This window comes from Carya illinoinensis, chromosome 10, assembly GCF_018687715.1.
Source record: "Carya illinoinensis cultivar Pawnee chromosome 10, C.illinoinensisPawnee_v1, whole genome shotgun sequence".
Taxonomy (NCBI): domain Eukaryota; kingdom Viridiplantae; phylum Streptophyta; class Magnoliopsida; order Fagales; family Juglandaceae; genus Carya; species Carya illinoinensis.
This window is the reverse complement of record NC_056761.1, coordinates 36,826,703-36,898,791: the sequence shown is the minus strand read 5'-3', so window position 1 is coordinate 36,898,791 and position 72,089 is coordinate 36,826,703. Positions and strand designations below refer to the sequence as shown.

General features: G+C 37.1%; 2 protein-coding genes across 5 annotated transcripts; one reads left to right on the top strand and one right to left on the bottom strand.

Moving 5' to 3' along the window:
- The first annotated feature begins 20,050 nt into the window (after positions 1 to 20,050).
- LOC122279927 lies at positions 20,051 to 21,774 on the top strand. Of its 2 annotated transcripts, none has more exons than XM_043090836.1 (2): positions 20,051 to 20,910; positions 21,464 to 21,774. In XM_043090836.1, the coding sequence occupies exon 1, from the start codon at positions 20,570 to 20,572 to the stop codon at positions 20,906 to 20,908; it is 339 nt and encodes a 112-aa protein (XP_042946770.1). In that variant the 5' UTR covers positions 20,051 to 20,569; the 3' UTR covers positions 20,909 to 20,910; positions 21,464 to 21,774. The 2 variants fall into 2 exon arrangements, with proteins under 2 accessions (XP_042946770.1, XP_042946769.1); XM_043090835.1 differs by having other exon boundaries at positions 20,052 to 20,910; positions 21,472 to 21,774.
- A 1,143-nt stretch (positions 21,775 to 22,917) lies between these two features.
- On the bottom strand, positions 22,918 to 51,275 carry LOC122279926 (mRNA-capping enzyme-like). Of its 3 annotated transcripts, none has more exons than XM_043090832.1 (18): positions 50,978 to 51,275; positions 50,101 to 50,256; positions 47,910 to 48,045; positions 41,875 to 42,026; positions 41,522 to 41,605; positions 41,297 to 41,359; positions 40,770 to 40,901; positions 40,472 to 40,678; positions 39,508 to 39,627; positions 39,127 to 39,176; positions 28,308 to 28,542; positions 28,057 to 28,194; positions 25,592 to 25,714; positions 25,401 to 25,499; positions 24,954 to 25,043; positions 24,746 to 24,836; positions 23,552 to 23,682; positions 22,918 to 23,449 (listed from the first exon to the last, which is right to left on the bottom strand). In XM_043090832.1, the coding sequence occupies exons 2-18, from the start codon at positions 50,215 to 50,217 to the stop codon at positions 23,306 to 23,308; spliced, it is 2,112 nt and encodes a 703-aa protein (XP_042946766.1). In that variant the 5' UTR covers positions 50,218 to 50,256; positions 50,978 to 51,275; the 3' UTR covers positions 22,918 to 23,305. The 3 variants fall into 3 exon arrangements, with proteins under 3 accessions (XP_042946766.1, XP_042946767.1, XP_042946768.1); XM_043090833.1 differs by having other exon boundaries at positions 28,308 to 28,470; positions 50,978 to 51,274; XM_043090834.1 differs by lacking the exons at positions 47,910 to 48,045; positions 50,978 to 51,275 and having other exon boundaries at positions 50,101 to 50,237.
- Between the last annotated feature and the right edge of the window lie 20,814 nt (positions 51,276 to 72,089).

Here is a 72,089-nt window from a genome sequence, read left to right as displayed (position 1 = left end):
TGGGATCTCTTTATAAATAAAATATTGCTCATTTTGATTTAGAAGTTGGAGTAATTAACAAGGGAAAAGAATTTTATAAGAAGGCTCCTTGTAGTTTTCACGACCCTAGTCGCAAATTAACTGAGTGTGATATATATTCATGAGTTGTGTAATTTTCATGTGGTAAACGTCATGGAACTAATGTAAGTTGGTGCATGCTTGGTACGTACGGGTACTGCTTGATTAATAACGGTTGAGAAATGGCTTTCAGGTGATGTAGAAGATATATACAAGAGGAGGTCAGTCAACAAATAAGGCATTATGATTTGTTTGAAAGCCAAGATTAAACAAACGGTGGGTACGTAAGTACCAACTCATCATCCGGCTGGCCAGCACCCTCTTCCTCCTCCTCCTCCTCTTTCCTTTCCTTTTTCCTTGTTACACATTCTCCTAATTTCCTCCCCACCTCCCAAAGCTATTGAGTATGGTACCAAAAAGATGTAATCTATCTTTAAAACAATGTGATCTGTCCTTAAAACGCGTACACTCTTTTTGCAAGTTTCTTTCTCACTTTCTTCCCCCGTCCCCACGTTTCTTTGACCTAAAGGTGTTTGTGGTGGACTCGCAATGGTCATTTTCATAAATAAAAAATATAATAATCTCTTCAAATAAAATTAAAAAGATGAATATATTTAAAACCATATTGATGGTAACACGTACTTTGAATGTGCTAGTTCATGCTAGCTACATCAGAAAATGACAAAAAGAAAACGCCTTTTTTTTTTTTAATTTTTAATTTCATTGTGCATTGAATATATAGAAATCATGTCCATTAATATTAGATGGCATGTTTAGTGGAGGTAATTGAGAAGTGAGAAAAAGTTCAATAATTTCTGGAAAATGAGGTCCTATATATGGATTTTTGTGGAATTTGCAAGTACCACTAAATACACGTTTTGATAATCAAAATTTTCTAGAGATCCTATCATTTTCTTTATATAGTTCTTTTAAAATGGAAGATAAACTATCAATTAGGTGTCCCGTTGAAGCCGGTACCTTCGGCCAACATGCATGCCAAGGCCGCAGCGCACTAGCCACCACAAGGTCAACCTGTCATGGTGGATACAATGTGGCTAACGATTAGCCCTATGATGACCATTAATATCCTTTGTGTAGTTAGATCTAAGTCAAATATATATGGTGGCAGGTAACATGTTTTTCTTTGCATTTTGAGTTCTCATTATTAGAAATTGCAAACTTAATTTTTAACCTTTTTCGTGTATCAATTGATTCCTCTAGTTGATTTTAGAAATTAGTAGGGTAAGTTACATAAGTTCCAAAGACATGGTTTCGGCACTCGTGGACAAGATCATGAATTATTGTCCGACAACTAAGCAAGAACTTTTCTCTCTCTCTACATTCCTTGTCTTCACCTTCCGGTCTTTCTTTTCCATTTTCCCTTTGATCACTTTTCTCCATTTCATTGCTGCTCTCATCTATATATAATTACCTATATATATATATATATATATATATAATTTTTAAAGCAATATCACCTCTCTTCATTTTGTGTTGCTATCTCTCTTGCCACAATACAACATCATGATGTGAAAGAAATCTCCAAAAGCTGTTGTGGATCCATTTACCATATTTATGTTGCCAAGTATGATTGATTTATGATAAAGTTTGTCGATCTCCAGATTTTTTTGACAGGACCAGCTGCTCATGTAGATCAGACCCGAAGTGACCATATATATTAAGGGATGTATGTATCTACAAACCCGGCCAGGAGACTCTGCACAGTAACACAAGCCGAAGAGCTTAAGATCATCGTTGATCGGCTGCTCCCAATATGGGGCCGGGCATCTCATTATGGAATAGTGTTTTCAACAGTTTACAGTCAAATGAGCACCATGTTCGATTCATTTTACAACACAGGCTACACAATGGACCAACGCATGATGGGGTACTGCCCTTGCTTCAAAATTCCATCCCCATCCCTTTCCCTCTTTAACAATCTTAAGTTTTATTATCTAGACATATATAATCGTATTAAATAAGCATTCACATTTAAAGGGTAAATTCAAGATTTGAATTCATGACATTGATTTAGAATTGATATCATGCTAAAAAACTCACTTATTTTAAAAGTTTGAATTAATAAAAAGAGATATTAAATTATTTAAATCATCTATTAACAGGCAAATTCTTGTCCCATAAATCATATCCAGCTGGAATATTAGAGGCAATAATAATAAGCACAACTGGAACTGGTTGTTGTTTTGTACAATGGTTGGGGATCTTTCCAAGTATTAATCTTTAACCATTACCGTGTATATATATATATATATATATGAACCTATTTTCTACAGGAGAGCTTGCAAGTCTTCTAGATTGAAAATCAAACAATTTTAGCATCCTTCCATTATCATAAAGTCAATTTGATTGATAATTCTTTGCATGAATGATTTAAAGGTGACTAGGAACTTGATCTTGTAATCATTCATTTTCTCTTTTGGAAGAAAACATTACGTTTATTACTTTCCATTTTCATTTTTGTGGTTAATTATTCCTCTCTCCTAGGGAATCGATCCCAACCTCTTGCGACCTGCGCCCATGACTCTCAAAAGGTTCTCGGAAGACGTGGTCAAGCCAATGGGAACCATCATCTTGTCGGTCTTGGCCAACAATGCCCCTAACACAGCCATGACAATGGTCAACTTTTTGGAGGTGAAAGCCCCATCATCTTACAATGCCATATTGGGTCGACCAACCCAAAATAATCTAAAATGCGGTAACATCAACTTATCACCTAAAGATGAAATTCTCAATGATGACTGCAAGGCGAAGTCTGGGTCGAGCAAGTGCTTACACGAGAGTGTTATGTACAGGAACTAAAGATCGAGGGGATTTGCAAGGTCGAAGGCCCGACATGTAGAACCGAACCACGACCCCCTCTAGAGTTTACCAGTAAAGAAGAAGAAGTGAGGGATGAACAAACCCTTAGGCATAGCCAAATGAGTCACTGGAGCTAGCTACCCTAGACCCGAACCGCCCCAAGGACACGATTAGATTGGGGACCAAGATGGATCCAGAAATAGGGTAGGCAATGAAGCAACTTCTGACTTAAAACTGAGATGTATTTGCCTAGAGCCACGAGGACATGCCGAATATAGACAACTCAATAATTGAACATCACCTCTCCTATAACCAACAAAGTCGACCAGCTCCTGACCGCAAGGGGTTTGTCTGAGAAGCACACTACCCAAAATAGTTGTCCAATGTAGTATGAAGAAGTCAAATGGGAAGTGGAAGATGTGTGTTGACTTCACTAACCTGAATAAGGCGTGCCTAAAAGAAAGCTTCCCATTGCCTCGCCATCATGGACTCCACTGCAATTCTTCACATGCTAAGCTTCATGGACGCTTACTCGAGATGTAACCAATCAAAGTGGTCACTCAAATGTTCAAGAGCCAAATAGGGCGCAATATGGAAGCCTATGTAGATGATCTACTCGTCAATAGTAAAGCACCTGAACAACATTTGGCAGACTTACACAAGGCCTTCATGGTACTATGCCCATACCAGATGAAGCTCAATCCAGCCAAGTGTGCTTTCGATGTCGAATCAAAGAAGTTTTTGGGTTTCAAGATGTTGAAGAAGGGAATAGAAGTGAACCCTGAGAAGGTGAAAGCCATAATGGACATGTCCCTAACCCAGAACGGAAATGAAATGCAGAGACGAGGAGAGCGGGTAGCAGCCCTCAACCAGCTCGTTTCCCGGTCAACGGATAAGTGCCTACCGTCTTCAACGTGTTATGTAAAGCTTAGATCTGAGACAACGACTGTGACCAGGCATTCAAGAAAGTCAAGGAGTATCTTACCAACCCACACGATGTCTCTCCGGCTTTGGTAAGGGACATGAAGGGCTTTCAGAAGCCGATGTACTACACTATCATGTCTTCCAAAGAGCAGAGGCGAGTTACCCTTGAATGGGCATGTTGGCCTTTGCACTGGAGATAACAGCCAAATGACTGAGGCTATATTTCCAAGCCCACCCGATCAAAGTTCTGACAGAGGCCCCTTTGAAGAAGATTTTACAACAGGCAGACATCTCAAGCTATTTGATAAACTATGCAATTGAGTTGAGTGAATTTGACATCGACTATCTCCCTCGAAATGCAATAAAGGGATAGGTATTGACCAACTTTGTCACATAATTCACCAAACTCCTTAAAGAGATCTGAGATGCACCTGCAGTAAAGCCCTAGTAGGTCTTTGTTGACGACTTGTCCTGCTGAGCTGCCAGGAGAGTAGGGGTGCATATTATCACAGATATTGATAAAGAGCACCACTACGCAATCAAGTTGGCATTCAAGACCAACAATGACGAAGCAGAATATGAAGCATTACTAGACAAGCTAGCAGTCGTCGAGATGCTGGGAGCTAATGAGATGGAAGTAAGAGCTAACTTCCAAGTAGTTGTCAACCAATTCTTGGGAGGATTTTCAAAGAAAGGCAAGAAACTGAAGAAATACCTGCAGTTGGTGTGGGAAAAATGCAACCATTTCTGGTATGTTGAGAGGAGAGAACCAAAATAACAACAAGTTAGCATGGGCTACTTCAGGGCAGACAAACTCTCTCCTGCTAGAACAAATGAACTCTCTGACAAGAAGTGGGAAGCGCGAAAGGTTAAAAATCGAGCAGGTCGCTTCACTATGGTAGATGGGGTTCTATACAAGCAAGGCTACTCGACACCACTCCTGAGGTGCGTCTCATTGGAAGAAGCATAGTACATACTAGCTAAGATACATAAGGGGGTATGTGAGAACTATTCTGATGGGAAGGCATTAGCCAAAAAGGTGGTAAGAGTAGCCACACGCCCTTAAAGTGCCAATTGTATGCCGCAATACCGCATTGCCCTTAAAAGGAATTAACGTCGATCTTGTCACCTTAGGCATTCGCACAATGGGGGACTAACTTGTCAGACCCTTACCCACACTTAAGGGAGGAATGAGATTTGTAGTTGTCATCATGGATTACTTCACCAAGTAGGCACAAGTAGAAGTCCTGGAAATAATCACGGCGAACTATATCACTCAATTCCTGTGGAAGGATGTGGTTTGCATGTTCGGAATTGCCCGCATCATAATCTAAGACAATGGGTGACAATTTGACTCGAACCACTATCATGACTAATGCAGAGAATTGAGAATCAATTTCATATACTTCTCCCCAAGTCATACGTAGGCCAATGGAAAAGTTGAAGCGACCAAGGGCTACTCGGGATATTGAAGAAGAAGCTCACTAACTGCCCAACCACTCTCACTCGTGCAAAGGGAAAGACAAATTACTCATATGCATAAGATGATGACGGAAAGAGACAAGGCAAATAAGTTGGGTAAGAATGTTTCTATACATATATGAAGAAAATTGTCCTTATATTAAAAAAAATGATGAATGAATAAAAATAAATACAAGACAAGTGAGACAACTCTCAAGGCTCTTGGAAAGTGTGAGGCATTTGTTTCTTGCTTATAGTATTCGCGAAGTGAAGAGCCGCATTATCCAGCTAGAGAGATATCAAGTTGAGGTTCCTCAGGTCGGTCTGGGATTATCCAATAAGTGATCCCTGAGCCTATCCAAGCCCTCCTTGTAGCCGCAACCCCAAGCCCAGGCACGGATCCTTTTCAGCTCCAGCATTTGTGAAGCAGCTAACTCAAATTCCAGAGTTTCCACCCACTACTCTCATGCCTACCCGCAGCTTGACCCTGATTATGGCCAACTTGGCCTCTAGGTTCCTAACCTCTTTGACCCGAGCATCAAGGAGGCATGACTTGCACTTCCACATCTTCGTGAAGTCCATACAAGTCTTCTCCAGCCAGTTATAAGACCTCACGTCCCTGTCACGCTGCTTAACCAACTTGCTCTTCTCGGCTTGGAGGTGGTGACACAATGCCCAGATTTCTTCCAACTCTGCCTTTCAATGATCCATTGCATTGTGCAGGATGTCTTACTTTTCCTCCAAGAACCTAACCTCGAGAAGGCATTGGTCGGCCTCCTCGTGGGACTTGGCCAAGTCATCTCATAGGATAGCCTTCCATTGACGAAACTTGGTGATCTTCTTCTTTTTCTTCTTCCTACTAATGAACACTTGGGCAAAAGCCTCCTCAGCTTCATCTCTTTCCTTATTCTTATGGAGGATCGTAATGTGGGTCAAGATAGTGAGAGAGCGCAATGCTCAAACCTCTTCCTTCAACCCCCCCCCCCCTCTCATCCACGATCAGGGCAGCCAACTGACCGACTTCTTGGCAAGATAAGGGAATACAAACAAAGTAAAGAACAAGCCGAGAAAAAAGAAGACGATAAACCATAAACACACATCAAGGGAAATGCTTTACTAAGGAGAATAAAGCCTTCAATTTGTCGGCTTCTTGACTAACGACCTTTGCCCCGAGCTCAATCAAAGCTCGAGCTGGCCCTTGGGGCTTCACTTCCCCCAACTCTGGAGGTTTGCTCCCTGGGCCCCAACTACCAAAGGGGTGGGGAAGATATATGTGGAGAAGCATTTTCGCACTCCATGAGTGGCATCCTAAAGAACACCTACAACGCCTTCCCCCGATGCTTACTCGGAAGTTCTCCCAACATCAAGGCCTTCCGCTAGCCCCAACTCAGTTGTTCCCTCGGCCTTGGGATAGCTGTGGTCTCCAACACGGGCATTCATTTAGCCTCATGATTAGTGACCATATGTGCTCGAGCACTTGCAACACATGCATCCCCTCAGCCTCATGGACGACCGACCACACTCTCTTGCTCGAACGTCCCCTTGGCCTCATGCCCAACAACTACCTCCGACTAGGATGTCTCCCCAACTTTGCATGCCAAAATACCCCCACGGCCTCATGGAAGCCCATAGTATTCTTCGGGGCGGCTATCTCTGTCTCTGTCACTAGCCCTAGTTCGTAGCCAGATCCTTGGTTGGATTGGGCGGCCAAGACCATGCCACCAACCCAGTGCTCTCTCGACCTCCCCGTATCGGCTAAGAGAAGAACCACCTCAATGAATTCTTCCAAGGTCGCTGATGAAACAACCTCGAGTTCAAGGGACACATAGAAGGGAGACTCAGGGATTGAGACCCTTTCCTTATCAAGATCAATAGTCTGGGGTGGCCTAGAGACGACCCCGTGGGTTGATCGAGGCCCAGAGAAGCAACCGACTCGATATCGCCTGAGCACTCTATAGCCTTAGCATCAACCGTTGCTTTGAAATCATGGACGTTGGGGGAGAGAATCATCTTAAGGGGGACCTTAGGCAGTAAGAAGAAGATGCGGGAATCCCTTGGGGGTCAAGGCAAGCCAAGATGAAGGCCATCTTCAGTTCTTTCTCTCCTCGGCTGAGGATTCTCGCCGGTTCCGCTTTGCTCGATGGGGTAAGAGACTGGAAACCGGCAGCAATAAGAATGGGCTTTATCCGACCTGAGAAGCACCAACGACACTCGAGGAATGCGTTGTTCGCGAACTAGCTCTGCGACCTTCAATGTGGACAGAGCCTAAGAAGACTAGACCATTGAAATCTACCTTCGTGATTTGGAGCTACTATTGCTGATACCCGGCACTGGTGACTCCTGGGCCTCATCTACCTCAGTTTGAGGCTTTTTCCCCTTTTCCTCTAGTAGAGGACTAGGAGGCCTCTTTCGCCCTTGAAAAGTTGATTGACCTCTTGGGAGGCATCTCCCAATGAAGAGGAATCTATTTGGCGGCACCAAGAACTAGCCTAAGTTGGTCTTGGTAAGCAAAGTGCTAGAATAGATGTCCTCTAGGTGTGCCTCCACCCAAGCATAAACTACCTCCACCCGCGTTTTCTCCTGCCCGATCAAGTCTAAGCTAATTTCATTATCCTCTAGCATGACTCCTGTGACGCCCCCAAATTTCGTTTGGGATCGAACGGACATTTGAAGCGTCGAGACATGCAACACAAGGTTACCTGCCCCCGTTCATGACATATAAGATGCAATGTTCCTAACATGCATCTAACATTATGCAATATTCGCAGCGGATAATTTTTTTCTTTAGCAATACTATGCACCAAATTGAAAATATCCCAAATGCTTAAAACATACTTCATACATAAAGACCCATTGAGTAGATCACAACACTAGTTCAAAATGGTTATGATCCAAAAAATACTAAAGATGCAACTCCATTGTACAAGTAGTAATTTACATTAACTACTATATTAATATTGACGTCGCACCGTCGCTTAGTCAACTGTGTCTAGTTGATCAGCTCCTGATTCTCCTTCAGGTCCTGTAACAAGATCTACCATTCGGGGAGAATGGTAGTTGGGACTACCAAAGTGAGATTTGATTACAAATCTCAGTAAGTTAACAAAAAAAATTCCACACAAGCTAATGATGCATGCATGACAGTAAAAGCATAAATGCATAATCAAATTCATAAGTAATTAAAGCATAACTTGGTGTACAACATAGCATAATTGACATAACTTAAATTGAAACATAAACTGAACTTGACTTGACTTGACATGAACTTGATCTGAAACTTGACTTAACATGAAAAATACATACTCCACAGTTGTTGTGGCCCCATGTATTCTACGTGTAAACACATACTCCACAGTTGTTGTGGCCCTATGTATTCTACACAAACTTGACTTAACATGAAAAATACATACTCCACAGTTGTTGTGGCCCCATGTATTCTACGTGTAAATACATACTCCACAGTTGTTGTGGCCCCATGTATTCTACGTGTCACAATTGTTGTGTCTCACGTAGTGTATGCGTCACAATTGCTGTGAGCCCATACATAAGTAATCAAGATGAAACGTGACTGGAATACGAAATGACTGAAGCCCTGACGTAACATAACGTGACTTGAATATAACTTGAAATACATGACCAACTTGAGATAGAAATATTTCGTAACATTGCATAACATATAATAGACAACATATTTAACATGACATACTTGCAACAGTGAATATTACATGACTTGACATACATGTAATAGATGGCATAGTTAGCATGACGTACTTGTAAGGTACAGTAATACATGACAGAATATATTATGTAACAGATAAAAATTGACGACAGAATAAATTCTGTATAATAGACAATTATGTGATAACTTGGCATGGCATGACATATATGATAACACACATACATACACTGTAGTTCTTTTACTTAGCACACATACACAGTAGACTGCTAGTAAGTTAAAAACTAACTTACCTCGATCTCTGCGTTTCTTATAAAACTTCAAGTGCGACCACAAGGAACTGTAATTAGTGATTCTAAAAGTTAGAACTAAATCACTAATAATTTGAAATATGGAAAATACTAACTTAAAGAGTAAAATTTTCATTTTACTCTCTACATGTGGGAAAATGACCGTTTTACCCATAACTTAAGGATTTTCCATACTAATTCCAAAAGTTTCCAAAATTTACATTTCTCATGTAAATTTTGTCCTAAACTTAAATATCAACTCAGAAAAATTTAAAACAAAACACAACTATGGAAAACACACTATGGCCGAAACATCCATAGGCCATTTCCCTTGATTTTTGTTTCAATTCCTTCTAACTTCAAAACTCATGCTTAAACCAAAATTTTACAACAAACATCTTCCAATCCTAAGTTCAAAACCATACTTAAAACATCTATATAGAAAAAGCTAATAATCAACACCAAACTTTTCTTGTAAAAAGATCCAAGCACTTGAATCACAAGTTTTGACTTTAAATCAAAATATCTCCAAGAATTTCAAAAATCAAATCTTACTTCTAACATATTCATAATATCATCCTAACATCAACCATACTTTAAATCATCAAAATAAAGTCACCAAAATCACAAAATAACGTTTGGAGTTTTTGGTTTTACACTTAGTCCAAAAACAGAAACTTTTTTCTCAACTAGTTTTGATAAATCTCTTGATCTATTACTTATAAATATATGATCTTCAAACCAAACCATCACATGATTTAAAAAGATGTCCTAAAATATATATAAGCTTCTAATTCAAGATCACATGGTTAGAAATTAACCAAAACATAAATTTATCCAAGAATATCCACACTTTGGCTTATCTGAATATCTCTTTGCATAAAATTTCATATCTTTGAAACTAACATAAAATATCTTCAAAATAATAATATAAAATGTATATAAGATGCTTAGGATCCTCCAATAAAATTATCAAAGTCATTGGAATAGGTTTAGACCAACAAAGAGTTAAACTTTCTCAAAACAGAAACTGTTTTTCTTCTTCCAGTTTCTAAGTTTCTAAATCTAAGAAAATCTTTCATCAAAACCTTTAATCATGTAACAATACTCAACCAATAGTCACATATACATGTTAACAATACTCCATAAAAATTTCGGACCAATATCTATCCATTAGCTTGGTCAAGAACTCCAAACTATAACATATTCTCCAATTTATCTCCCAGAATGACCTTTTTATAGTTTACACAATATTTTACTGACCAAATGATCTTCAAATGGGGAAAATAAGATATACATGTAAACTAGACTCAAAAAGGAACAACTTATATGAAGGATACTTTATGATAAAACACTTAAAAAAGCTTCGAAATGGGTGTGCAAAAGACCTTCTAAAAGCTGTCCTAGAGAGAGTGTTTGATATTCTTTCAATGGAAAGTGTAAATGAAGATAATTTTGTGGGGAGAGGTGGCTGGAGATACTTATGGATGAGATATGGAAGAGATGAGGCTGGAGTTGAGAGTTGAGTGTAGTTTTCTCCTACCCAAAATATCTATAAAAGATTATCTCATAATATTCTATCCAATAGTATCTACAAAAAAATCAACTTAAGATATTTTTATCTAATAATATCTATAAACATCAACTCAAAATATTTTTACCCAATAATATTCATGAAAATTACTTCAAGATATTTCTTTTTATCCAATAATATATACAGTTTTGAACATATGTTTTGTCCGAAAATATGAAAAAATGTTATTGCGCCATAAGACTTTAAATAACCCTCCGAGTCTAATGGCACAAACCATAATACATTTTGACACTTCTAACTATTTTCAATAATCAAAAACACACTTCTGATACCATAGTAAATAATAACACTAACTATGTAGTTAGACAAAAACCTATACGATTAATGGATTCGTGAAAACTTATGGGGTTTTCACGAGGTTCCTAAAGTTAATAGAAATTTCACAATTGAATTTTTAGCGGACTGTTACAACTCCCTTAATAGAGCGATTGAGGAACTCGTGGCTGGCATCCTCCTTGTTGGGAAACTCCCACCCTTATCCTATCACAAAGAAAACCACATGAACCAATCTTTAACACAGGAGAAATGGGACTCCATGCAAACAACTTTGTATCTTTGACGAGAGCGGAAGCTACATAGATTACCACCCAAACATAGCACCCCGTGCGTGAATAAGAAATTTTGGGCAGTCAAGTCCTAATGCGCCAAATGACGCAACAACATAGTAAGATCTTCCATGTATTAGGGTGAAGTTGCAATGGAGCTAGGCAAAGAAAGTCTAAGATTTCTTGAACCGGGCAGCAGAAAGGCAGAGGCAGTTTATTTGTGAACATTGAGGGGTACAATGTCGCCTTTGTGGTAAAACACTTTGAGTCGACGGCACCTTGGCGATTCCCTAGAGATTCAAGGTTGGTGGAGTCAGGCACTTCAAAGGAAGATCTGAATGCCTCAAGTCTGTTGAAGTGACCATCGAGGCCCAACCCCCAAGAATCCTAGAAGGTCCCTCAAGACGAGTAGAATGAGAACTTCAAGAAGCAAAACGAGAGGTATTATTGGGTGCCATTGAAGGAGGAATGAGAGGGAGAAAGAAAGGGTTTGATGGTGAACAAGAAAGAATTGAACTGAGAAGAACTGGAAAAAAAAAAAAAAAAAAAAAAAAAAAAAAAAAAAAGGTCGCAACAAGATTAAGAGAGATAAGAAAGTGAGAACGTAAAGGCAACATGAGGCATGGGTTTAAATAGACAACTGTGGTGATCGGGTTGCCCAGACAGGAAAGTGACATGTGTCATAAAAAATGGAACGACAGAGTGACAGGTCCCATAATTTTCACTGCAGGAGGGAACATGGGATCAAGCCGTCAGAAGCAACTACAAACGTGGGAACGTGACATGCATGACAAGCATCCCCCGTGTCAAATGTCATAAGCCGCCAGGAAAAAGAAAGGGGAAAGAGAAAGTTAGAAAAGAAGACAAAATTCTCATTATACGTATAGTAGGAATTGGCGGGATAACTAAAAGGGATATTTGCATTCCCTATCGGGCTGGGCCTACCTGGAAGGGATATTTGCATCCCTCTTGAGCCAGGCCAAGTTTGTCATGGAGGCCCAGTGTTCAGTAGTGTAGTTGGCCCATGAATTGCGTATGGGAAAACGAGGCCCAAGGCTTGAGTGGGAAACCAGCTGACGTAGAAAGATAGGATGCCACCTACCTTGATACAACCTTGTAAAAGCACATCATGACAGAGTCATACCACATTTAATGATCGGATACGAGACATGGATGGAATTCACACCAAAACCTCCTCTCATTGGCAGAGCGCATGAAAGGCTTTCCCCAAGCCATGCTGCATTAAAAATGACAACATGGTATCCCATATAAGATACTAAGGCCTCTGACATAGGACACAAAGTACCCTCTCGACAAGCAGTATAAAAACCAGACACCAAGTTGGAATTCAAAACTTACGTTCTCTTGCTTATTGGAATTCTTTCCATGGGACAAAAACTTAGGCATCAAAGGTGACCCTTTAATCTTAAGCCTCACATCTTCTCTGTGTTGAATCTAACTAAGTCCAGTACTTGGTGTGTGAAACACATCGTCAACATTAACAATTTCTTAACCTAATTAAAATGGGATAATAGTACGAGAAAATCGTATAAATTATGCTACAATTCCCATCCAACCCAATGATCTCAATTCCTCTCATCCTTCTCCAACCTAGAAAAGACTGTGGACTTTAAAAATGCAAGATTGCTTAAAACTTTTTGTTTAAAAAGTATTAAACAATATCTTGCCAACGTGGTCTCTCTTAAAAATTTGCATCCACTTCACTGAAGAACAAATCCTCTGCCCCATTTATCACATGGAAGAAGAGAGTACCTCTCATCTTTTTTTGAATTATCCTTTCTTTGAATACATGCGGAGAAAATCACCTTGGCCTTTAGATATCTCATCCTTAGCTGGTCAAGACATTACCAATTGGATAAAGCTGCTTCTTAACCTTGCAAATACCCTAAATCTTTCGGCTAAAGAAACTCATCAATTCCAATTGTTTTTTGTTCTTGCTATGGAGAACCTTTGGCACACTAGAAATTGGGTTATTCATGAGTCCTCCAACTTTTCCATTGAATAATTTATCTCTAGAGTCCTTAGGGTGTATAAAGACCATTTTAATGCATGGAAATTTTAAACATCAGTCCTTGCCAGTCCCCCCTAGTAGATTAGTATTCAATCACTTTTGATGTAGCAGCTAGATCAAATGGTAGCACTGCAACAGTTTATTAGATCATATGATGGCTTTTTAAGATTTGCAGAACCAGCTACACAAGTAGCATTCATAGGATTCCAAGAAGCTCATTACTAACATATCAAAAATATAATTATTGAAAGGGATTCCCTAGTGATTGTCCCAGCTATCAATCAATTTAAAAAAGCTATGCACTGCATGATGAAAGAAATAGCAAGAGATACAAGATTTCTGCTCAGCGATTGTGAAAGTTGGAAAGTAGTAAAAAAATATATCAATCTCAAAATTGACGTGCGCATTCCATCATGCAACAGGCAAATTTTAACAATTAATCCACTAATTATGATTCTTCGGTGCTTATTAGACTTTCATAATAGAAAAAATCCACATAGTTAATATTTTGTTGTATATTATGGACTTTATGTTTGTATCAGAAGAAGAAGAAAAAAAAAAAAACTTATGACATTTTTTTTTTTGAAAGACTGATCTCATTAATCAAGATAACAATAGAACATAACTCTCTATAGTCCAAAATGACATAGAGGTACTGGGTTACATCATTTCTTTGTGCACAATAGACAAAATACAAGTTGGGAAACTTTTAATAGCATAAACATCCACTGCTTCTTCGATGGCTGCTTTTCCAAGTTGGTGGGCTGCCATGTTTGACTCTCTATGGATATGAGTTATAGTCCAGTTGACACTAGAGTTCAACACCCGTCTTGCATCTTCAATAAGGCATTCCCCCAAGCTCCAGTCCAGAGCTTGGCTTTGCAACAAATCGACTACATGTTTCGCATCTCCCTCTAAAAAGACCTGTTGCAGCCCTAACTCGTTGCAAAACACAGCTGCAATTAATAAGCCATATGCTTCAGCATCGAAAGGACTACCTCTTAGTGGCCTCTGAGCACGTACAACACCAATAACATGGCCTTGGTAATCCCTGACTATCACTCCTACCCCAATTCTACCCTCCTTTGCTTTGACAACCACGTCCCAATTGAGTTTAAAGTAATGTTGAACTGGTTTAGACCACTTATGTACTATTACAGCAGCCTATCTCTTTACCCTCTTTAGATGCTCTGGTAGTCTCTTTGAATGTAGATAGCTCTCCTATGGCCTGCTGGTATACTCTTGTAGGATGAATGAAAGCTTTACCATGGCAGAGATCATTCCTTTTGGTCCATATTCTTTTCAATGTAACAACAGTCTCCTCTAATTCAGCATCATCTAGACTCTCTACTAGAGTAGACCAAATATCAAAGAACATGTCACTGTGGCAGGTCATTTTTTGGACATTTTTGCAACTTTGGTTCCACACATCCTGAGCAACAACATAGCTCCATAAGGCATGACTCGAGGTTTTAGGGGCTTGTGTGCAAATGAAACATGTACTTTACAATTTTCCTTTTTTTCAGGTTGGCTAGCGTTGGGAGGGCCTCGCTACATGCTTTCCAAATGAACATTTTGACATTTGGAGTGGTCCTTAGCTTCCAGATACTCTTCCATATGTGCTTGACTTGTGTTCTATAGGATGTTTCCCCTTCAAGATCACCTTTCATTTGTCTGTGAAGGTGATAGCCACTTCTTACTGAATATTGACCATTGGTGGTGAGTTGCCATACCATCCTATCTTCCCTTCCTCCAATGCTAAGAGGTATAGTTTTGATTGTTTCAAATTCCTGTGGGGAGAATAGCTCCTGGATGAGAAGATGCTTCTAAGTTTTGAGGTTAGTATCAATAAGATCACTTACCTGTTCACACCCACAATCAATTGGTCGAGAGGAGGCTACTTTGTTTGATGGAAAAGAGGGTATCCACCAGTCCTTCCATATGTTAATTTTGTGACCATTGCCCACCCTCCACATGAGCCCTTTTTTCAGCACTTCCAAACTTGCACACATGCCTCTCCATGCAAAGGATGGCCTTGACCCCAATTTAGCATCTAGCAGCCCAACCTTGGAGAAATATTTTTGTTTAAGTACCATAGTAGCTATAGAAGATGGATTCTGTAAAATTCTCCACCCTTGTTTAGCTAACAAAGCTAAATTGAAACTTTTGAAATCTCTGAAGCCAAGGCCACCTACCTCTTTGTTGTAGCTGAGCTATTTCCACCTGACCCATTGTATCTTAGAGGTGTTCTCGTTATAGCCCCACCAAAATTTCTTGATAAGTTGGTTAAGCTTGCTTGTGATCGAGGTTGGCACAAAAAAAATCCCCATTGCATAAGTGGGAATGGCATGTAGCACTGCTTTTAAGATGACTTCTTTTCCTGCATTCAAAAGATATTTATTCTTCTAATTTGCCATCTTAGCCCAAGTTTTATCTATAAGTGAATGAAATGCTGCCACTTTCTTCCTTCCTACTAGAGTAGGTAACCCCAAGTACTTCTCAAAGTTGCTAGTAGCCTTGACTCTTGCTAGATGCAATATATGGGCCTCATCCATTGTCTTAGTATTCTTGCTAAATAAGACAGTGGGCTTTTCTTTGTTCAAGACCTGACCTGATGCCTTTTCATAAACTTCAAGAATTTTGAGGACATATGAGAGCTCCTTAGTTATTGCTTGACAGAAAAGTAAGTTATCATTTGCAAAAAATAAATGATTAACTGTGATGGGGCCTCTTCCAATTGGTACAGGTGTAATGTGTCCAGAATGTTCTGCTCTACTCAGGAGTGAGGTAAGGGCTTCAGCACACATGATGAATATATAAGGTGACACAGGGTCTTCTTGTCTAAGTCCCCTTGAGGGCATGAATTTCCTCTATGGTTCCCCATTAACCATAATCGAATAGGATATTGAGTTAAGGCATGACTGAATGAGCTTAATCCATTTTAATGGAAAGTCCATCTTTGTCATTACAGCTTCTACAAAACTCCACTTTATCCTGTCGTATGCCTTACTCATGTCAAGTTTTAATGCCATACAACCTCTTTTTCTTTTTATTCTCGAATTCATGGAGTGTAGGACTTCATGAGCTACTAAAACATTGTCTAAAATGAGCCTACCAGGTACAAATGCACTTTGATTCAAAGATATAAGATTATGGAGAATACCTTTCAACTAATTAGCAAGAGTGTTAGACACAATTTTGTATAGTACATTACAAAGGCTAATTGGTCTAAACTCAACTACTTTCCTGGGGTTTTTCACTTTTGGAATAAGGGAGATATAAGTGTCATTTACATCTTGAAGGGAACCATTTTAATTGAAGACTTGGAGGGCATAAGAACACGCCTCCTCACCTACCACCTCCTAGTGTTTTTGATAGAAGTGTTCTAGGAATCCATCAGGTCCAGGTGAACCTAAGGGATTCATTTGAAAAACAGCAGCTTTGACTTCCTCTCGAGTGAAGGGCTTTGAGAGCCAAGCTTTCATATCAGTAGTAAGAGTTTATTCCAAGGCATACAAACAATCATCAAAGCCATTAAGGCAGGAGGTAGTAAAAAGTGAGGAAAAGTAACCTGTGAGCACAGCACCTATGCTTGCCTGATCAACAACTTCTTTCCCTTGTTGATCCTCTACGCTTCTAATTGCATTAGTTCTTCTTCTTTGGGAAGCCTGAAGATGGAAAAAATGTGTGTTTCTATCCCTGAAATGCAACCAATGTTGCTTTGCCCTTTGGCGCCACTTTAGTTCATCTACTACTAGAAAGGTTTCTACTTTCTTCTAGAGTTGTTGCATTATTGTTATATGGGAGCCAGTACCAATGTTTTGGAGATAGCTTATCCTTTGTAGTGTCTCTGCAGTAGGGTTGTGGTTTTCCTACTGTGTCTTTTTCCTCCATTCCTGAAGGGCCTTTTGACATGTTTCTAGTTTTTGTCTCACTATACAGGCTGCTGCACCTCCTATGCTGATGCTCTTCCATCCATCTGCCACAATACTATGACAGTCCTCATGCAAATCCCAGGCAGCTTCATATCTAAAGCCTGGGTTCCACCTTTTCCTACACTGGTTGGGGATCTGATTGTTAATGTAAAGGGGGGAAGTGGTCAGATTTTATTGCTACTAGAGCAGTACATGTAGCATCTTTGAAAAGTTCCTTCCACTCCTTGTTGGCCATTGCTCTGTCTATCCGTTCTTTAGTAAACTCCCTACCACTCCTATTATTAGACCACATGAATTGTTGACCAAAGTGGTGCAAATCATTAAGGCCACATACCTCAATAGCTTGTCTAAATGCTTCAATATGGTTGTAAGGTCTGCTAGCTGCACCCTGCTTTTCCTTTTGATGCAAAATTTCGTTGAAATCTCTTCCACACAACCAAGCCATAGGTGATAAAGGTTTTAGCATCTCAAGTAATTGCCAACTACTCCTCCTTTTGGCTGTATCAGGGTGGCCATAGAAGCCAATAAATTGCCAAGTCACTCATGTCCAAGCTATCAATTGCAAAACATCCATCCATTTTCAAACCCCTTCTGATTTCCTCAATTCTTTGTTTACTACACTTAGTCTCCCCTAGGAAAACTAAGAATGGGCTCTTTTCCTTAGTAAGTTTCCTAAGGATCCTAACTGACCGAGGGTTCCCAAGCCCTCGGCAGTTCCAGATTAAGAGACTCATTGTTGGTGGCAGGGCTAGAAACCAGCCTCTGCCATTGTGTTTTGGTTCTCATTAGGATCATCCCTTCTCTTTTGCCGTTTTGGTTTAATTTCATTCTCTACAATATTTCTCTTAAGACTTCTTCTGGTGCAACAGGGTAATTTGAGATGTCTTCCAAAGCCTCACTCCCACCATCTTCATCATGAGCAACCCTTCCTCGAGCGAGCCTTTTCCATTTCCTAGCCTTTGGTTCCTCAATCCCCTTTACAGGTCCCTGTGTTTTTTTGTCATGCAACTTTTCAGATATTAGTTCACCACAAGTAACTAGGTCCTTGTTGACTCCAACTGAGTTGGTTACTCCTACCTTTTGAGCATTAGTTGACCCTTTAGCTGTGTCAGGGTCCAGTTCCATGCTTGTGAAAGGTAATGCGTTTTGTACCTTATGGTTAGTTTCCAGTATGTCCACCTCGTGCATGTACACTATATCCTGAGGTTTTAGGAGTTGACTGTCCAGCTATTTTGTATTGGGGGGCTCAAAAGTATGTTCTGTATTAGCTTCCTTGGTCAGAGTCTCACTAGTTTCTTGTTGTTTCTTACTAACTCCATAGACTTGTTCCAGCATTTCCGTTGCAGTCACATCCTGCTTTGGCACCGAAAGTTCCTATTTGAAAGCATGGTTCCCTGGCCTAGCCTTCTCCCTATCGCCTTGTCCTTGGCCTCGTTGTTGTCGTTGATGGTGGTTTCCCCATGAGTGGCACCATACCTACGGCCATTGAAGATGTTGTTATGCATAGGCTGGGCTCAAATCCAAGCACCAAACTGTTGAGGGGCTTGTTCATCAGCCTGCTACTCATAACGTTGCCTTATGCAGTTCTTCCCCTTATGATACAATGCACCGCATTGGAAACAAAAACTCTGCAATCTCTCATACTTGAAAGACATCCAGTATTTTTGGTCATTGAACATCAACCATTTCCCCTTAACAAGTGTCTATGGAGGTCCACTGCAATCCTCACCCTTAGACATCTTCCCCATGCACGTCCATTAGCCTCTACCTCCACTCTAATGACATGCCTGATGGAGGCCCCTAAATCCTCACTGATTCTTCTGTCATGGTGTCCAGTGGAAGGTTGTGGAGTTAGACCCAAAACAGTTCATAGCGAAACTTGAGGCCATTGATGGATTCCATGCCGTCAAGTTCTTATAATGTTAACAGGCTCCTATCAAAAAATCAGGGTCTACCACTTAGCACTTTTTCTTTGTCCTTTTTGTGCTGAAATTCGATCAGATAGCTCTGGTCTCCAAGTTCCTTGAAACTAACCCAACACTCTAGCCTCCATACTTGAGACATGGTTTCTCTAAAGCCCTCACCATTGACATTCTTCTCAGTTAGAGCTTTGCCCACGATGCAATGTTTCTCTTGTCTATTTCCTTTCTTGAGTCCCTCTTTTTTCACATGGAAGAAGGAACTCTCTTCCATAGATAGTTGTATTCTCTCCCAATGTTTTGCCAGCTCTTTGGCTTCCATTCATGCCCTCAACAACACTAGACAATGTAACAACTGAAACCAAAGACAAAACTCACAGAGAGTGAGACCTTAAGCCTTTGGAGACCGAAGGCACTGGAAACCTTACTTCTTCTCGCGAGAGAAGAGAAAGCACTAATTTCTTCTTCACCAACTTATGACATGTTTAGGTAATGAGATGTGAAGAGAGTTGCGTAAATAGTAATGAAATTGTTTGAGTTAAAATATTTTATTGAATTTTGAAAAAAAAAAAAAAAGATTGAATAAAAGTATCATAAATTTAAAATATTGTGATAATATAATTTTTTTAATATAATTTTTATTTTTATATTTGATAAAAAATTTATTTAAAAATTTAAAAAAATTATAATAATTAAATAAAAATATTTTATTTATATTTGAGTAGCGTTAATAAAAAAAATTATTACAAGTGTTTAAGAAGAAATGGCTCCCAGACAAGCCTTATTTTCTTGTCGGTACGAAGTCTCCAAACGCCAAGTTTTAAGTGAGAATAAAGAGAGAATCAATGATAAAACTCTGACTGATTGTTGCGCGACGAGACCGTAAACCTACTTTGAATTCTTGACTGAGAGAGAGATACAGTCCAAACTTCAGACCGAACCGTTTCTGATATCCCCATGTTTAAATTCTCGAGCACATCATCGAGCTGGCATCCCCACCACTCACAGAGAAGATGAAAAGATCAGAAAATCTGTCTTGAAAGAGAGAATTTCGCCCAAAAACCAGAAGGTCTTTCTGGGTTTTGTTCGTGATATGATTTGAAGCATACCCAGAAGCTAACTAGGCTCAAAACCTCTCAATTCATTGCAAATTCGACCAAAACTATATTGCATCTTTGGATTGATTGCCGATTTTATATATTAGGAGCACCCAAGAATCAGATTTCTGATTTGGTTATATCTTTATGAGGAAATCAAGAAAGGGTTGGGAAATAAAATTATATTTTTGAATCGGGCTCATTTTGTTTCGGAGGAACATGAATTTTAGGAGCTTAGACGAGTTTTGGGCTTTCTATGTGAACCAACACTCCAAACCATCCACACGGCGTTGGCATTTTGTGGGCACGCTTATTGGTATTTTCTTCTCGCTTTGCTCAGTGATCTTCAGCTGGTGGTTTTTGTTCCTTGTGCCCTCCTTTGGGTATGGATTGGCCTGGTACAGCCATTTCTTTGTCGAAGGGAACGTTCCGGCCACGTTCGGGCATCCGTTTTGGTCTTTTATATGTGATCTCAAGATGTTTGGATTGATGCTTACAGGGAAAATGGATAAGGAGATCAAGAGGCTTGGAAAGAGGCCTGTGTTGCAGGTCTTTTAATCGTAAGTGTCTATATGTTCTTAAAAAACATACTTGCATCTGAAATTAAGCTATTCTATTTGAATTCTAGTTGTTGATTTTGCTTTGAGTCTGTGTTTGTTCCCGTGTATGTAATTGTTTATTGACATTTATGTTATATTCTTGGACACAATAAATTTGGGTTGGGAAATGTTGCTCATAGTATGCCTGGATTATTTGGTTGATGCATGAGTTTGTGGTAACGCTTAGTTGAAGGATGGACATGCTGTGCAATAATTTCTTACAACCGTGAATGCATATTGCATGGATATTTTGATGTGATTAGAATGTCAGTTTGCACATTACGTGGTTTTCTTATGGAAGTTTGTCAAAACAGAAATTTTGTGTAAGAGTTTTGCTATATACAAGCATAATCGCGTACTAATCTGTGTACCAATACTGATTCATTCATACTTAAAATTTAAATTAACATTGTTTTCAATAAAAATCTACTTTTTGACCAATCACATCACATTGGTGCACAGATTAGTGTACAATTGTACTTGCAACTATATTTTTCCTTATATGATTCATCAGTAAAACAGGAAAAATATCCTTCAACTGATGTCTCCCAATGGATTAGCCAAAACTACTCCAGTTTTGCTCAACCCGACAAAGCATTGTTCGACTATGGAGTTAGGCACACAAACCTGAAGTAGATTAAATAATGGGTTGAAGGGTTAAGCTGAGGTTAAAGCATGGAGGAGATATGCTCATGACCTTGTTTCAGATATTGTTAGTTACCCTATTGCCAAAGCGTGGAACTGCCTGCTCATAAATAAATGTAAAGCTCGAAAAGCAACACTAAATTAGAGAGCAACATGGATTGCGATTTCCTCTTCCTTGGATACTCTGGATTTCATCCGGGACATGATGTCTGGGAATATAAATTCTTGATAGCGAAGTACTGCAACCACAGGCTGTCAATCTTGCAGGTATAGCAAAAAATATTGATTATGTGGAGGAGTAACTAGCCAAACTTGTTTTGTCATGCCACAGTTCAATGTTTATTTATCAGAACTCAGCTATCGCCTTTAGTAACTCCTGCATCTGTATTAAATTGGAACATGAAGTGTGATAGAGCCGTTTGATCTCCTAGCTGAGATCAGATAATGAACATCCTTGAGCTTCCTGAAAGTAACAAGAGGGAGGAGGTGTCCAGGTGGTGGTCTGATAGGGATAGCCTTTCAAAATCAAGTCGAAGGATGAGAAATGGAAGAAGCAGATAAGAAATCTATCCTCCTCTAGAATTGGGATTTAGTTACTTGAATTTGTTGTCTTTTTCCTTTTAGAGGGAAGGCTGCCCGGGCGAATATTCTTTAGCCACGTGTTACAGCGTGGTTCGTCTTGGCTCTGATTGGGGAATATTTCATTGACACCCAATTTTAGACCAAGCTACATATTTTGGACTCAAGCCTGCTGGATAGGTGGGCAAAGCGATGCATCATATTGCATTTGGTTGCATTACTCGAGACATTTGAACAATTTTAGCTGAAAAAGTCCCAAAAAAATTGCTTGGGTGATCGATGGTTTAATATGAAAAGGATTAGTTGGAGTGCCAAAGCAATTGTCCATTTGCAATAAAAAGTTGAAAGCCAGACATGGGAGCTAAAACCATACAAATCCAGTAGTTAATGTTTTATCCGATGAAGTTATTGCACAGGTGAAGATTCATCCTTAGGTCAAGTTGTGCTCAACATTATACTCTAGCCCCCTCTAATAACTATTCATCTTTTGCAGCTTACATCCTTTCTAGATCCAATTGTTAGAACCGTGTCACTTGAATTTTTATTATTATTTTTATTTTCTTATCTTAACGGTCAAATTTCAATGTTGAGCTAATATGCATGTTATATATATATTTTTTTAAAGGGAGTTAATCAACAACTAGCACAATTATCGATCAATATATAAAATAAAAAAAAATAAAAAATAAAAAAAGAAGAAGAAGAAGCCCTTGTCTACATAGAAAAATTATCAATCACCACATATAACAATAAAAAATTAATTATAATAATAATAATAATGATAATCGATAATAATATACATGGAGACCCTAAATCCTAACTCTTGATCTGAACAACTAAATGAAAAATTACTTTCAGGCCTGATGTTGAGGAGCACCAAGTGTACCAACTGGATCGAACTACGCACCAGCACAGCACACGTTACAAGATTATAGCTAAAAATAGCTAATTACAGAAAATCTCACCAACCATCCGACCGACCATGCAAAGCGCCTACCAAAATCTGGCATCATGGAAATTGTAATGTGACCTGTGCATGCGGATATCGGAAGGGTATGCTTCAGAATCTGTCTCCGATCACTAATAGACCTCGAAAGGTATTGTGGACATCTATTGCTCAACCCTCCATCCATCACCTCCGCCGTGCTGAATTCGAATGCTGATGGGGTTTACTATCGTTCCGTATCCTATCTGCATACATGGGTAAGCGAATGATCTCTTTAATTTCGTCCAACAAGACTTCCTGTGTGATATTGTCCCTTATACTCCGCATGACCTGTAATTTAAAACAACCAACCGGCTTCATCAAGTGCACCTGGTTCCAAACGATATGGGTAACAGATTAACAGATTGTAGATAATTCAGTGGTGAGACTGACCTTCTTGTAAGTATTGAAATCATTCGGAGTTGATTTATCTACTCTGATCCGCATGAAGATCCATTCCTCTTCGTCAAAACCCCACTTACACTCAATAATTTTTCCAGAATACAAGGAGGGGTCTGAACCATCTGCATTTTTTTTTTTTTTTTTTTTTTAACTTCGGTGAGAAATCAGAATCAAGACAATACGTTTCATATATTTATACCTAAATGAGAATAACAAAAATAAATTAAACTTGGAATAAAAGCGCATATAACAGAAGTATGCAAGTCAGTGAAGACAGATGTAGCACAAAAGCATCCATTCAAAAAAAAAAATGCAATCCCATTTAAATTGCAGCCTTTTTTTTTTTTTTAGTGTTGTAGGGGTGGGGCTAGAAATTTGCTTGTCTCAACTGAAGATCCAAAATCGACAATCTCAACAATACATCATCATTTATCCCCTGTCATCCATAAAATATGGGAAATTGAAAGGTGAAAAAAGAGACGGGAATCAGAAAATGATGAAACATCATTTACAGTATCTCTAAAATCCTCTTAAGTTGATGTTCTTGTTTTCTGCAACTTGGCAAGGTCAGAAACTAGCATTAGATGCTTTTGTCCTTGGAAGGCAAAATTCCTCAATGTATATAATGTTATTTTTTTGATAGGTTCAATGTATATAATGTTATGCGGAGGGATCAATAAGCACGTGACCCTAACTTCAAATGAAATAGACAGGCCATCAAAAATACAAATCTCAAAGCAAAGTTATGTACACTACAGTTGGAAACAGGCATGTCCACTGTAAGGACCCCGCAATTATAATGCCTAGTTACTGATAATAAAAAAAATTATCATGCCTAGTTAAAAGACTGTTTATGCTAAAAACTATTTCCTTTTGAAGCACTAATAAAACAATTTAAATATTTATGCCAAAAATTATTACCATAAAAATTTATGTCACTTATCTAGGAGTCGAAAACTTTAACTAGCATCTGTTTCCACAAAAAGTTCATATGAATCTCATAGCTGAAACCCTAGTAAAGTTTTGTGCCAATAGTTTACGAACACTCCCAAGTGCTTTTGTCAATTGAAACCTTTGTAAAGCTAAACTGAGATTTTCGCTTAAACATTGATTCATGAAAGCCAGATAATATCATCAACAAAGAAGCAAGGTACATTATAAAATGAGGGAAAAAAAAACATTGACCTCCGAACACAACCCTACTCCCTTTCCCTTCCATCAGTTTCTTCTTTCCCCGTTCATGCAGAAAAAGTAGTTGACGACCATCATTGTCTATCTGTCCACCAATAAATATTAGAAGGCCAGCATCTCTATGAACAAGGAGCCAATATAGCCAATATAGATAGAAATAAAAGAGACGCCCAAACTAATATAGAATATAAAATAGTACAACCTCGAACAGAAAGTCAACTGAATTCATGTGAGCGTATTTCCACTTCAAGAGGCCTTCATGCGTGCGAGGGATATAAGGATCATCCCAACCCTGCAAACAAAAATGATTATCGGTACCATTTTTCTAAAACCTTAAAATAAGTATAATTCAACTTGACCATGTAGACCATAGTGTTCTTCCCAAAATGACACAGGACAAGACATGTAGACTCAGAACTTGAAAACTTCTGAGTGTACATGGTAGCGTTGCTAAAGGTCCTTCTAATAATCTAATAACAACACACTACTAGCAATTGAAAGGTGAACTTTATGGCTCTGAAACAGATGAGTTGAATGAATAAATTCTCCCCAAACTAATACTTTCCAGGAAAGTTAGACACAAGTCAGACAACTATAAAAAGATATTTGAATTCCAAGGTTTGTTCACAGTTTCAAATCATCAAACCACCTGAAAAATAAGACCATCTGCATCATGTGAGAGCGTTGGAATGAATTCCTTTAAAAGCTTGGTAACAGTAGAGAGCAACCAAAAGTCTTTCCTCCTCACCTGATAAACATTTAAACCAGATCAACAAAAAAATCCAGCACAAAGAAATATAACGAGATGGAATAAAATGTTGGTAGTCAGATAATGCATACCCTGAATGGTTCAAGGTCGTATCTATAATATGGATTCCTACACTGGTAAATATTGTGGCGTTCAAAATTTCGAGGTTCAATCACTTCTTTCTCAAGCATCTTCCACCGCTCGTAGAAAGGCCGCTGCATCACAATTAAATTAGCATACCATATATCTATAAAGGATACAAAAAAGCGAAGATAGAAAAAGCACACATATAAAGAAGTAAATACTGCAGATCAGGGACACTTCGGGCATATTGATCTGGTCATTCTAAAATGCCACACCAATGTCTGAACAAATCTGGGATTTCAAAGAGAGAATGCAACTAAAACAATGCAATAATCAAAGGTAATAAATTCAAGAGAGCAGGGCTCTCTCCTTTAGTGGTGTCGTACAGCCAAAAACCCCACAAAATTGACACTAAAATATCAAGCATTTACTTCTAGTGTAGAAATTTCCATTCGTTTCTCAACATCTGACTGAACCATACCGTATAAAACTCTGCTACCTTAATACCAGATTTCACAAATCCATAAGTCTTAGATTGGATAGAGATAGGTTTAAGCTGTTGCGACTGAGTATGCTACTTCAATAAGAATTTTGAATATTCTGTTTGCCCGATTACAAGCAACTCTTCCATGGAGCAACATTATTTATTCCACAATATGTGTGCACGCACGCGCGCACGCCTGCACGCCCATTACTTATTCCAATATCTAAGCCAAACAGCCAAAAAACCACTTGAAAATAAAATGCATCATACAGTCATAATGAAAAAAAAAACACACACAATTAGGAAGACAGTGTCTTGGGAAGATCTTGACCACGGATAACTTGAGGAAGAGGGGGTGTGTAGTGATGGATTGGTGTTATATGTGCAAAAAGAATGGAGAATCTGTGGATCACCTTCTATTACATTGTGAGGTTACAAGATAGATATGGGATGAGATTTTCCAAAGGGTCAACGTTGCTTGGGTTATGCCTATGAGGGTGGTGGATCTGCTGGGGTGTTGGAGGAAGATACAAGGTTGCCAGCAAGTGGCAGCAGTATGGAAGATGATCCCACTATGTATCATGTGGTGTGTTTGGTCGGAAAGAAATGCACGTTGCTTTGAAGACAAGGAACGCACCATGGAGAAGCTAAAGAACTTTTTTCTTCAAAATTTACTGCTTTGGTTTTCCGCTATTGTACTAAATGGGGACAATGTCCATGATTTCTCATCTTTAATTCCTCACTCATAGAATGTATTTAGGTACCTTATGTATACTTTTTGTGTACACGGGCCATGCCTATTATATTCTGATCAATAATATTTATCTTTTACTTATCAAAAAAAAAAAAGGAAGACAGTGTCTAGTTATGCATCTCACAAAATTGTTTGAATATTCCTATGATCCTTCAATCACTCATCTTAGTTTTGTTCTTTTTTTTTCTTCTTTTTTTTTTTTAAAAAGTAATCGTATAATATCCATTGCAAAGGTATTAATATTGGCAGGGTTAATTCAAGAGGAACAAAGGAGATAAAACATCAGTAATGACCAAGGGAAAAAAATTATAACCTAAGAATTTCAGGACAGACGAATACATGGTCTTTCAGAATTAGGGAAAAAAAGGAGGACATGGTGGATGCCAAGTGCCAGATGGCACCGGCAACACCAATTTTATGACACTGACTATTCTTATAGAAGGTTATATGACAATAGCCAAAGTGCATTGCGAACTCAATCTTTCAAACACCAAATGTCTTTTTATTGAAGGTTAAGTAACATAAGAAAACAAAAAATCTGAAAAATGAGTATAGGCTATAGCCAAATGAAAAATGGTAACATGCATGAGTGCCAATATAATTAACATTAAAAAAAACAAGTAAATCCATAATATGCTGAAATTAGGACCAGAAGAGAACAAGACAACAGGAAGGTGAACATAAAAGAAACTCTTAGTACCAAAGCGTGATGTAATTCAAGACGAAGGTAAACAGGATATAGTTTGAGACTGTGATACAGGTCACGATTGCAAAGGGTATAATAGCGAATATTTCTCTATACCAAACTAAGGGAAAGAATCCATATAACAGACCCAACTACTTGAGACAAAAACTGCCCCATTTCGGGTGACTGAACATTGTCCACAAATAAATAAGCCAAGGGATTAATATTCCACATGTTTTTGGTAGATGATACTAGATGAAGTATTAATAAATAATGAAATTGTTTCCCAATGACACATTGGATCGAGATGCATATATTGCAATGCTTGTGGACCTGTGGTAAAAGGACTTGGGCATATGAATCAAAGGGTAAAAATACAGTCTGAAAGAAGTAAGTAAATTCAGCATTTATGCAAACACCATATCACATATAGTTAAAAGCTATTCTTCTATATAAAGGTGCTCCTGCAACATAAACTATTGACATAAGAACCAGCAAGGATGAGACAATCAGCATGACTGTTTTTCTTCTCATTAGTTGTAAATCAAACCTCTATTACAGGCACTTGATTTATTGCCATAAGATCATAGATAAGGTATCTTCTCTCTTGCTTCTTTGAGTCTGGCAAAGTATCGATTATCATCTCCCCATCGAGTAATGTAAAGTGATGAGTCTTGTCGGCTAAACCCTTACAATCCAAAAAAAGGAGAATGTCAGGTTGGATCTCATTGATAAAAAAGATGCCTGTGCAAAACACTCAATATAAGGAACTTAAAAAAGCAAACATATATGTATGCATACATCATTTGTGTTTCTGCAAGGAAACCTCATCTGCACCCGTCGGAAATTATAACTCCTGTCAATCAAGTAACATCCATCTATGGTTATTAGCATCATATACCGTGTTCCATCAGCTTTCCATGTGGCATAATAATAACGCTGCCTCAACAGTTGTAAATTGTCCCTGCATACCACGCAACAAATATTGTCTCTCATCGGTCTCCTCATGCCAGAATTTGTGCCAGAACAAGGAACACTGAACAGAAAATAACTTCCACAATCAACTGTGATAAACACTTCCTTTCCAATTTTTACAATGTCGTGAAAGAAAACAAGAGCCACTATTAAATCTGATCTGTGATTAACCTATATGATAAGAGGATAAGGTAGGTAATGTATGGAATCCAACATTGCTTGGGAAGGAGAAGTTCTTGTTCTTTATAATGTTCCAATGGGGCTCTAATTGTATCATTGACTAGTCCTTTTGGAGTATAAGCCAAGTGTTTTGGGCCTTCCATTGGGGCGTTACAAAAGGTATCAGAGCTTATCCCAACCAGAAATGCGGGACTTGAGCCGTGCCACCTACGACAAATGGGCCCGACGAGGATGTATGGAATTTAAAGGGGGAAGGTTGTGATACCCCATATGATAAGAGAATAAAGTAGGTGGTGTATGAGATCCCACACTACTTGGGAATGAGAAATTCTTGCACTTTATAATATTCTACTGGGGCTCTAATTGTATCTTAACTAATCCTTTTGGAGTATAGGCCATATGATTTGGGCCTTCCATTGGGGCATTAAATGATCATATTCCATTTAGCCGTAAGGTCGAAAACATAGACTCAGTTGCTTGTATTACATGAATGCACTTCATTAGTGTCTGACTGGTCTGCTTTTAAAAATAACCATCCCATGGTGAAGCAAAGTGATGGCAGCATGGAAAATGGAAGTGACAGCCATTTTTATAGTAATTTCTAATTTTATGAACTTTGGAAATTTTAATGAGTAGAACACCTGCAACGATAAGGGCCACATTGTGCCAGATGCCATGCTGAAAGGAGTCTTCGGTTAAATATGTAATTATTGCAGTAGTGATGGACGTCTATACTCAGTGAAAAAATTCACTTTCCCAACTTTTGTGCAAAATTTATCTTAATACTATTAGTGGTGGTTTTTTTTTAAGTTAATACTACTAGTGGTGTTACCATAAGCTTAGACAATGTCTTGCAAGGAGTATCTCCTAAGGCTTGTTTTTGATCCATAGTTCAAAATACAAAGTCGCAAGACAGAGATTCCTAATACTGGTAGTATAACAAAGGCACCAATGGTACCTACATATGTCAATTGTACTTGAACAAATTGAAGATTTGATTGGTTGTATTTTTTTTGTTTAAATTGTTAAATACTGAAATAATCCCTGTGCTTTGGCCTTTAAACAGATTATTCCCTGACTTTTAAAAATGAACTTTTTTATCCTTATACTCTCAACTTTGGTCATTTTGATCCTTCTGTTACAAATCTATCAAAACCACTAACAGAACCCCTGCCACGTGGCTCATAAGTCACACCACCACCAATTAAAATGTGCCAAATGTCCTATTTAGCCATGTGTATATCCACGTGTCGCAATAATAAAAAATGAAAAACAAAACGTACATATAAAAAAGAAAAAACAAAAAAAAAAAAAAAAAAAAAAAAAATTAATGGGGGTGGCTGTGATTGGGAGGGGACATCCCCTCCAGGCCTCCCAATCTTCGTATTTTTTTAATTGACTTTTTTTTTTTAAGTTTTTGTTAATTTTAAATGTTTGTTCTTTTGATTTCTTAATTATTGTGACTCGAGGGGTGTTTTTATTGGTGGTGATGTGGCTTATGAGCCACATGGTGGGGATTCTGTTAGTGAGAATAATGGAACTGTATTGAAAGGATTAAAAAAAAAAAAAACTGAAGTTCTTTTTCTTTTTTTGATAAGTAAAATTTTATATAGGCAAAGCTCATTTACACAGGAAGTAGACAAAAGAAACACCTAGATGCATTCAACTACTAAAGCAACAAGGACAGAAACTCATGAACTGCCCCACCATTCAGAAGAATAGCTGAAAACCAACTAAACAGGGAAACCATAAAAAATTTCCAAAGTTCTTCTACAGTTCATTCCCTATTATTAAAACACCTCTCATTCCTTTCCAGCCATATGCACCACATAATACACAAAAGAATCATCTTCCATGCAATTGCCACTTGAGAGCAAGAATGAAGTCTAGGCCAACAAGCAAGCAATTCTTTCATTGAATTTGGCAGTCCAAATCTTCTAAAAACCACTCCATAACCATCAATCCACGTTTTCTCAATTTATCAATTGTCTGAATGTTCCCAATTGCCTCTATCCAAACAAAAAAAGCAACCTTAGACGGAATACGAGCCTTCCAAATGTTCTTCCAAGGAAAATAGATATTATGCTGATCATTCATCTTATAAAATGATCTGACCGAAAACTTTTTAGACGCTGTGTTTCTCCAGAAGATTTGATCCCTTTCTTGTCTTATAATATCCACTGAATAAAAAAACTTGAAAAATTCAGTAACCTCCTCAATTTCCCAATCCTGAACAGATCTGAAAAAATTGACATTCCAATGCACCTCTTCATTAGAATAACTCATCAACTCTGAAATTGAAGCCTGCTGATTAACAACCAATCTGAAGACAGTTGAGAATGCTCTAAACAAAGCAGTCTCACCACACCAAACATCAAACCAGAAACGAATTCTTGAGCCCTCACCTACAACGAAATAAACATGTTTCACAAAATTATCCCATCCTTTTCTAATAAATTTCCATAAACTTACTCCATAAGTCCCCCTACTCTCCTTAGTACATGAACTCCCCCAATCACTTCGATACTTCTGGGAAATCACCCCCCTCCACATCGCACCCTCTTCCTTATTAAATCTCCACCACTTCCCCAACAAAGCTTTATTAAAACTACACAAATTACTAACTCCCAACCCTCCAACATCAGGTGGACATCAAACTTTTGTCCAAGCCTCCAAAAACTGAAGTTGAGAGTATAAGGATGAAAAAGTTCATTTCTAAGAGTAAGGAAGTAACCTGTTTAGAGGCCAAACTATAGCAACTATTTAGCATTTAACCCTTCGTGCATGTCAGGCAAGGGTTGTGAAGACATACTTCGTAATTGAAGAGTAATTAACATTTGTATTGAAGGGGACTTCTTTCTCAACTAAATAAATCCTCAGAGAAAACCCAACAGTGAGCCAGAGAAAACCCTAAGGCATCCATCCCACTGCCACTCGTCATCCACCCTCGAACGACGAGTGACACCTCACCTCCATCACAAACGAGGCCAACGGGCCCTAGCATCCTGGCTGAGGGTCATCGTGCTTCAGTTCCCCCTTCGGCAAGATAGTTTTTCGCTATTTTTCTTTCTCGGAGGTGTCAACAACCATCGCCATGCCTCTACCTCCACCACCGCCACAGACTTGACCAACCGACTCCAGGGACTCCATTAAGGGGACTCTGACGTAGGTCCTCCTTCGGCGATAGGGAGTTTCTTATGCTTTTTTCGTTAACACAGTTAAGGGGTACTGCAACCTGTGGCTCTGCTTCCGCCACCTCCACAAACTTGACCAACAACTCCGTTGAGGGGCCTCCAACGTCGGTCATCCTCCGACGACCAGGAGTATCTTTTTTTTTTTTCAATAACCACAGTTAAGAGGTACTGCAACCTGTGTCTCTACCTCCACCATTGATTTTCAGTGGGCACAGATCTAGTGATCTACATTTCTTCAATCACCTCTTTTGTGGGCATTTTTCCTTAAGATGATGAAGTGGGAGTAATGAGGTATCTCTGATTTGGGATTTGGGATCTGACAATGAAGACACGCAATGTGGATTTGTCTCAGTTGGAAGGCAAGAGGTGGTTGAAGGTGGAATCAAAAACTTCCGTTTTTACGAAAGAGGGAAGAAATAGTTTTTGTATCTCTAAACGTAGCAAAAGAATAGCTAAGTTCATGTGTATAGGTGGGACGACATCTTCGTGGGTGGCTAAGGGGATTGAGGATTGTTTAGAACTTAGATGTCATGAAGGATTCTTCAGAGAGCTAAGGATGGGTAATGGAGTTCTCATCATACAACATCATAGTAATGCAAGGGGCAGCTTTCTGCAACTCTCAGAATTCTGGAATGGAAGGAGGAAAGGTATGTTGGTGATTCAGGAAGGCACAAATGGCATTGGATGGAAAGTCTTTTTGCAATCCATTCGAAGTGTTACTGGGTCCAAAGCTACTATTCTGAAGCATGCAAACAGTGGGAAGTTTTGTCAAGATAAGTCAAAACAGATGAATGAATGGCCGAATGGTTGGCCTTGTGATTTCTCTCTATTATATAAACTGTACAAGGAATTCTATACATGGAAAGAGCTACATATATGCTACTGTTATCCCTATACAATCTGTCAAATATTAAGCTAATTACACGGAAGAGTAAATCACGGAAATAAGTACGAAACAATTATGGAAACAAATATGGACAGCAAAGCTGTCCATTGACAGCCCCCTCAAATTGATGCGGGTTGATCAACAAGCATCAATTTGCTACTTAGGAAGCAGTGTCAATGACGAGTGAGAGCCTTGGTGAAGAAACCAGCAATTTGTAGTTCAGTGGAAATGTGTGGAAGAGTGATAACACGAGCGTCAAAGGCTTCACGAATAGAGTGACAGTCAACTTCAATATGCTTGGTGCGCTCATGATAGACAGGATTGGCTGTGATCTGAATAGCACTTGTATTATCAGCATATAAAGGAGTAGGATCGGTCTCAGAAAAGTCTAACTCAGCAAGCAATCCTCGAAGCCAAATAATCTCAGAACAAACAAGAGACATCGCTCGGTACTCAGATTCTGTAGATGACTTAGAAACTCTGTCTTGCTTCTTACTCTTCCAGGAGATCAATGCATCACCTAAGAACACGCACCAACCAGTGATGGAGCGACGTGTATTAGCACAACCAGCCCAATCAACATCGCTATAAGCAACAAGACGGGGAGAATTTCCTGCAGGAAAGAATAAGCCACAAGCAGAAGTGCCCTGAACATAGCGTATGATCCTACGAACAGCAGCCAAATGAAGATGATGAGGAGTCTGAAGAAACTGGCTAACTTGTTGTACAGCAAAAGAAATATCTAGTCTAGTGATGGTGAGATAGACAAGGCTACCCACCAATTTTCGATATAAACTAGGATCAACAAGTAAGTCACCCTCCTCTTTGCGAAGCTTGATATTTAACTCCATGGGAGTATCGACAGAGGTAGCTTCCTGCAGTCCAGCTGTAGCCACCAAATCACTAGCATACTTGTGTTGATTGAGTGAAATACCAGAGGAACTACGACACACCTCAAGACCCAAAAAATATGTGAGAGATCCAAGATCTTTCATATGAAAGGATTCTGAGAGATGAGTCTTAAGCTGGACAAGTAAAACAGAATCGGAACCAGTGATCACAATATCATCAACATAAACCAAAAGGACAACAATACCCATGTCCGATTTCCGAAGATATAATGAAGTGTCATACTTGCTCTGCTTGAAGGAAAATTCTAGTAAAGTGGTTCGAAATTTATCAAACTAGGCCCTCAGAGCTTGTTTGAGACCATAAAGAGAGCGACGAAGTTTACACACATTGGAGGTCGGAGAGGGAAACAATCCTAGGGGTGGCTTCATATAAATACACTCTTTAAAATCCCCGTGAAGAAAAGCATTCTTAACATCCATCTGATGTAGTGGCCAATTATTGGAAGCAGCAAGAGCTAGGATCGTACGAACAGTGGTCATCTTAGCCACAGGAGCAAAGGTCTCCTCATAATTGCCACCATATTCTTGATTATTCCCAAGAGCAACAAGCCTAGCTTTATAACGATCCAAACTCCCATCAGAGCGAACCTTGACTGAGTAAACCCATTTGCAACCCAGAGGAACTTATAGTGGAAGGACAAGGCTCAATGTCCCAAGTGTGATTGGCCTCTAGAGCGGCAATTTCTTCCTGCATGGCTTGTCGCCAACAGTCATGCTCGACAGCACGTGGGAATATCAAAATTGGACAAGGCAGCAGTCAGAGCTGAAACAGAATTGCCAGAAGAAAACCCATACGTATCCGGGGGTACAGACACTCGAGAAGAGCAACGTACCAAAGGCTCTGGAAGTGCAGCAACTGACTAATTCCGGTGTATGTTAGGATCAGATATCGAATGAGCCATCGGAAGAGACTGTAGGCGGGAGCGTCTCGTATACACCATACCTGGTTTAAAGCGAGAACTGACATGATGAAGATCTGAGAGCTGCTGCTCAAAGGAGGGAAGGACCACAGTAGAAGAAGAGGGCACAGATGACACAAGAAAGAAATGTTGATTTTCAAAGAAAATAACATTTTTAGAAATGCGTGTACGATGTAAAGTAGGATCATAGCAAACAAATCCCTTTTGACACACATTATATCCCAAGAATGCACATCGAATAAATTGAGCAGATAATTTATGTCGCTCACGAGGTAAATGAACAAAACATACACAACCAAAGATACGAAGATTATCATAACTAGGTTGCTTAGCAAACAAGCGGAAATAGGGAGACTCCATTTGTAATACTTGGGAAGGTAAACGATTAATCAAATGAGTAGCAGTTTTTAGAGTCTCAACCCAGAACATGGATGGAACAGAAGATTCTAACAAAAGAGTACGTACCACATCAAGAAGATGACGATTTTTGCATTCGGCTACTCCAGGTGCCAGTAAACTTGACACATACAGGTGCAGAATCCATTGCAAACAAAAAAGGTTCTGAGGCAACAAAAAAAATATCCAAACAAATTGAAAGAAACCAAGAGAAGGACCTGTTGCCAACAAATAATAGAAGCCCAAAAAACAATATCCAGACCAAAAAATATGCCGAAACCACCCACTCCAGGAAAAAATGACACCCTAAAAAAAATAATTAGGAGAACAAAATAAATACCCAGACTTTAAACAGAAGCTGCCGAAGGAGACCACTCCAGGAGAGGAATGTGTCGATAGGCTGAGAGGGTGTCGAGAATGCTCAAACTGAAACAGAAACTGCCAAGAAACACAAGGCTGGGACGTCGGACGTGAAATACCAAAAACAGAAGACGCCGAGATGTGCTACCGAGACTCAGAAGACGCCGACACACGAAACCGAGAAAAAAGACCAAAATATTCACGCGGGCGACAACAAACCGAGAGAAGAAAAAAATTTTCAACTGGCTCTTGATACCATGTCAAGATAAGTCAAAACAGATGAATGAATGATCGAATGGTTGGCCTTGTGATTTCTCTCTATTATATAAACTGTACAAGGAATTCTATACATGGAAAGAGCTACGTATATGCTACTATTATCCCTATACAATCTGTCAAATATTAAGCTAATTACACGGAAGAGTAAATCACGGAGATAAGTATGAAACAATTATGGAAACAAATATGGACAGCAAAGCTGTCCATTGACAAGTTTATTCATGGAAAGAAGGTGGGAAGGCCTTCCTCAGTCAAAGGTGCCTCGCACACTATTGTGTTGAGGTCATTGGCAGGCAATCCAGCCGAGATTAGTTTCGCGGCAAAAGAAAAGGATAACGCTTTTGTAGGTGACAAAGGCTATCAGGTGACATTAGGAGAAGTGGAGGGGGTCTTGTGGGATGTCAAGGCTCAATTGACAGAATTTATGGAGTATATGAGAAATCTGGTGATTAAAGTGGATAAGAGGCTGGATCTAGCCAAGGGTTTTGGAGGTGGGTTGAAAATGGAGGAGGAAGGGCGGGGGTAGGTCCTATGGGTTTGAAGGCCTCAAGTTTACTGACAAAGGGTGTTTCTTCGCCATCATAGATAAGGTCATCAGACGCCAACATCTTTGTCCACGCTAGTGTCACTCAGGACATTGGCAGCTTGTCAACTAAGCCTCTTGTTGAAGATGGGGATCCCGCTAGGGTCTTGAGTACTTTGGAAGAAACAGACGAGTCGCTTTTAGAAGACAAAAATAGGGTAACAGCAGGTAGTGCTTCCTCTATCTGTTCTATGCCTCCTGAGGGAGTAGTAGGGTCAGACAAAGTGACACTACAAGGATCGCAGGGGGTGGTGCACATACATGCAATGTCCTCATCGATGGAGGGAAGGAACCTTTAATGGTGATAGAAACAATTGAGATTCAGGATTTGTCGTTGGTGCCTTGTGTGGAGGAATGTCTAGAGTCGAGAGTCCAGTTGGGTACTGTGTCTGGGGATAATGTTGTTCTCCTGGTTTCTCTTCCTCTGATAAACGATATAGTGGGTTCACCACCGGATTGGATTCTGAATAAAGCTGACAAGATTCAGCATATTGTGGGGATTTCACATGAAGGATGTGAAGACCAATTTAAAGCACTACTCACTTCGATTGAGGCGGGACATGCACGTGAAACCAAATCAAGTTTCAAGAAAAGCAGAGAGTCAAAGCGTCTTTCTTGGGCAATCAACTGCGACACTAAGGGTGGCAGCTCAAGTAAAAGGGAAAATTAAGGGAGGGAATTGTGAAGACGCTCCCGTAGAGGGAGTTTCGGATAGGGTATTAGTTTTACGGGAAACAAGGAGTTGGGGTTGGGGTTGGGGTTGGGGTTTGGGAGGTGTGTTCCATTCCAATTCGGGCTTGGTGTATTTTGGACAGTTTTTCACGGGCTCTCTAGTATGGGCTAGGTGTTTCCTTGTATATGTCTGGTGTACTTGGTTATTCCAATTGATATATACAATATTTTTACTATTAAAAAAAAAGTATTTAACCCTTGTTTAAAATAAATTCAGCTCCCAATTCTTTTTCTTTCTTATTCTCTATTTTTTTTCCTTCTCCTGTGTCTTCTCTACGTAGATTGCAATAATAAGCAATAATAAGGTTGTTTGGAATGTTTTTTTCAAAAGGGATATTAATGATTGGGAAGCGGATGAAGTTCAGGCTTTGTTGGTTAAACTTTACAGTATAAAGCTGGTAACTGAAAGGGAGGATAGTATGGCATGGTCTTCTGCTGGAAATGCTAAGTTTTCAGTTTCTTCTTACTATAGAGTTATGTCAAGTCATGGTAGTTGTGTTTTCCCATGGAAAAGTATTTGGAAAGTAAAAGTTCCTCCCACGGTTGCTTTTTTCTGTTGGGTGGCTTCTTTGGGCAAAGTTTTGACAACTGATAATCTTAGAAGGAGAGGACTGTTTATTTCTGATTGGTGTGTTATGTGCAAAAAGGATGGAGAATCTGTAAATCATCTTTTCCTTCACTGTGATGTGTCTAGATTCTTGTGGGATGAGGTTCTGAGTTGGACAGGTTTGCATTGGGTGATGCCCAAAGATGTGGGGGATTTAATGGTAGGATGGAAGGGTTTGAAGGGCTGTAAGAAGGCAGCGTCTGTTTGGAAGATGATTCCTCCTTGTCTCATGTGGTGCTTGTGGATAGAAAGAAATAGGAGATGTTTTGAAGATAAAGAACGTACTTTGGAAGATCTTAGGGTTTTTTTCATGGGTAGTTTGGGTTTTTGGGCGAAAGTTTATGTAATGGTGGATAATTTCCTGAATCTGTTTTAGTTTTCTGGGTTTTTTTTCTTTTTGTTTTCAGGAAGTTGTAGGTTTATCCTTTGTATACTTCCTGTGTACTTGGGCTTATGCCTATTTCTTCAATAAAATTATTACTTATCAAAAAAAAAAAAATAGTCGAGTAACACTAACGGTCACATTAAAATTAAGTTCAAGAACCCCCTCCCTCCCACATCTCCACCCCCAACAAAAAGGGATAAATATCTCACACCCTATATCACAGGCAGGACTTGAGGAAAGAAATTTAAATACACAATCATTGATTGATTCAGTTTGACATAAAAACAGATCACTCTAGACAATGTCTGCTATTTAACTGAGACAAACACAGTTTATACCAATTTGTTCCTTGTTTAGCCATCTGTAGGACATCTCTGGGCTGATCAATCCATGCACTTAGTTTTTTAAAAACTAAACTTATCAGACCGGAATGGAAATCATAGCAGATATTATGCCTTCACCAAGCTCCAAAGCAATTAGAAGGGTGAACCCACAAGATTGCAACCTCTATTGGAATGAGAATTAAAACTTAAAATGCCAATTACTAAACTTTTGGATATGTTTTTAAGTACTAAATGACAAATTCATCCAAGTGCTAGCAAATATGAAACCAATTACTTTTTTTCTGTCGATAAAACAAAAGCATATTAGTGTACACAGGTAGAGAGGAGTAGGTATAAAGGAACCTTAAAACTCTAGGAAATTAGGGTGCATTAAATAACTACCATGCATTAGGAGGCAAAAGTATAGGAATAAATATCCAGATGAAAGTTCAACTTCTACACTGCAGCATCTAAATTTCATTGTAAAATATACAAAAAAATTTAAGTTCATATTACTGATTAAATTTCATATCTCTGATTTTAAAAAAGAAAATTATTTTAAAGAGAATAAATCATCTGTTTGTGTAAAGAAATGGCAGGCAACAGCAGTAACCCTGCTAAGGGCCACTGTTGTCGGCTATCATTTTGACATTTGGCAATATTGCAAGCTGCATTGATAGAAAGTTTTCTCCCATGTATAACAGTACTCTTGCATGTCTACATGCATGACTAATAGATCAAAAACAATAGTCCATTCTTCTCAATATGAACTTTTGACTGGGAAAGTGTGACAGCTGCACATAAGTAGAACTGCTACCTGTATTTTGCTCAGTTAAAATAAAAGAACTACACAATAATAACTTCCAATAAAGATTCAGATAAACCAAACCTGTTAAGAGAAACTGGGTGAGACCCTGGAAATTGTGTGTTTGCCCTTGGCTGAAATTAAAGAAGAAACCTGTCAGAACAGCTATGAAGCATATAGAGTACGTGAAATGGGGGTAGAAAACACAACACAATAGGGAAGCAAGCACGAGAATTGTCTTAATGATCTGAAAGTACTACTATTAAATAAAATTATGGAACGATTGTAGGAAGAAGCTCGAGCAGACATAAGTGAAGTGGCAGAGTACAATACAACATAAACATTAGAGAAACAGAGAAGACATCCAGCATCCAAATGCCAGACTCCTCAATTCTATACAAGAAAAATGTAAACCCAAAATAAAAAATAATAATAATAATATATAGAGTTATTTGGAAAGCCTACCCCAAAACCCAACTTAAGCGTTTGATAGCAGAAATGCCGCAGTATATCTTGCTGGTCCCTAGGTATCTCATCCCCTAATACATCGTCATTGGTCATCGCTACCTCTATATCATGATTTTCCTGAAATAAATAAAGATATGTTAAAATCAGGAAATAAAGCAATATGTAAGGCCAAAAAAAAAAAAAAAACGTACAACAAATGATTAGAAAAAGCAAACTGTCATTGATTCTATGGAATATTCAAAAAGTAGCTAGCTACCAAATATGTCCGCTCAGATAACCATACAGTCATGTACATGAACTAGGCAACAAACTTTCCGCCGGTGTCATAGAATATGAGTATATTCTAACTTGGAACAATTTGCTCCTACGAATTTTCACAGAAAAATTCAATCTTCCATTCATGATTTTCCAGTGGTATTTCATTTGGAAAGACAACCAGAACATACAGTGTAACTGCACTAGTTTCTGGATGTCTGTTTGGCTCATTCATGGGATAAGTAGCAACCCAATAATTTTTTTCTTAATTAGACAAGAAACGAGAAACTAGCTAATAATCACGTACTTAAGGTGTGGGCGGGGGTAAAAAACCTAGCTATTATTAGGCTTTGTAAAAAACTTGAGAAGAAAAATCTAAATCAGCCAATGATAGCATACAGCTAACATTCGTAAGTACAAACCAGTTTGGGGAACCAATAACCAATAATGGGCCGATGAGTCTATTTTATGCTCAAAAAATAGGCCAATGACTCAAGCTGAAAATGATCATTTACAAATTCAGATGAAAATTGTTTTCCACTTAAAGCAATTCTTCTGCAGAACAATTAATTCTCTAGGTCAATAAAGCAACAAATGTGCAAAACCTCTCTTCCAGTAGCAGCTTCCTTTGCTAACACACCGTTCAAATAGTAGAAACCAATCTAAGAAACTATAAAGCAAATTAAACTTTCAAGAGCATGCATACATTCAAAGGAGCAGCTGCATCCCCATCATCATCATCATCTGGCATTGCTTCACCATTGAGATCAAGACCAGAAGATCTTTTCCACTCTGGAGTAGAGGGGTAAACAACCATCTCGGGCTTTTTTTCATGATAAAATGTATACAATGCATCAATATAGTCTGGTTTGTAGATTCCTGGAGTGCGTGCTTCAGCAAACATTTTTATTGCCTGCAATAGGCAAAGCAAAAATAGAAAAAAACACACATTTAGGAATGTTCATTCAAAAACCAAATCCCCACATTTATTAACAAAAAACAACCTGAGTAACGGAAGTTTGATGTGAGCGCATAATATAATGAACTATCATATATCCTGTGCGATTATGTCCATGTGTACAATGGACAAGGATGTGCTTCTTTGCTTGTTTCTGACGAAAGAGGAATTGAGAGACCTGAAAAGAATTAAGTATTTACAGGTAAAAATCTATATAAGGTTTCACAAGCAATTCATATACCATAATAAAGAATAGTTGATACATTCATAACATGAGAGAAAGCACATGCTAATTTTCCACAGATCAATTCAGTTGGGAAGCATCAACTGCCCAATCAAATGATAAATGCTTGGGATAAAAACATAATGCTCATATGCTCAAATGGAACATAGGAAAATTTCTGGTTCCTCATTGCTGCACTATATAAGAAATACAAATGCTTGCTGTGGTTCAACTCGTTACATGATACATGAGCAAAATATAGAAGTCATAGATAATAAAACTCTAGATAATAAGTTAAACTACTAAACAGCAGACAGATACTGGGGGCAGACATTGACAAGAAAACAAACCTCAAAGACAAAGTTATTCACAGATGCATTATCAGGTACAGCATCCCTCCCCCTGCATTGAATCTAGACCACAAAATAAAATTTGAAGAAGAAAATTAGAAGAATTCAATCATTAAACGATTCTAATCAGATAACAAGGAAAACAAAATTTCAAAAGTAAATACAATCACCACAATCAAAAAACCATAGATAGGAAATAAAAACTATATCGGAATCCTCTAATACCTTAACATGCTTGATACCCTCTTTCTTTAAATCTGATACTGGATAGTATCGAGACGTATTCGTCAAATCGATCACTAAACCAAGCTGAAAACCAGTGAACAAAATCCATCCATCATTCAAACAATGAATCCAGGAAACAAATCTAATTCCTTAAGTTATTTACATTAGAAAAGTGCATGTTTAATTTCTTCTTGCATGTTATGACAGAAAGATATAAGATGGTTCAACTAGAAATTCCAGGTCCAAAAGTATTGCCACATGAACCACATATTATACTCTTCTTAGATCAAATAAGTTTTCCCTAGCCAATCATAGAAAGAAGGGGAAAAAATTCAAAAGTTCAGATTAATTACTTTTCTTCCTAAAACTCTCTGTTGATGGATCACTTGCTTAAATGAGTATCTTTTACCCGGAGCAACAAAGTCATTGTAGTATTCACTAAGTGGAACCTTGGAAGGAATCATGCCAAATATTTCCTGACCAAATGCAGGGCAGTCCAACCAACCTGCACATAAAGAACAAAATGTCTGAAAAATGACAATACACAAGAAATGACATAAAAGACTATCATAAATTAAAAGAGAAATCAGATATCCCTTTTAGCGTGAAAATGGAATTTTACTATCTTTGCCCAGTTAAGTTCTAGAAGATTGTCTATAAGGAGGAACATGACAGAGAAAAATGTTGGCCATTTTTCCCAAATATAAAAATACCTCTCCAATTACCATAATTTTTTTTATATGTCATTTTTATTAAGCATGCAAAAGGGCACTACCCACGTACACAGGACATATACAAGTGGATCACCTGACGGGAGAAGCGAAGAAAAACAAAAATACATGAAGACAAGTCTAAAAAGGAAGAAAACTGGCTAGAATTATGAGCCAACATATAGACAAAGTGCTTTTTGAAATAAGGAGCAAAGTTCATCATTTATCCTCTTGAAATCTTCAAACTCCCACTCATTCTTAATATGATTAAAGAGTAATATCCATCCATCTAAAAAACTCTAGCTTCGATTTACAAACTTTTTTTTTTTATAAGTAATTTACAAACTTCACAACATGTTATTGATAAAATAAAGTAATTATAATAATAACTTATTTAATTTATATAAACATAAAGAAAAAAAATATCATTCTTAATCATGCCAAAATAAGTCATAAAATAACTCCACTCATTTTGGATGAAGTTGAGTCCACTTAAACATCAATGTTTCTTTTGTATGCCGCATTAGGACCTTCAAAAGCAAATTGATATAAACAAAGGGTCCGTTTGTTTTAAAATAGAGTTAAATATTGTAACATCCAGACCCAAAAGTGTGATTTTTATTTTTGTGATTTTGATTTATTTCATTTTTTTTATCTATTATTTTTATTCTTATTATTTTTGGATTTTAACAATGGATCAGTTTAAAAAAAAGGGTTTATATTTCATTAGGAAGTTTCCTTATCGACATAGTTATCCTTTAGTTTCCAGTTTGAATGGATTCCTAGATTAGAACCAACACTCAAATTCAAACTCTATCCAATCCCCTGAAAACTGACGTAAAACCCTTTCCCTCACCTATAAAACCCACCCCGAGACCCTCCAGAGTTAAACACAAGAAAACCTTATACACAGCCACTGTAGCAGCCTCTACAAACCGAGAACCCACCTCCTTCAACCAAGCAGCCACCACTTTGCTGAAAACCACCACAAGGACGTCGAACCACCTCCCAGCAGCCACAAAAAGTGCTGACCAACCCAACCCCGATGAACCCAAAGATTTCCAGTAAGCCCACGCCTGAATCTTCCATTCCCCTCCACTGTTTTTGGTTTGACAGCTTTTCTCTCTAACTCTCTCATTCTCTCTTGGGTCGCACCACCATTCCGAGGAGCCCATTGGCGTTGCCGATCACTCCCAGCCACCGCTGAGACGCCGTCAAACTCAACCCACCTCCACCATCACAGTGGGTCTCTTTCTTCTCTAGATCAGTTTGTCACAAGCCACTCCCGTAAGCTCCTTGTCTCTTTTATTTTGCTTTACTTCGGACTTTCCCAATGGCCCCTCAAATAAACTCTGATATTACCGTTATGCCCTTTAAGCCCCTGAATGTATACCCCGTAATCATCTTTTGAAGAACCTTTGGTTAAAATTACAATCCTGCCATTGAGTGCCCATGCCATATTCATGTTTCTATAGGTGGGTTGGCCCCTCACTTGGGCCTTGGGCCTCCCTATTTTCTTGAAGGGGTTGCTTTCATATTATTTTAAACTGGGCTTGATTTACCAGATTTCAGAAACTGTTTTGAGTTTTTTAAGTGGAATGTTTTCTTTAATTGAACCTTGGGCCTTCTTAATTTTTGAAGGATTTTAAGCATATTTTAAAGTATATCTTTAAAGTATTCTTTAATACTATTTTTAGCCTATTATTTTAGTTAATATTCCAATTGACCTGTAACTAGATTTTTATAAAATTATTAAGTAATATGATATGGGTTTTGAATAATATTATTGCATGTAATCTTTGTATAATTGAATATTTATTAAATTATCTCTATGGTAGGATTTTAAGTATTTAGAATGTTACGACACGTCTTTCTAGAAAAATTAGTGATGATTAATGCCTTGTATAGGTTACGAGCTACAACGTATGATTGTGGATGTAGCGCTAAGAGGTAAATGGTATGATCATATAAATGCATGTGTACTGTAAATATTATTGTTATGTATAAAAATATGATGTGCTTATGATGGTTATCTACGCTATGCTAAGAATTAAGTCACGGTTAGATTCATTTCACGAACTTTGATGAATTATAACATGATGCTTGTATGTATGGATTTGTTGCTTTATGAACTGAATATTATTTAAAAGTAATGTATGCCATGTAATGTTCACGTAGTATTCAAATCATGTATGTCATGTAATGTTCACGTAGTATTCAAGTCACATATGCCATGAAATGTTCATGTAGTAATTTAAGTCAAGTATGCCATGTAATAAAATAACCAGATCATGTATGCCATATTCATGTAAGTACTTTAGATCATGTATGCCATGTTCATATAGTACCAGATGTATGCCATGAAATGTCATAAAATGTTAAATCAGGTTAGGTCATGTTATGTTATGCTACGCCATATACAAGAATATATCATGTTATGCCATACCATGTACAAGAATATGCCATGCTAGAAAAGTACATGAAGTCCAAGAAAGTTCTCATGCATTCAAAAAGATAAATATTTTAAGGTGACACGGACCCAAGCGTGATCACCACAAGTTATGTTAAGACAGTGCTACGGACTCGAGCGTGGTTACCACAAGTTAGGTGAAACATGGACTCGAACGTGTTTCACTCCATGTTATACAAGTTAAGTAAAACAATGACTCAAGCGTGTTTTACTCCATATTACGCAAGTTAAGTAAAACACGGATTCAAGCGTATTTCACTCCATGTTATGCAAGTTAAGTAAAACATGGACTCAAGCATGTTTAACTCCATATTACGCAAGTTAAGTGAAGCACGGACTCAAGCGTGTTTCACTCCATGTTATGCAAGTTAAGTAATACACGGACTCAAGCGTGTTTTACTTTATGTTATGCTAGTTAAGTGAAATACGGACTCAAGCATGTTTCACTACACGATAAGTTATGAAGTGCCACGGACTCAAGCATGGTTCACCATAAGTTAAGTGAAAAATAGACTCAAGCGTATTTCACTCCTTGTTATGATCAGTTATGCAAGTTAAGTGAACACGGACTCAAGCGTGTTTCATTCCATAGTATGACAAGTTATGGGGTGCCATGGACTCAAGCGTGGTTCACTATGTAATAAGTAAAATACAAGATAAACAAGTATTCACATTTCATGTTTGCCATGATTATGTATGTTTCCACTCATGTTAATGATGTATAGACATGCTATGAGAATCTGTGAATGATATATGTATGTTATGAAGTCTTTCAAAAATTAAGTCTGGTAAGTTATGTAATATTTTACGGTATGATATGCTATCTACCGAGTTTTCGACTCATTTTTGTTTCTCTGTTTTCTTCTATGTTTAATTGTCAAAGATGAAGTTTATGTTGATGCAGAGCTAGATGGCCAAGAGTAGATCTAATTCAAGGACTTAGAATTAAATAAGTACTCTTTTCACAAGGATTAGTTCTTTTATGTCTTATTTAAGACTAGTTTATGTTTTGTGTTATTTTCAGTTTCATGTTTCAAAAATAGTTATGTTCAGTTTAAGTGATGTTTTCAATAAATAAGATATTTCAGGATATGAATCTCTTTACCTGGTGCTATGTTATCAATGTTAGTAATATCTCTATCCTACGGGAAGAGGGTGTTACAAATATCCATGGTTTTTCTTAGGTCAAGTTGCTCTCAGTGCTTTCTAATTAAACTTTTTTTTTTACTCTCTATACTTCTTTTTTTTTTATCAGCTGCTCCTTGTAATTTTTTTTTTTTTTTTTGATAGGTAAAAGAAGTTTTATTGATCCACGTAAATAGGCAAAGCCCGAGTACATAAGAAATATACGAAGAAGAGCCTAATTACAAAATTACAATTAATCTTGTAATTTTAAGATTAATCAAATTAGTCTCTTTGTTAGAAATCCATTAGTAAAATCTTAAATATGTTGGTGTGGCATGCCACATAACACGCAACATATCAGAAAATTTATAAAAAAAAATTTCAACATAAAAAATAAAATAAAGAATAAAAATCTCAAAAACTTTAAAATATTAATATAAACGCTTAAAATAATAAATTTAAAGGATAGAAAAATCAAAAATAAAAAAGGCAGGGATGGGAGATAGATTAGAGAGAGGAAGGCAATGCAAGAGAGAGAATCAGGGAGAGGAAAAGCAGAGCGTTATTTCAAACTCAAGATCTAATTAAGCAAGATTGGAAATCACTTTCTGAAGTTTTCAAGCCAAAACCACTTTCTAGGATTTTCATTCATCAAATTTGTATCATGTTGACAAAATTTTCCAAGTGCATCCAAACATCAAACATCCATGAAAGCTATTTATTGAATCATTTTCCAGAAAAATAAATGAAGCCTTTAATCCACAATTATTAACCATATATTTGCATATAATGAACTCATTTGTGTTTGACTGCATTACTCAAGCACTTTTTTTTTTGTTAGTCTTATTAATAGTGCAGAGGTTCAATCTTATTACTAGTGCAGAAGTGTGCAAGTAAGCCGTTGATTAATGTGAATGCATTACAAAAAATGGCATTTAAGCTTAATAATAATCGCTATCTGTTTACCAAGTCTAACTCATTAATGTGAATGCAATTAAACAAAAAATCACGCTGGCAGTTTGTGATATCCCATATGAAAAGAATAAGAGTAGGTGGTTTATGAGATCCCACGTTCTTAGGAATGAGAAGTTCTTGCTCTTTAAAAGGTTCCAATGGAACTCCAATTATACTGTTGACTAGTCCTTTTGGAGTATAGGCCATATGGTTTGGGTCTTCCATTGGGGTATTACACAGTTTCAGCAGCAAATAACACTAAGAAGCCCTTTGATTCATCCAGAGAATAAGAATTTTTAGCCCTTTCCCATATGCCATGAAAACTGGAATTCAAGCTCCAATTATAGGTCAACTTTGGTTGATGTACATGGCAGTCCTCCTTTCCAATATTGTGTCAGAGCACCTTTTTCAATGGGTGTAAATTAAATTCACTACATTTGGACTGATATTTGCATTTATATGAACTTATTTATGTCAGAAAGCAGTAACATTGATGCAATCTAATAGTCACAATGACAACATTGACAAGTACCAGTAACTTAATCTTTGTCCGCTATTATAAACCCATATCCTACAAAATAATAGACCTTCTTGACTATAACAATGAATAAATGGTGTTCAAAGCTTTGATACGATTTCTTATGTCCATTGCTCATACCTAGCTATGTTAACTATACATTGTATAGGGCTTTTGCCTATTCTTTGATAATATAAGTTATTTACTTATCAAAAAAAAAAAGCTTTGATAATTGTAACCTGGCATGATCTTTGTATACCTCTAGTGTACTCAGGCTATGCCTTTTTCATTAATAAAATTTACTTTTACCTATCAAAAAAAAAAAAAAAAGCTTTGATACAATAGCAACCAATTCAGATAAAGAATAGAAATTGCTTAGAAACACCAATGCCAAAAAACAAAAACCCTGTATGACTCATGATTCCACAAACCCATAAACAAGATGCACACTATTAATAACAAACTCTATGTAAGCCCCTCCCCCACTTTTTTCTTTCTCCCCAGGAGGAAGAAAGAAGAAAACTACTCCTCATTCGTTGAATGCAAAAGATCACCACAATTTCAAGATCCATGAATTGTTAAACTGAGAAACAAAACAAAAACAAAAATTACCAGGGGGAAGCTTGCTTTTATCATAAGACTTAATGTTTTTTGGTTGAAATGGATCATATGCAGGTGGTTGAGATATATGCATTGGTCTATCATCAGAGCGTTCTATTTTCAATCGCTTTCGTCTTTCATCACGCTCCTAACATAAGAGGCACACGAGATCAATGATCATAAACAAATTGTGCAAACACGAACATAAATATATTAAGTCTAACTACAAAACAAAACTATCTATATCAATGCTTCATTCTTTTCTTGGTACGTCTCTGTGTGTCTGTGTGTGTGTGTGTGCGTGTGTGTGTGAGAGAGAGAGAGAGAGATGAAGAGACAAAGAACAGGACTATACTCTTGCTACTTATGTTTAGGGTAACTTCATGCATATATACAGCTTAAGACAATAAAAGAATATTAAATTTCCATTTATTATGAATGCATAAAAAAGGGAGAAGATTTTCTTCTAGCATGCTATTCTAAGTCCCCATATACAAATGACAAGAAATTATAAGGTTCCCATTCATTATATTGCAGCAGGTAAAAAAAAAAATGCATATCAAGCTTCAATAATAAAGTCCAAGCATTCTACTTGTGAACACTAATAAAGTAAGCATCTATGTGCTATTATGTACATAAATACATACATAGAGATAGAATATACATACAGATAGATGAATGGATTGATGGATGGATCTATAGATAGATAGGTATGAAAGTCAATTGAAAGATTGATAACCTAAAAATAAAATAACAAAAAGCCAAAGATAGAAAGCTAATTTTTTCTGTTGATAAATAATTTGGAGATGAGATGCTGATGATAGGCACCAAGTAGAAGCCTCAAGCTCATAACAAATAGAATACTCAAGTCCTAATTCAATGTAGTAATAACCACAAGAATCTTTCAACTCTCAAAAAGAGTTTTATTTATTGGCACCAGGTGTCCAAAACAAAGTCCCAACTAAACCCAGAAGTGCACAAACTTTCGGCAAGGAGTTTTCCAAAAGTACACCTCATGTAATTCAAGGGGAAATTACCCCGTTCCGATGGCCTCAAGAGTGCGAATACAGAGTTTCGAACCCCAAGACAACTGATTTATATGGCTCGCCCCAAGACCACTATGCCACCCCTCAAGGTTCTCTCAAGAATAGTAACTTTCCTAGAATGTTTAGAAAGAATAATACTATTTATTCCTAGAAGGGTGGTGAATATTTTTTGAGTGTTAAGAGAGGTCTTAGGGGTAACAATCATATTGTTGTTGTGTGGCAAATTATTCATCTTTGTATTATATGGTGTCTTTGAATGGACAGCAATGGTTAGTGTTTTAAGATGACCTTAACCGACTCTTTTAAACGCTCCATTATTTTGGGCTTCTGTCATTCTTTTTTATTCCTAAATAAGAATTTTATCGATGAGAACTAGGCATAGTCCAGGAATACGGGACATATACAATCTTGGGCTTTTATCATTGATTGTAACAGGACTAGACCTCATAATTTGCTTGTATCCACTTCTAGTTCCTAGTTGTTACAAGCAATCTTTGTATACTTCTTGTATACTTGGGCCATGCGTTCTTTTCTATTAATAAAATTTTATTTTACCTATAAAAAAACACCATTGTGAAACACGCAAATATATAATGTAACAAACACAACAAGCAAAACCAAGCCTCTTAATCCACTTTCCAAAGTTACAAGCAATTAACTGTAATAAATTCCAGAAAACAACTGAGAGAACCTTTTAAAAACATCATAGAACAACAGCGTTTCTCTACTCACCAAAAATTAAAGATGGATTATCTGTGTAATTCCCTAAAAATCTAAAAATTAAACCTCCAATAATATGTGGACCCTATCTAAATGAGCATTAAATATGAAACAAGAAAACAAAAAAGAGTAAAAGAAGCAGGAATGTCACCAAAGTTAATGATTCTTTCTACAGCATACCTAATGACAATGCTCGATAACATCTGTGGTAACAATAAAGTAACTAGAAACAAATTTGGTCCCCACTGAAAAATGCCTCATTTTGAAGCTATGCAAACCTCCATTTAATTGACTTCATACACCAGGGACAATGAATAGAACTTCAGACATTTTTCCAGATTCAGATCAATTGCTAGAATAAGTAAATTATCATGCATGGCAACAAACACATTCGTAGAAGGAAAAGGGGCAGGTATTTCAAAGGAGAAAAAGTGTACCCGACGGGCTATATCAACTGCAGACTCTATACGTTCTTCTGGTGCAGGGAATTCTTCTATGTGCCGTTCAAAACTTTCTTCATCTTCTTCGGGTACAGGTGAGGCATTTAAATCCATTGCAACGATCACTCAACATGAACCGAACAACATTTGCCACTGTAAAATCCAAAAAGGCAATAAGTCTCAACTTCCCTAGGAATAATTTTATCACTAACTCTGCATTAGTCCAATGTGCCCAAGTACGAAAACTAACAAACATTTCTAATACATTAATCAGAAATAAGAACTTTATGTAATATTGTTAGCAACGAGCTCAATTCAATTGAAGCACCAAGTACTACGTAGAGTACCGGAATTTTAATCAGAGACGCTAGAAAATAACTAAGTAAAACTAAAAGAGCACTCATTTCCCAGGCTCGGGTAATTTCTCAGGAAGCAGATAGCGGTTAATTAAGTCCAGTAGTTCACACTTTGTTGTTGTGGGCCTCTTCTATAGTATGGAATGGAACGAGCCTAAGCGATTTGTATGCTACAATCAATAGCACGTAGTTTAGTAATTAGGCTCTTCTTCGTATATCTCTTATGTACTCGGGCTTTGCCTATTTACTTGGATCAATAAAATTTCTTTTACCTATCAAAAAAAAATTAAGTCCAGTAGTTAAATAATACACTCCCTTTGACAACAAATTTATAGTTTCCCCCAGCTCCAAGCAATGAAAAAACTGATCTCAAAATTACATTTCGTCTTTGCTTTGTCGTATTTTCCAGCAAACATAATCAGAACGATACTCACTTACAACCCTAAGTAAAGAAATTCAAACGGAAAAAAAAAATTAAAAAAAAATCACCAGCAACACAATCAAGAATAGCAGCAGACCTGAGCACAGGGGAAATGTAATCGACGACCCAATTATCGCCGAAACGACGATCCTACTCGTTCGGCGAAATCTTGCCTGCCGATGAAATGGAAGGCTTCCCCAATCAGAAAGGACCAAGACGGCTTCTCCAATTGTGGCATGGAAAAGCGAAAACCCTGCAATCGCAGTACGCTCACAACTGAAAAGTTGTCGTCCAAACCCTAGAGAGAGAGAGAGAGAGAGAGAGAGAGCTGGGGAGGTTAGTTGGATTAGAGAGAGGAGTAATTAACCACTTCCAAGTTCGAGATCGACAAAAAGAGTAAAAATTTACAATATAAATATATACAAGGAACAAAAAAGAATATAATTGTAATTTGGAACGTTTACATTGCGTTTGGATGTAAAGGTCGGTTTGGATTTAAGAATTAGAAATTAGGTAAAATGGTTTTAAATCAGGATAAAAATTAAATAAAATATTATTTTTTAATATTATTATTATTTTAAATTTTAAAAAAATTAAATTATTTATTATATTTTATATAAAAATTTAAAAAAATATAATAATAAAATAAAATTTTTTCGAATCTAAATAGGTCCAAGTATATTAAATTATTTAAATTTAATAAATTGTTTGAATAGGTTTTGTGGATACCATTGATATTTGTTTAGATATATGAAATGAATTAAAATATATTTAATATTGTTAGTAGAAGTTAAAAAAATAGTAATTCTCATTAATAATTAGTTTGTTTTTGTAGCAATAAAATAATATAAAATTTTCATTAATAAAGAATGTTTAGTTAATATATAAAAAATAAAACTATTAAAAAAAAGTGAAGTTATTTAAGATGAAATAAATTTCGTATTTGAGTGAAGAGTTATATCCATCCGTACGAAACTATCTAAGATTATTATACAAACCAATTCTTACTGGCCAAGTTTTCAAAAAGATTATCCAAAGGTATCCGATCCAGAAAATGCTCGGAGCCGACCGTACGATTTCGAATAAATGAATAATATTTGTAGGTGGCTATGGTCTTTTAGACAGTATTTAAATGTTGAATTGAGTTAAAATAAAAGTTAAAAGTAAAATAAAATATTGTTAAAATATTTTTTTAATATTATTATTATTTTAAATTTTGAAAAAGTTGAATTATTTATTATATTTTGTGTTAGAATTTGAAAAAGTTATAATGATTAAATGAGATGAGTTAAGATGGATTTAGGATCCAAACTAGCTTACTAGTTTCGAATCATTTTATCTGATCATACCATCTCTTTATTATAATTTTTTAAAATTTTCACATAAAATATAATAAACAATTCAATTTCTTCAAATCTCAAAATAATAATAATATTAAAAAATAATATTATAACAATATTTTATTCAACTTTCAATTTTTATGAAAAATTATCTCATTTCATCTCACTATCCAAATCACACCTATATATAAATTGAGATCCAAAACGAAATTTAAGCAAGTCATTCGTAATTATAATATAATAAAATATAAATTATTAAATATAATATTTTTAAAATTTTCAATAAAATGAGATTTAAATTAAAATTTTAAATAATTTTTTAAAATTTATATTTACTACAACTTAAAATGAGATCCCAATACAATGGTTTTTATTTTTTTTAAAAAAATTTAAAAAATACCTCATTTTTATTTTTGAAGGCCTCACCATTAAGCCTATCTGGATATTTGTAAATCTTGTGCATTTCTTTTTAAAGAAATAGATAAATAGAGAATTCATATAAAAAATAATGATAAATTCTCTTTTTTTCAAATAGAGTGTACAAGACTTACACATTTTAAAATTATATATAAAAATATTGGTTGAAAATTTAGAATTGTTTACCTTTATGTTTAAATTTAGATTAAATGAAAAATTCGATAATTTAGTAATCATTTTGTTAAAATAAAGGTGAAAGTTTCCATTAATTTTTTAACAAAAAAGCGATAAAGCAACTAATTGCAAATTGTTTAAAAATTAGATATCAATTTTGAAAAAATTAAAAACTTAGATCTCGATTTAAAAAATGTAAAAATTCAGATAATAATTTTGCAACAAATCCATTTTACCATAAAATATTTCAAATAATAGAGTTTTTAAATCTGGAATGAAGCGTGAGAAGAATTGGGTGGGGTTGGGGTGGGCGCCTTGGGGCCACTGCGAGGATCGAACTCAACTCAAGCCAAGTACAACGGAAGACGAGTCACTACGGAAAAAGAAGGAAGCTGAGTCGTTCATGTCTATGCGGGCATCGTTGCCATGGCGCGTCGCCGAGTATACCAATTTCAAGTCATTTATATACTTACAGCCTTCTGTCTGCTCTGCAATAAGGTTCGCCCCCATGTACGATGCTCACTGTTGGTGAGGCACGGCACAGACGCTCCTCAGTCCTCAGGAATTTGACCGCTTGCAAACCAGAATCTATGAAGTTTGAACTTAAGGTAGTTTGGGTAATAAAAAATTTTTATCTCAAATTTAAAACTTTAATTTTATTATTAAATTTTTTTTAATTTTTATATAAAATATAATAAATAATTTAATTTTTTTAAATTTTAAAACAATAATAATATTAAAATATTTCATCTTAAATTCAAAATTTTCATCCTACTTACTAAGCAAAACCTTAACTTAGGTCTGGAGCGAATGTGTTTTATCTAATTTTATTTTTTTATTATAATTTTTTAAAATTTTTATGTAAAATATAGTAAATAATTTAATTTTTTTAAACTTTAAAATAAAAATCATATTAAAAATAATTTTCTAATAATATTTTATTTAACTTTTATTTAAAATCATCTCATCTCATCTTACTATCTAAAATGCACCTTAATTTACTGACTGCTAAGCACAAACCTTTGCATGTGGAGACGTGATGGGATTGGTTGTATTGACTCAGACATTCCTTAGACCTGAACCTTACATAATTTACATATGACTCATCTGAATCAAAATATAATGACTTTATACATCCACATGTGTTGTGATTATTGTCAGGTCTCCTTTTTGAAACAGAAACAGAATATTTTTATTTGAATATTATGAAATACAAACTTTGTCTTTCATTACATATTTGATGCAGATGGTCCGAGTCAAATGATATTGAGTTGTTAGATTGCACATTGATTGTGTTGAAATACCTTGAGATAGTAGATCAGTGAAAATCTGTCAAGGTCAAAGATTATACATAGTTCAGTCCCTGAAGCATTGGCATCACTACCTAGTACATAGGAAGAACTACCTAGTACATAGGGAATTCATCCTTATCACTGACCACAAGGCCTTGAAGTACATCAATGGCTAGCATAAGTTGAGCAGGCAGCATGCAAAGTGGGTTGTGTACTTACAAAAGTTCACATTTTCGTTGCGGCACCAAACAAGAAGTCTGAATCACGTGGCAAATGCCTTGAGCTATCGTACGTTACTCCTCACCAACATGAGTACCAAAGTTGCAAGATTTTAGGCTTTTCAATGACATGTATGCAACAGATCCTTCATTCGGGAGGATATTTCAGGAGATAACTGATAGTCAATAAAATGATTTTGTTTTGCATAATGGTTATTTATTTTGTAGATTACAGTTGTGCATTCCAGATTGTTCATTGAGGAAGTAGATTATTAGTGAACTTCATAGCGAGAGTCACTTTAGGCAAGATAAGACGTTGGCTCTAATCTCCTTTGATTACTATTGACCCAAATTGACCGGTGGCGTGGCTTATTATGTGAAGCTATGCTATGCATGTCAGCGGTCCAATGAGGTTCTCACTAATTCGGGCATGTACACTCCCTTGCTTGTTCCATGTATTCTATTAGACTCAGTCCAATGAGGTTCGATGTCAATATAGACTTTGTGTTAGGCTTAACCCAGACCCAATTATCCATGTATTCTATTTTGGTTGTGGTTGACAGGTTTTCCAAAATGGTCCATTTTATAGCTTGCAGGAAAATAATGGATACTACTCGAATCGCTCATCTTTACTTCAAGGAAATTGTCCATTTACATGATATTCGCCAGTCCATCACTTCAGATCGAGACACCAAGTTCATGAGCCATTTTTGGAAGAGTTTATGGGAGAAACTAGAGACAAAGTTGAATTTCAGTAGTGCCTACCACCCCAGATAGATGGTCAGACTGAGGTGGGGAACCGAAGTTTGGGCAATCTTTTGAGGAGTTTGGCAGGAAATAAACCAAAGCAATGGGACTTGGCTCTCTCCCAAGCAGAATTTGCTTATAACAGATTTAAGAACAGAACCACATGATTGAGCTCATTTGAGATTGTCTATGGTTAGAACCCATCTGGTGTGCTTGACTTAGCCCCTATTCCACTTGTAGGTCGTTTGAATCACAGGGCAAATGAGATTGAAGAACATCTTTGAGGCATCCATGAGCAAGTGAGGTTGGCCATTCACGAGAGAAACACCAAGTACAAGGTTCAGGCTGAAAGTCATCGTCGTCAAGTACTTTTTGAAGTTGGCGATTTTGTTTAGGCAGTATTAACTCATGATTATTTTCTTGGTGAAGAGTATAATAAACTTAAATAGCGAAAGATTGGACCCTGTGAGATTCTACAGAAGATCAATGTTAACGCCTATAGGTTGCGCCTCCCCAGCCATTTGAAAACTTCTGATGTATTTAATGTTAAACACTTGAGGCTTTGTTTTGTGGATTCCGATAAAGCTATTATGAACTTGAGGGCAAGTTCTTTCCAACCTAGAGCAACTGATGCAGGAGGATTCAAGTTAGATGATACTAAGTTGTCAGATTACATGTTGATGATACTAAAATACCTTGAGGTGGCAGATCAATGTAAAGATGGCAGCAAATCGTAATCTTTCCCTGATTGGGGCAGTTTTTGGCACATTTCGGTATTTTTGTCATAACTTTGGCCACGAGTTTTAGAATCACGCATATGACCCCAATTCGAAAAACTCTTTTTGGCGCGCATATTGTAGCCATCCAACTATGCTTGGTGTGCATATTTTTTAGGCCAAAATCCATTATTTTTCTCTTTGAGTTCATATTTTTAGTTATTATTTGCCTTTTATGCTAATAGTCCATTTATCATTTAGGAAGTGATTCTGAACTCAATTTGGACCAGATTTTTGAAAAATTACTTCTTTAATTGTGTATTTCCTTTTGGTGTGATTATTGAGATTTTGCTATTTTTTTGTAAAATTTTGATGTTGTCGATTTTTAGCTATTACAGCCCAGCTTGTGGGTTGATTTTGACATTCTTGGATTTTGAATTAAACATTAGAGTCGTTTTCTCTATGTTTTGGATGATTTTTTTGTCTTCATTCTCTTTGAATTATCTATTGAAACTAGCATATAAAATAATCTCTATTATGTTCGACGTCAATATTCCATAACTGAAATATGTGCTTTTTCTATCATAATCTATTCATTTTCATAGTGAAGTCCAAGCTTTGCAAGATGATGAGCCACCTTAGTGCATTCCCTACATGTGAATGATATTTTCCACAAAAGCCTCCCTTGTAGACAATTTCAAATATCCTCTTTAATCTGCCCATAACAAGACCAACATTCCTCATCTTTGTTATATGCTTGTATAACATATTTCGCATCCCCTTCCAAATTAACACAATGAGAGCCCAAATTTGCACAAAGTTGTAATGTTCTCCAAATGGCTAAACATTATGCGAATAGAGATTTAGAGTTAAAAGTTTTTGAAGTACATAGAGAAGTAAGAATAGTACTATCACTATCTCTTATAATAGAAACAATTCCCATCTTCAAAGATATAGAATCAATCGATACATCCCAATTAGCTTTAACTGAAATCCCATCAAGATTTCTCCATGTAGATAACTTTTTGTCTTCCATTCTTGTATTCTGATGTTAGGAGTTATTGGCTTGATGATACTATACTAATTCTGCTTATGTTGATTGAATCATTGCATTGGGGCTTGAAAATTGATCATTGAGCATATAGTTATCCCGTCTCAACCAAATTCCCCTCATAGTGATAGTTATACCTTCCACCTTTTCTTTTTGCAAGTTTGTAAGTAACTATTCCTAGAGCTGCATGAAATCCATAAGACCATTTATGTATTGGACTACATCTATTTGCCTACACATCATTAGCTACTAAATAGCTCCACAAAACATGTGTAATTGTTTCATCTTCAAGCTAACAAATTGGACAAAATGCATTTTCAACAACTTTTTTGCAATAGAGATTTTTCATTGTAGGCAAGGTGTTATTCCCTACCTTCCACATGAAGTTTTTCACCTTACCAAGTACATTCATCTTTCACAGATTCTTCCATTTTTCATCTACACAAATTATTTTTGAAGTCTCACCATGTGCTGCCCTCTTCTACATCAATATGACATGATATGCACTTCTGATAGTATATTGCCTATTTTTATTATGATCTCAAACGATTTTATCTTCACTGCCTCTCTTGCTAATGGGAATGTTACATATTAGGAAAGTACTAATATGCCCCATTAGTTTGTCCCATCATTTTAACTGCTCATGTATTTAATTTTTTTTTTACTTAATAATTAAGGAAGTGATTTTTATGTTAGGTTTGGATAGTGAGTTGAAATGAAAGTTGAAAATTGAATAAAATATTGTTAGAATATTGATTTTTAATATTATTATTGTTTTAAAATTTGAAAAAATTGAATTGTTTATTGTATTTTATGTGAAAATTTGTGAAAGTTGTAATGATGAGATGAGTTGAGAGTGTTTCCTAATCTAAATTGAGCCTTAGTATATTGGTGTATTTTTTTAAAAAAGTTTAAAGATGTGAAAAAATGTAAAAAAGAAAAGAAAAATAAATAAAATGTGGAATTTGTACTATTGGGCACGCAAGTGGCCAAAGCTGGGCGGCATATTAGTAGCACTCTTCATATTATATTAGCTTCCTCTTCATTAAATATTTCTTTAACAGCAGTCACCTTCCAGCATTTGGAATTCTCATCAATTAGTTCACAAACAAATAAATCTTGTCCAAATTTTTAACTTTTGATTGGAACTAAATAATGTTGGCTTAGGAATCTACTTATCTCCTCAAATTTTAGTACTCTTGTCATTGCCAACTCTCCACCTAGAACCACATTTCACCAGATCTATTGCAATTCCCAAACTTCTCCAAATTGAAGATGGTGCCTACCCCAATTTAGCTTCCATAATTTGACTTGTTTTGAAATACTTTTCCTTAAATATTGAAGCCACTTGAGACTTTGGAGAATGTAAAATTCTTCTGTATTGCTTGGTTGAAATCCTCTATATCTCTAAATCTCAGACCTCCTATTACTTTTGAATCCCCCATTTTACTCCTACTTTTTCACTGGATTTTCTTGCCTTGTTGCTAATGACCCCACCAGAATTTAGAAAGCATAACAGCTATTTCTTGACACAAAACTTTAGGTAATTGAAATACACTCATTGCATAAGTAGGGATGGCCTGAAACACTATTTTAATTATAATTTCTCTTCCAAATTGTGATAGAACAGTATTCTTCCAGTTATTGATTTTATTCCATATCTTTTCTTTTATACATTAGAAGGTTTTGTACTTTGATTTCCTTATCATTGGAGGCAAATCCAAATACTTCTCATACCTTCCACCTATCTCCTTCCCAGCAGCTTGAATGGTCAATTTTTTTTTTATCACTTGTCTTTGTATTTGAACTAAACAGAATAGAGAATTTCGTTTTATTTAAAGCCTAACCAAATGCCCTTTAATAGATAGATAGATAGAATCTCCTCTAACTTGGACCAGTCACCCATCTTTACTCTACTAAAAAGTACACAATCAACTGTAAATAAAAGATGATTAATTTGTGTCCCACCTCCAATTACAAAGACAACTTTTATTTTTTTTCTTGTTTCTGCAAAATTGATCATAGTACTTAAGCCCTCAGCATACATTATAAATATATAAGGAGATATAGGATCTTATTGCCTAAGGCCTCTTATTGGCACAATTTTTTCTCCTGTCCTTCCATTAACAAAAATTGAATAACTAATTGAGGCAACACAATTCATCATCAACCCTATCCACTTCTCATTGAATCCAAGTTTTCTCATAACAGCTTCTAAATAAATCCACTCAGCACGATCATGTCTTGGATATGTCTAACTTCACTGCCATACTCCCAACTTTCCAACATTGTCTGGTCCTCATACAATGGAGCACCTCATACGCTATCATAGTATAAATGCACTTTGACCCCCAGAAATTTTATGAGATAGGATATCCTAAAACCTATTTGATAGTAATTTAGACACAATTTTATACAGCACATTGTAAAGACTTATGGGCCTACAATCACCCACATGTATAGGGTTTTTTTATTTTGGGAATAAGAGCAATATAAGTATAGTTTAGGTCAGAACCCAAACCCTCTCCATTCAAAATCTTGAGCACAACTTTGCACACATCATCTCCCATTATATGCCAATAACCTTAGAAAAAATATGCTCCAAACCCATCCTTGCCTAGAGATTTTAAAGGGGCCATCTACTTTAGTGCTACTTTTATCTAAAATCCTTTGTTAAACATGTGTTCATATCATTAGTCATTTTTGTTTCCACAACAGATAAACAAGATTCAATATCCTCTTTAAAAGGGTATGCAGACATCAAAGTAAATCTTGAATGCCTTCTATATTTCTTCTGTATTGTTTAGAATCATATTAGAATCCCCATCAATCTGCTTGATGAAGTTTTTCTGCTGTCTCTGAGATGCACATGCATGGAAAAATTTGGTATATCTATCACCTTCTTTATACCAATTTCTCTTTGCACCTTGTTTCCACTTCAAATCTTCCTATTCTAAAAGCAATCCCAACTCTTCTTGAATACTTTTTATTTCGTCTAAGTTATGAACCCATTCTATGTCCTGTAGTATTTTGAGTCTCTTAGATTTGGCCTTTCTATCAAACCCTATATTCCAAACCTTTTGTGAACTCCATCTATTTAGAGCTTTACTACAATCGGTAAGTAGATATTGAACTCTATTCAAAGGATCATGATTTTCATTCCCACGAGTCCATTTATTCTCCATATTTTTTTCACAATCTTCACTTAAAGCCCAACGGCTTCATCTAAACATCCTTTTCTCTCTCATTGAGTCATTAAAATATTTTTTTTTATAATTCAAGATGATAGGCTTATGATTAGAACATCTAGCTACCATCCCTTCTAGCCAACTACTACCCTATCAAGCCTTTCCTTGGTAAAGGTACCATCCACATATTTGTTGCTCCAGGTAAACATATCTCCTCAAAATTGAAGGTCAAATAGGTTACTATCTTCTAAGGCCTTCCTAAATTTTTCCATCTAAGGTTCTAATCACAGCTACCCCCTATCTTTTCTTTATGGTTTAAGACCTCGTTAAAATCACCAATAACACACCCTGCTACCTGATGTGAGTGTTTTAATGCAACAAGTAAATCCCAAGCTTCTTGTCTTTTATTAGTTTCTGGTTAGCCATAAAAATCAGTCAATAGTCATTTAGAACATGTAAAATTATCATTCTCCGAGCATTAATATGACTGTGTGAGTAATTTACAATTTCAGCATCTGCTAGTATAGACTAAACCACGCTTTATGCTCACTGGATCTACAACAAAACATCCCCCAAATCCTAATTCTTTCTTCCACCCTTCGAGCATTTTCTTCCTTATTTTTGTTTCCATTAAGAAAACAAAATTAGGCTTCTTTTCCTCCAACAATAGGCAAAGCTCTTGAACTATCTGAGGGTTCCCAAGCCCTCAGCAGTTCCAACTTAATAAAATCATGGCAATCAGCAAGGCTAACCAGCAACCTTCACCAAATTCTATTCTTCCCCTTCATATCAAAACCCACAATCAGTTCATGCCTTTTTTTACTCAGCAAAATTAAAATTCACATTATTAGCAAAATTATCTGAATCTTTTCTAATGCAAGAAATTTTTAGTAATAGTTGATGTAATACCTATTGTTATCGCCCTCTTCTTCCATCTACTATTGTTCCTTGTATTGCTTACACCTTTACGAAGTTGGTCCTCTATCAAGGGAGTCCCAATTTGACTGTTACTGCTATTGCTCATTTGTTTTGCTATTTGGGATTTTAGTCCAATATCTTGTAAAGTTGTGTTATTTGACCCAATTGAATCTTAGCCCCTATTAAAGCCCATACCTTCAATGGTTTTATCTCTACTAGTTTTAAAAATTTGGTCCATCTCCTTATTTTCCTCTTGTGTTCTCACATTCTTTCCTTTAATCCTCACCAAACAGTTATCAACAATTTTAGTTTCCTCTATTTTCTCCATGAAATCCGCTTTTTCTTTTTCAAACTGAATTACCATGACTCCCACCTTCATCCAAACTCTTCCATAAATCTGAATCATTCAATGGATCTTCCACCACCGCTAGAAGAACTTCAATGTCAAATCTTTTGCTTGTTGTCAACAGATAGTGAGAACATGAAATCCAGATAAATACCAATACCTATTATAGGTAAAGAATAGAGATCAAAACAAATAACTCTCTTGGTCCAAAATAAAAATAAATAAATAAATAAGAGTTTGAAGCATTAAAAAACTTGTATCCATAGAACATTTGGCGTAACATAGATAATGGATAAATAGGAGTTAATATCATTCCAATTGCCTTTACAAATGTAATTAGTATTTTAACTCAACGTTAGATAATTTTTGGTTGTGCACCCTTGGACTCCATGTTAGATTCCTCTATATCTAAAGCACATACAAGGGAGCTTCTCATATTTTAATGGAACCAAGAACCTTCTACCTTGAACAGGAATTGATCTGTCTCTTGATATAACTTTTGTTAAGTTTAATACAACTTTAACCCTTAGAAAAGTCCCTTATCTGACACCATCATCCTAGACATCAATATCTATCACCTCCCCTATTGTGCTGTCGATTAGATACAACACTCTCTATTCATACATGATAGAGGCAGGTTATATAACTATTTATAGAATAACTCCATATCGAAATTCATCATTTTGGGTTGAGACTAACCATAAAATGGTTTAATGATCAAAATAGTGTTGTCAAACAGCCATGGATGTCCCTCCAATACCTTCTACTTATTCAGCTCAGTTTTAAATGTGATGATGAATACAACCAACTTGTTTACCTTGCACACTCTCCCCATGGTGGAACTAATCACATCTCTATTTATAATTCTATCCAAGCAGAGCAATCCCACTAGGCTTCTCTCACTCTTTCTCTTCACTTCATCTAAGATTTCCCCATCCAAGTCGTTCAACTTGTGCTCTTATTCTGGGAGTTACAGTTGATCCCATTTTTTTTCTAATTCATCCATCCAGTCTTCTGCAACGAAACAACCATTGTACTCAACGACCAAACCCTCTCTTTGCCATACTAATAGACTCTTAACTAAGCACCAACTCTAAAATCTCTAAAGAGAATTTAGAGATGAGACTTTTATTCTTTATCCAAAGAATGTTGTATATGTTCTCATGTCTCCTTGCTTCCTTCTAGTTAGGTTAGTTTGCCCAACACATGGTATATAGCCTAGTGAATGCGGATGTACAACACTAATTATCAACTTCACACGACAATATTTAATTCTCTTTTCCAATGTTTGCATTAGTATATCATTAAATAGTTCAATCGTTAGCTTTCTAACAGAAACTTGATGAAAGTATTTAACTATGATTTTTTTTTAAGATGACAACACTCTAATTTTATTGATTAGCCCTAACATATAATGAATGAATGCCTCATACGAAAAAGAACAAGGTAGTTACAAAAATCCCAAAACTAGGCTCCTATGCCCAAATTAGAAAATAGTTTTCTTAGAAGAAAAGAGAGAGAGTTAAGAGTTTTGTTATAGTAATTAACATTTTCTTTAACCAGCATTACCTTATATATACCCCTATCTTTTAAGAGGTCTCTGAATTCCCTACTTGCTTATTGATTACTCTCTATTCCAAACGACATGGTGTTGTATTTAATGCGGTAGTTCTTGTAAGGGACATGACCTCAACCCCTGGTGTAGGCCATTCGACATCGCATTAAATGCAAATGATTTTGTTGGGGACAGGATCTTGATTTACTGTTCCCTCATTAATGTGGCACGTGTGAGTGTACGTTGCTTGCCTCTCTCTCTCTCTCTGGGCCAACCTAGGCCTTCTACTTTTCACTTCCTGACTCTTCAAGCCACAGGGCCCCTGATTGCAGAGAAGTGAGTCGGGCTAGGTACAAAAGCACCCTTCCAGTTATCCAATAAATTTTATCACCTCAGCAGTTCCACTCCCCACTTAAATTCATTTGTCGTTGTGTATTCTCACGTCTTGGGAATCGATGCAACGATCATGTCTGCAAATCTTGTCAACTCCCTGTTGGGGATTCCTAATCATCACCTTCCCACAATTTAAATACTCATCTTGCTCTTCGAATGACCCTTACCCTATTTTTGTTTATGATTTTCTCAATCGACACCTTTTTTTTTACTCAGATCTTTTCCTCTTCCTCGCTCCTTAGATCTACCTTCAATGACTTCCAAGAGCTCATGCCCTTCAAGCCCTATTAATGCTACAACCTTTGATGGTGAGGTGCCTCTTGAGCCTACTGCCCCGAAAGCTTTTCTCGTAAAGACCCTATGATGCTTAGTGAGGATGGGTCTTCAGCTTCCTTTTCCTCGAATAGGGAGTCTATTAAGCAGGATGCCTCCGCCACTGCCACCTTCAAGGAGGTTTCACCATAAGTCAATTCCACGTGTGTTATGCCTACTTCGCAGCCAAGGGGTGGGGAGGTCAAAAAGCCAGCTCCCAAGGGGCCCTTGACAGCATGAGGCCCCCTGACCCTTTTCCCTTGGGCTACTGAGTGGCTTAGAGCCTTGGGGTGGGTAAGGCCCTTCCAAGTCTCACCCTTCAAGGCTGGGGGCAAATAGAGTAAGGGTCAAGGCCATACGGGGAGGTGGCTGATTAACTCAGGGCATCCCTTATCTAGTAGGGATTTTTGTGACGCCCCCAAATTCCGTTTGGGATCGGACGAACATTTGAAGCGTCGAGACATGCAACACAAGGTTACCTGCCCCTGTTCATGACATATAAGATGCAATGTTCCTAACATGCATCTAACATTATGCAATATTCACATCGGATAATTTTTTTCTTTAGCAATACTATGCACCAAATTGAAAATATTTCAAATGCTTAAAACATACTTCATACATAAAGACCCATTGAATAGATCACAACACTAGTCCAAAATGGTTATGATCCAAAAAGTACTAAAGATGCAACTCCATTGTACAAGTAGTAATTTACGTTAACTACTATATTAACATTGACGTCGCACCGTCACTTAGTCAACTGTGTCTAGTTGATTAGCTCCTGATTCTCCTTCAGGTCCTATAACAAGATCTACTATTCGGGGGGAATGGTAGTTGGGACTACCAAAGTGAGATTTGATTACAAATCTCAGTAAGTTAATAAAAAACTTCCACACAAGCTAATGATGCATGCATGACAGTAAAAGCATAAATGCATAATCAAATTCATAAGTAATTAAAGCATAACTTGGCGTACAACATAGCATAATTGACATAACTTAAATTGAAATATGAACTGAACTTGACTTGACATGAACTTGATCTGAAACTTGACTTAACATGAAAAATACATACTCCACAGTTGTTGTGGCCCCATATATTCTACACAAACTTGACTTAACATGAAAAATACACACTCCACAGTTGTTGTGGCCCCATGTATTCTACGTGTAAATACATACTCCACAGTTGTTGTGGCCCCATGTATTCTACACAAACTTGACTTAACATGAAAAATACATACTCCACAGTTGTTGTGGCCCCATGTATTTTACGTGTAAATACATACTCTATAGTTGTTGTGCCTCATGTATTCTACGGAAACTTATTCTTTAACTGCTTAAATACATACTCCACAGTTGTTGTGGCCCCATGTATTCTACGTGTCACAATTGCTGTGTCTCACGTAGTGTATGCGTCACAATTGCTGTGACCCCATACATAAATAATCAAGATGAAACGTGACTGGAATACGAAATAACTGAAACCCTGACGTAACATAACGTGACTTGAATATAACTTGAAATACATGACCAACTTGAGATAGAAATATTTCGTAACATTGCATAACATATAATAGACAACATATTTAACATGACATACTTGCAACAGTGAATATTACATGACTTGACATACATGTAATAGATGGCATACTTAGCATGACGTACTTGTAAGGTACAGTAATACATGACAGAATATATTATGTAACAGATAAAAATTGACGACAGAATAAATTCTGTATAATAGACAATTACGTGATAACTTGGCATGGCATGACATATAAGATAACACACATACATACACTGTAGTTCCTTTACTTAGCACACATACACAGTAGACTGCTAGTAAGTTAAAATCTAACTTACCTCGATCTCCGTGTTTCTTATAAAACTTCAAGTGCGACCACGAGGAACTGTAATTAGTGATTCTAAAAGTTAGAACTAAATCACTAATAATTTGAAATATGGAAAATACTAACTTAAAGAGTAAAATTTTCATTTTACTCTCTACATGTGAGAAAATGACCGTTTTACCCATAACTTAAGGATTTTGCATACTAACTCCAAAAGTTTCCAAAATTTACATTTCTCATGTAAATTTTGTCCTAAACTTAAATATCAACTCAGAAAAATTTAAAACAAAACACAACTATGAAGAACACACTATGGCCGAAACATCCATAGACCATTTTCCTTGATTTTTGTTGCAATTCCTTCTAACTTCAAAACTCATGCTTAAACCAAAATTTTGCAACAAACATCCTCCAATCCTAAGTTCAAAACCATACTTAAAACATCCATTTAGAAAAAGCTAATAATTAACACCAAACTTTTTTTGTAAAAAGATCCAAGCACTTGAATCACAAGTTTTGACCTTAAATCAAAACATTTCCAAGAATTTCAAAAATCAAATCTTACTTCTAACATATTCATAATATCATCCTAACATCAACCATGCTTTAAATCATCAAACTAAAGTCACCAAAATCACAAAATAACATTTGGAGTTTTTGGTTTTACACTTAGTCCAAAAACAGAAACTTTTTCCTCAACTAGTTTTGATAAATCTCTTGATCTATGACTTATAAATATATGATCTTCAAACCAAACCATCACATGGTTTAAAAAGATGTCCTAAAACATATATAAGCTTCTAATTCAAGATCACATGGTTAGAAATTAACCAAAACATAAATTTAGCCAAGAATATCCACACTTTGGCTTATTTGAATATCTCTTTGCATAAAATTTCATATCTTTGAAACTAACACCAAATATCTTCAAAATAATAATATAACATGTATATAAGATGCTTATGATCCTCCAATAAAATTATCAAAGTCATTGAAATAGGTTTAGACCACCAAAGAGTTAAACTTTCTCAAAACAGAAACTGTTTTTCTTCTTCCAGTTTCTAAGTTTCTAAATTTAAGGAAATCTTTCATCAAAACCTTTAATCATGCAAAAATCCTCAACCAATAGTCACATATACATGTTAACAATACTCCATAAAAATTTCAGACCAATATCTATCTATTAGTTCGAAGTTAGGGCCGCCGAAGAGGAGAGACACTTGGAGTAGAGGCACATACTCTACTTGGAGTAGAGGCAGGTACTCTACTTGGATGAGGAGTTGAATGAGGCGTAGGAGGGTTGCTTGGGCTAACATAGCCTCACTGGCGGAAGTCGGGCAAGCCTGTCGAGACTTGGAGAAGAGTATAAATGAGCTTCAATTCGAGAAGGAGATGCTCGTAGTGAAGAACGATGCACTCCAAAAGGATACAGACAAAGCAGAGGACATGTATGTAGAGCTAGGCAAATCCCACTCATGGCTCAAGAATGAGTTAAGGTCTTGTGAGGAGCGAGTGAGGGAGCAGGGGCCGAGTTCGTTGTTTCCAATGGAAAAATTACCAAGCTCTCTTCTCAGTTACCAGTAGCCAAGTGGCTTTGTAATCAGGCTTGGAGTCGCTAGTATACTTGAGGACTGGAGAAGACAAGGGGGCATATGGTGGTGAATCCCCCAGACAATCATGGGGCATTGGATCTGGGCGTGTTTGTGCCCAACCGAGAATATCTTGATTCTCTTGACTCCCTAGGTTGAGATTTTATGCTGGATGTCTTCCATGCCCTGGTGCTTCGCCCTTGAGTGTAGATATATATATATTCCCGCTTGAGCATGGGGAATTTTGTACTTTGTAACACTTGCAAATGTGTAAAAAATGTGATTAGCGTCCTTTCCTCTTGTATCTCCATTCTTTTGTTTTCTATGTCTTTTGCTGCTTTTGCTCTGTTTGACTTCTTGCTCACCCTATTATGTCTTGGAGGGAAAGGCTTTGAGGAGTGGTTTCCACCTTACCCCTAGTTGGACCTAGGTCTGGATTAGGTCTTTCTCATCGCAACGCATCTTTTGTAAGTGTGTGTCCCCCCATCGGGGCTGAAAGTCCTCGACCAGATAGTCGCAAGCATTGGAAGTGGGTTAGATATCTAGGTGGGAGACGGATTCAACCACGTTGGATGGCGAGGAGAGATTGGGACAATTGAGAGATGTGTTCCCTCTTATAACTGCTGGGGTGCGACCATGGAGTATTGAGTTAGATAGCCAGGCAGGAGATAGATTCAACTATACTCGGTGGCAAGGAGAGACTAGGACCCTTGGGAGAGGTGTTCCCTCTTATAATTGTCGAGTGCAAGCGCGAATCATCAACTTAGATATCTAAGTGAAAGATGGACTTGACCACACTAAGTAGTGAAGAGATATACAGCGACATTCAATTCACACACACATATACATATACACTTACTATGCCTTTTATTAAGTTTATCAACTGTTCTTTACACAGGGAGTTATCGAACAAAAGAGGGAACTATCTCTCATTTCTGATACATCCTGGCCTGTTGGGCCTTTACTTGGTTGATCTTTGGTCAAGCTTTGGATGGCTTTTGGTGAGGAAGCTATTTTCCCGCCCTTTATCTACTCCATTGTGTGGCCATCGCACTCCTCACTATTTAGTTCCCACACCCCTGTGCCCACCTCTATTGGGAACCTCATATTCAAATGATATGCCAAGGTTACCATTTTCAAGCTATTTAGAGTTGGATGCCCAATTATGGCATTGTATGAAGAGTGGGCCTTAATCATGAGGAAGTCCACCATAATGGTTGTGGTGATTCTTCCCCTCCCAACGATTATAGGAAATATGGAACCTAGTGGCTATCGCACCTTGTCGAAGAATCCCCTCAACGGCTTGAGGGATGGCTGCAGTTGATCCTGGTTAAGCCTTTTCTTGACGAAGACCTTCCAAAATAGAATGTTGGTCAAGTTGCTTTTGTCTATCAACATATCCTCCTAGTGGTGAAATTAGCCACCAGCATCATTACTACCATAACATCATCATGTGGATAGATCACCCCTTCGCAGTCGACGTCATCAAAGAAAATTGTCAGGGTCTTTTGGGTTGGGCTTGTTTGAGCGGACTCCCAATACTGAAGACTTCCTCATATTTTTGCCCTTTGGCATATGCTTTCCTATTGGAAGTGGATGTGCCTTCGCTCGTGAGTCCCTTGGCTATGGTGTGGATCTCGCCTAAGGGCACATTGTTCTGGTTCTACTATGGAGGACTATTCTCATTTCTCCTTATCTTTCTCCTTGTTCTTGGGCTTTCACTTCGGCGATCTTCCCGCCTTAGTTCTTGCCTTTCTTCCATTGCTCGCCAGGACAGTTATAAGTAGCGAGCTCCCAAATCTCTGAGCATCTTTTCTTGGACCTCATGTAGAATCTCTTCCATCTTTTTCCTTAGGTGATGGAAATCTTCAGCAAAGTAGCCTTCCACGTTGTGAAAGGTGCAGTACCTATGAGGTCTCTGGCCACAACCATTGCCTATCTGTGGGTGCTCCTTGTCCTACATTTGCAAGTTCATGCTCGAGTGCATTTTCTATGGGGTAGTGCCATTGTCACTTCTTCACTCGTGTTGCCCCATCTTTGCTTTGAGTTCCTTTAGGAGGGTTTTTGTGCTAGCACCCAGCTTGGAACTGCTCGTAAGCCACTTCACTTCTGCACCCCTTGGGGCAGTCAGGGCTTTGAGGGTATCTTCGGTTTTGACAAAGTCATCGGCCCAATCCATGAAATCTCGTAGGGTGACTGGGGTTCTTTACGCTATTTTGCCATAAAGGGACTTTAGGGCCAAATGACATTTAAGAGCACTACCAATATGATCTTCTCATCTTGGTCTTTCATGGCCATGCATTCTTTATTGAACTGGTATAGATACACTTTCAGACTCTCGTTTTCCAGTTGTTTTACAGTGAGGAGATAGGCAGCCGGTTGCCTCCTTTTTTTGCTGGGCATAAACTACGTTAAGTATTGCCAGTATTGCTTTCTCGGCATAGCACGGACCTCCATTACAATGCTGAAGTGATGATCATCCCAGTTCCACCTAAGTTCAGGGGGAATGCTCGAGGTACTTCACCAGCGTTTTGTGACTCCCTCTCCATTTGTTCAGTTCGACTTGGTTCGACACCTTCTTTGAACTCGACATTTCTCTATTCCAGCATCTCATTCTCTTGTAGGATGTTAGAACATATCCAAGGCCATTTTCTTCATGCGTTCTTCCACTTTTACAAATCTTCCCTACATGTTTGTTGATGTGACTTTCTGCTCAAGGGTTGCTCGAGAACAAGTCATGGCTGGCATATGAAAGGTACACTGATGCTATTGAAATAAAACAAATATTGATCCCACAAATGGCAGGGAATAAAACAAATGTCGATCCCACAAATGGCGCAAACTGTTAAGACATGTTTTGTAACCATCAGCTCTAAACACCGTCAAGTGCCTACAAAAAGAGTAAAAGAGAGTGGTCGGGTTTGTTTGTGACACTTTCTATGCCCAAGACAGAAAATAGTTTTCTAGGAAGAAAAGAAAAAGAGAGCTAAGAGTTTTGTAATAATGATTAACCTTTTCCCTTACCAGTATTCTCTTACTTATACCCCTATCTCTGGAAAGGTCTCCAACTTTCCTACCTTTGTAATGATCTCTCTACTTCGGACGACATGGAGTCATATTTAATGCAGTCGTTGCTGTTAGGGACAGGGACAGGACCCCAACCCCTAGTGTTGGCCATATGACATTGCATTAAATGTGGTTGATCTTGTCAAGAACAGTATCTTAACCAATCGTTTCCTCATTAATGAGGCATGTCTAAGGGTATGTTCCTTGTCTCTCTCTCTCTCTATGGGTCGACCTATGCCTCATTCCTTTTACTTCTTGGCTATTCAAGTCATGTGTTCCTAGTTGCGGCAAAGTAGGCCAGGTCAGGCCCAACCCGGTTGGGTACAAAAGCCCCCTTCCAATAATTCTTAATAAAAAGTTGTGAATTTTTCTTATTCACAAATATTATTGTTGTGAAAGTTGAAATCAGTGATCTAAATTTATAGAAAGTTAAAAATCCACGCATTGAGTTTGCATTTGACCCTTATTTCTACCCAAAGAGATCCTCAAATACAAAATATATATATATAAAAAAAACAGCTCCAACGTAGTGGTTTTTTTTTAGTATACTATGTGTGTTTCTATGCTCTATAGATAAATAGAGAGTTTGGAGTAAATTCTCGTCACTTGGACTAACCAATTAGTTATCATTGTCAACTTTGAAAAGATGGCTACCATTTATCTTGTACGGACGAATGAGTTACCATTACAAAACCATGTCCATGCTTGGTCTAATATTTTATCTACTTGGTTTTGTGTGGGCTTTTAAGGATGTAGCCCAACTCGAACTCTCGTCTGTAACCCATTTCTTTGTTTTCATTTTCGTGTGGCAAGAGAGGAAGAGGGTTATGCCATCTTCTTTCAAGCTCTCTTTGAAATATTGGGATCACACTCTGCCCTCACTTCTCCTTCCTCAACCTTAGCACCATCGACCTGAGTCTGATTGATAAACTGGAAATTATGTTGTTAAAGATACTCTTAATGTACTTGGTTAAATAATTTTTACTGGCTAAAAAGGGAATTAAACAAGCAATGTATGGCAAATGGGTTAGTGGCATTTAAAAAGACTGTCTACCCCTTGAATGAGTAAATTTGGGCTCAAATTTATGGACTTGAACAAATCAGGGATAATTTGACTTTATGTATCTACTGCAAGTAATGACCCACATAAGCTGATCCAGAGAGCAAAGAAGGGAAGGTTCTAAAGAGGAATAACATGAAATGCAAAAGAAGAGTGAGAGGAAAACAGTTATGGGAGTAGAGCATGTAGGAAGGAAATTCAGTGGCATAGAAAGAGAAAGAGGTCACAGAAATGGGTATAAAAGGAACGTGAGACACCAAAGAAGGGGATTCGGTTAGGAGCAAAAGTTCAATTTTACATTTCAAGGAGAAATATTGAAAGTCTTTAGGGTTTTTATTTTGTTGATTTTTCATTTTCGCAATGATGAAGTTAGGCTAATTCTGAAGCTTTGGTTGAGGTAAAAGCTTCCATTTGTTTTCAATGTTTGTTGGATTTCTGTAATTGTTGTTTTTCATGCTTCATTTTGTCAAAAACCAGATTTTGAAATTGGGAGTTGAAGGATTCACTTGTTCTTGTTCTATTGTTGACGTAGGGCACAACAGAACCTTGAATTAATCAAGGTTTCTTTCAGCCGAAAGTAAAAGTAAAACTGGTTGATGTTATAGTGAGGAATTTTTCATATTCGCAATGGTACAAAACTCTGAGCATTTATTTCTTAAAATTCATATTATTAATGCTCTAATTGGGTTAGTAATAGACAGTAGGGCCCAGAAATCTTTGTGTGGTGTTGACTCATAGGCAGTCCTAACCTGTAACCCAAGTGTTTGATAAATTGTTTCTGTATTCTCGTTGTTTTCAAAACTTGAAAGTTTTCCTAATCTTAACTTGGTGAAGTTGAAACTACAATTTATTTTACCTTGATTACTTGATATTCTTGAGTTCTAATTTTCTTTGTTTAATCCAACATTTTAACAACTCTAAACCCAAGATCCTCCGTGCCCAACCATACATTTCATTGGCATTAGACAATTC

Coding starts and splice junctions, on each gene's coding strand:
- LOC122279927 (XM_043090836.1), top strand. CDS start 20,570: ATGAATTTTAGGAGCTTAGACGAGTTTTGGGCTTTCTATGTGAACCAA.
- LOC122279926 (XM_043090832.1), bottom strand. CDS start 50,217: ATGGATTTAAATGCCTCACCTGTACCCGAAGAAGATGAAGAAAGTTTT. Junction 40,679..40,769: donor ATCAAACTTCCGTTACTCAG/GTTGTTTTTTGT, acceptor TGCCTATTGCAG/GCAATAAAAATGTTTGCTGA. Junction 25,715..28,056: donor ATCAAGTGCCTGTAATAGAG/GTTTGATTTACA, acceptor ATTGTGATGCAG/CGGCCTTTCTACGAGCGGTG.